At 32.3% G+C, this 67,548-nt stretch overlaps 4 protein-coding genes and 1 pseudogene across 4 annotated transcripts; 3 read left to right on the top strand and 2 right to left on the bottom strand.

Annotated features, from left to right (window-relative positions):
• Positions 1 to 19,510: 19,510 nt before the first annotated feature.
• LOC122587251 (aminodeoxychorismate synthase, chloroplastic) lies at positions 19,511 to 28,512 on the top strand. The gene is made up of 14 exons (XM_043759365.1): positions 19,511 to 19,583; positions 20,557 to 20,947; positions 21,097 to 21,228; positions 22,295 to 22,362; positions 23,047 to 23,111; positions 23,856 to 23,922; positions 24,068 to 24,307; positions 24,383 to 24,509; positions 25,168 to 25,436; positions 25,879 to 25,958; positions 26,093 to 26,195; positions 26,280 to 26,362; positions 26,763 to 27,380; positions 27,832 to 28,512. Exons 2-14 carry the CDS (start codon positions 20,617 to 20,619, stop codon positions 28,334 to 28,336), a joined length of 2,688 nt encoding a protein of 895 aa, XP_043615300.1. The 5' UTR covers positions 19,511 to 19,583; positions 20,557 to 20,616; the 3' UTR covers positions 28,337 to 28,512.
• A 492-nt stretch (positions 28,513 to 29,004) lies between these two features.
• LOC122587941 lies at positions 29,005 to 30,252 on the bottom strand. Its single transcript, XM_043760094.1, has 2 exons — positions 29,784 to 30,252; positions 29,005 to 29,663 (listed from the first exon to the last, which is right to left on the bottom strand). Exons 1-2 carry the CDS (start codon positions 30,250 to 30,252, stop codon positions 29,005 to 29,007), a joined length of 1,128 nt encoding a protein of 375 aa, XP_043616029.1.
• Positions 30,253 to 33,106: 2,854 nt separating this feature from the next.
• On the top strand, positions 33,107 to 35,066 carry LOC122587940 (annotated as a pseudogene).
• Positions 35,067 to 44,304: 9,238 nt separating this feature from the next.
• Positions 44,305 to 50,326, top strand: LOC122587114 (chorismate synthase 1, chloroplastic). The gene is made up of 12 exons (XM_043759194.1): positions 44,305 to 44,522; positions 45,598 to 45,748; positions 45,936 to 46,012; positions 46,126 to 46,184; positions 46,412 to 46,495; positions 46,593 to 46,685; positions 47,552 to 47,764; positions 47,867 to 47,969; positions 48,197 to 48,291; positions 48,385 to 48,450; positions 49,445 to 49,529; positions 49,936 to 50,326. Exons 1-12 carry the CDS (start codon positions 44,375 to 44,377, stop codon positions 50,055 to 50,057), a joined length of 1,296 nt encoding a protein of 431 aa, XP_043615129.1. The 5' UTR covers positions 44,305 to 44,374; the 3' UTR covers positions 50,058 to 50,326.
• A 10,045-nt stretch (positions 50,327 to 60,371) lies between these two features.
• Positions 60,372 to 67,346, bottom strand: LOC122589545 (patatin-like protein 6). The gene is made up of 5 exons (XM_043761841.1): positions 67,157 to 67,346; positions 66,915 to 67,038; positions 65,673 to 66,802; positions 61,929 to 62,209; positions 60,372 to 61,003 (listed from the first exon to the last, which is right to left on the bottom strand). Exons 2-4 carry the CDS (start codon positions 66,925 to 66,927, stop codon positions 61,946 to 61,948), a joined length of 1,407 nt encoding a protein of 468 aa, XP_043617776.1. The 5' UTR covers positions 66,928 to 67,038; positions 67,157 to 67,346; the 3' UTR covers positions 60,372 to 61,003; positions 61,929 to 61,945.
• Between the last annotated feature and the right edge of the window lie 202 nt (positions 67,347 to 67,548).

Raw genomic sequence — 67,548 nt, 5'->3', positions numbered from 1 at the left:
CAATCATATCTTTTATCTAAATATCATAAGATACTAATGATGTAAAACTAAATACTTATCACCATTATTTATTACGTTATATGATTTAAAAAAATGATATAAACTTAATATTCGATAAAAATGTACGACATAAAACAAATGGAAATAGTATAAAAGTGCAAATTAGAAATTTGGTATTTTAACTACGGAATGCATTCATGCAAAATAACTTCTACAAAAAGAGCATAAATAGTATTCCCTCTTTCCGATTTTAATTGTCCACATTTGACTTGTCAAGTCTTATGTCTTCAACTTTGACCGTAAATAGTTTTGTTTATATTTTATAACACTTAATGTAAAATACATGAATGGATTGAGTTTTAGATATACTTTTCATTGATATAAATCACACCAACTAATATATAACACAAACAAAGATATTTACGGTCAAAATTTAAAGAAAAAGACTTGAAAAGTCAAATGTGGACAATTAAAATGGGACGGAGGGAGTATAATAATTAACAGAAAATAACTAATATTTCTTTTTAATACACTAAATTTTGTTTCTCAATTAAAAAGTTTTTGATTATTTTTTAATTTTTTTAAAAAAAATTTATAATATTATGTTACCTTTCTTTAGAAAAAAAAAACAAACTAAAATTATATTATCCTTTTTGATGTTGGTTCTAGAAAATAAAATATAAAAAAGTAATGTTATCCTTTTGGACAGAAATTCAACTTATAATCAATTTGTTGAAAAACATTTTACGTTCCCCTATTTAAAAAATTTATGTAAATATATATAATTGTTAATCATAAAGTGAATGTTTTTGGAACAAAATTGTTAATAGGGCTCCAAAACCAAAAAACCAAAACCATAATTTATGAAAAGTATGAATGAAACCTATGATTTTAACAAACCATAAAAGACAACTTTTCTAATTAACTCTTTTTCTCTAAGATCTTACCGCAATATATTGAATATATTATAGATTATATTATAAAAAAGCAACCTTTTGTTGAAAGTACATGGTGAAAATTATCTCTTAAATAATTAAATTATATTATTAGTCTTCTCTTTATATCACTAAGAGAGTATAGGTTTTTGATTATGTGATACTTTTATCTAACTTACAAATAGGATTTTTACTTATGTGTCAATTGTTAGTTAAATAGTCTTTATTTAAATTTTAAATTAATCCTACGTAGACTCTTAGTTGGCATAACAAAATAAATAAATATGGTATATGTGTATCCATAGTTAGATCTAAACTTAAATAATATATGGTTGTTTACTTATAGAATTATTTAAATGTAGATATATATATATATATATACACGTATAAATTTAGATAAATATATAAATATAGATAATTATGTGAATTTATATAATAGTAATAGTAATAGTAATACTTATATATATATCTCTTTATCTCTCTATATAACTAACAAAGGATAAAAAAATTTTATTAGTTGACAATTATGAAAGAATGTCATGTAAAATTTTTTATTATGTGTCATACTTACATTAATTTTCTAATTTTAAACATTCTTTAAAAAATTATACTCCATCCTAATCATCATTAGTTAATAATAAAAAAATTAAAAGGTAAAAAAACAACAAACATAATAAGAAGTCGGACTCTTATAAAATTCATTATTCATATTTACATACTAATACTAATATAAATTTATCATAGTTAAATTAAAATTCATTATTCATATTTACATATTAATACTAATATAAATTTATCATAGTTAAATTAAAATTCATTATTCATATCTACATACTAATACTAATACTAATATAAATTTATCATAGTTAATTTTTGTCTTTACTATTTTAATTTATTAAATTTTGTTTTTACAATTAAAAGTTTTACTATTTAATAATGTTCATTCTAATCATAATCCTAATTATTAACATTTAATTTTGATTTTTTTATATAAAACAAAGATGTTTATACACTTTATACTATGTTTTATTTAATTTAATGCATATTGATTTTTTTACAATGAGATTGTTTATTACATTATGTTTATTTTTTTGAAAAGTAGTGGTACCGTCATCATGTGACCACATGGACCCACAAATGAAGTCTAGAGATCACAGGTTCAAAACTTGTCAAAGACAAGTGAAGAAACTATATCTTGTGATCCCATGTGTGAGAATGTTGACTTACCGGACACGAGTTCCATGCGGTGTGTGCTCTGAGTACCAAAATGATACATGGAACCTGTAAGGTGCCCTATTGTTGCGTGGATCGTAATAAGAGGTGATTCGTTATGTCAAGAGTGCGGAATCCTCTTGAGATAACTAGATTGCTATTGCCTTTTGTTGATTAATAAGCAATTAACCAACCCAAGGAGATGCACAAGGCTTGTGGTTCGTGTAGAAGAACACACGAAGGAACAAATAACCTTAGCTCGTAAATTCGTGAATATCTATCAAGAATTCGTCAATCATTAACCTAATTTCATAGATTAGGTCTTGTATTTATACTAGTTAAGTATTGGATCGTGTGGGCTTAGGCCTTAATTACGTATTAGGCCCGAAACAATAACCAATCGCTCTGCCTCGTGCTGACGTCAGCACGAGGTTGTTCCTACATGCTGATGACGTCAGCACGAGGGACGACCCTTTGTTCTTTGTTTGACTCGTACATAACATCCAATCATCGTTTAAGTGTTCTACGACACTTATAAACCTTGATTCTATGTTCTTGTACCTGCAAAACAATATATAACACACAAACACAATACAAAACATAAACAGATATAATATTGAAGTTCAAACGTAATCATTAAATATCAACCCAAGTTCTTATTTAAATGATTACAAACAAGTTCCTAAAAACGTAAACAATAATCAAATCTATGTTGCGATTGTCACACCGAATCTGCATCTACAGACTCCCCCTTGACGATTGCAACTAGATCTCTTTAAAGTCTTCAAAACTTGAACTTCAAAATTATCCGTTAAACAAAAGTCTGATGCTATTCGCATAAATTTTCTCTTGTAAACAATGAGCGAGAATGTTGCGATAGCGTCTTTCCTCAACTCTCCAAAAATCCACAGCTGAGCAAGGTGTATCCAAAAGTCTACTCTGATCACCTCTTGACATATTGACAACCTGCATTGGATCATACATGCGTAGCAACATTTGTTTCTTTGAATCATCAACAAACATCTGTTGTTTATTATCAAGAGAAAGGAGGGTTGCCAGTACATGTCAATAAGTCAAAGACACTTCCACTCTCTCAGTGATTCTGACATGATAGATTTGGGAAGACACTGGTTCGTTAATCTTCAGAGCAATGGACTTGCAGATTTCTACTGGAATAGATTCAGAGATGAAAGAATTAAGTATTTCAGTGATAGAGGTCTGAAGCCAGAAGAAAGGTTGATAAAGCCAACACCTTTGAAGAAGATTAAGAATTCAGATGGCACATTTCGGTTTGTCCAGAAAAGAACTAAATATGTTAAGAAGGTTCCCGCTATCAGATGGGATCAAGATATGCTGACATAGATGACATTTTGGCAGATAGATATCAAGTCAGGCGAAGCTTAGGGTTTTGGCTTTCTGCTTCGTGATGACGTCATCACGAGGAGGATTTCCCTCGTCGTGACGTCAGCATGCGAACCTAGAAACACGAAGATCAAAAAATCCTTCTAATTAATAGGATCGTGACATGTGGAAAATCAGGGGGTGAGATTAGGAAAGAGAATTAGTGGATTACATGTGTTAACAAGTGGATATATTATGAGGATTTTTAGGAGGATTGGTTAGGAGAATTTATCATTTTCCATTATAAAAAGGATATTTATGATTTATAAGTACTTATGTTTATTAGTCATGCCTTAACATATTTGACGTATATCATATATCTATAAACTATAATTTTATTGTTTGAATCAGTTGTAATCTGACAGATTTTAATATTATCATAAATTATGAATAAAAATGTAACTATCAATTATATATTTTTTATATATTTTCTCGATTAGTCCGCACAACGTGCGGGTTTAATCTAGTTTATCTTTTAAAAAATCTACATTAAGTCATTAACCCTTCACATCAATTGCTTTTACATCAATTATCAACACCACTCGACGTTGTCTATACCACCAACAGTCGCCCGCACTATCACACTATCGCCGCTATGATTACCGTCGCATTACGTTAGTACCGTGTTAGTACAAACAAATGGAGAGTATATTGATCAATTATTTTCATCATAAATTATATATACGTGTAAAATAGTCGGCGGTCAATTTTATATTTTTAATTGCATGTACTAACTAAAGTTTATATATCGAATTTGTTTATAATGAATTTTCGTGGAAAAAATTAGAAAAATAAAAGTTTAAAAACTAAATAAAACAAAGCTTTCGTGCCAAAAATAAAAGAAATTAAATTTAAGTGAAATAAAGTTAAAAGTTAAAAGTTTCCGTCATAAAAAGTAAAAAAATGAAACTTTCGTGGCAAAAGTTAGAAAAACATATGTTTAAAAACTAAATAAAAGCAAACTTTTGTACTAAAAGTAAAAGAAATTAAAGTTATGTGACAAAAGTTAAAAGGTTAAAGTTATGTGGCAAATATTAAGAAACCTAAAGTTAAAAGGTGTGACAACCGTCATCTGGGCGTACTTCCCGAAACACTTTCCGGTCACTTTAGTTCGTTTGGTTTATGTATGTCATTAGCCTTTAAGACTTTATCATGGAATAAGTGAATTTATTTTTGATTCGGGCTTTATGAGCCCCTAGACTTTAGAAAAATTGTACGTGGACTCGAGAACAAGAGGAATACTAGTAGTCTTGTGGAAGTGCCAAATTAAGTAAAATACTTAAAATTAAATCAATAAAAGGTTTAATGAATAAATATAGACATGTTTACATCCGTTAGAAAGCTATTAAAAAGTTACGTTTAAATATGACGACAAAATGAATTAACGAGTCTCGGGTTTTGTGGATTGGTCGAGTCAAACGAGTTTTAGTGAGGTCAAAAGGGAAGTCAAAATCGGTCAAGGGGTGGAAGGGTGAACAAAACCCTAACCCTAACTCCCTTCCCCCCTCATTTCTCTCAAAAACCTTCACACATTTCCTCTCTTCTCTCTTCCCTCATAGCCGTCCCCCTTTCCCTCTTCTCCCTCTCTCTTTTTGGCAGCCACGAGCCACACGAACCACAAGCCACACGAACCACGCGAACCACACCACGAACCACCATCAACCATCATCAAATCTCCATCCCTTCCTTCTTTTTCTTTTAGATTTGAGTAAGTTATGTTGGATCTTTGTTTATTCATCTTCAAATCTTGAATTTCTTTACACGTATATATATATATACTAGTGCTTAGACCCCGTGCGATGCACGGACAACCCTAAATAATTTTTCTTAAACTTTATTTTAAGATTGTATCAATGAATAAATATAACTGAGTTGGACATAATAAAAATATTCTTATGAGTTGATTAATTTAAAGAAAAAGAATGCTAGATATACCTTGGGATTTATTAATGATACACGAGGGCTTAAAACGCGTACATTGCACGCTGGAGAGAAATTATAAAATGGATTGCCCATAGTAGGTGCATATAAGAAGGATTATGTTGGTTACCTGGATGTGATAGGTATTATGAATTTTCCCCCACTTTGATATATAGACCCACGTGGATGAACTATAACCTTAAATAATTTCTTTAACACCAGTTCAAGTATGCATGTAGCGAAGTAAATGTACTCCTATTACCACTAATGACCATTTTAAAAAAAATTAATGACTTAAAATGCATAGAAAAGTCTTATTTAGCACTAAAATAAACCATATATACCTCATAATTTTCATCACAAATTTGATACACTGTTCTTTGTATAAGATTTGAAATTTGTTGATCATTCATTTTAACTCCAATAGCACCAGTGGCATCTACAATCCTAACTTGCACATCAAACCTACCAAAAAAAAAAAAAAACAGAGATACAATTTTACCACACAACTTAATGATTATAGAGTTTTAATATGAAATATAAATATATACCTAGGATTGATGAGAACTCCTTCCTTGTTACATGAACAACAAATCCACATTTTGTTGTCCCTTAAAGCATCAATAATGTCGACTGCATCCACGTAGAGATCGGTCAACTTAACTTCTTGAGAACAGTTCACACATTCCATTGAATACCATAACTGGTCGGTTGGAATAAAACCGATTGTTGCAACAACAACCACTTTATCAAACTGTCAAAATGAAAATGTTTATACATTAGAATGTTAAAAAACTAGTTATAAATTCGAAAGAAAGTTATGTTAAAAAGTAATCTAATCAAAAAAGAAAAATTCACAAACAATGATTACTTACATGTTCGTCCATCAGGATCATCTCAATACTACCTATGTTATTAACATCTCTGTATAGAGGTTGCTTCCATAGCCGCAAATTCTAACGGTTATCGTACATGGCTTATTATTTGGACGCAAATTTCTAATTGAAACATGGTTTAGTGAAGCCATGCTAAAATTGATCTGTTATGTGTTTACGTTTTAAAATGCCTTAAAACTGAATGGAAGTGGCCTTATATAGACATAGACATGCAAGGAAGTAACCGCCACAAGCAATACACGGACAGTTACATATTCAAATTTTTCAAAATTTGAACTTCTTGAAAGCATAACTAATATGTTTTCGAAAATTTGAACTTCTTATAAAAGTAACTAATTCGTAAACCTTCCAAGGAAGTAACCGCCACAAGTAATAGACGAACGGTTACATATTCAAATTTTCGAAAATTTGAACTTGTATAAAGCATAACTAATCCGTTTTCAAAATTTTGAACTTCTTATAAAATAACTAATCCGTAGACCTTCCAAGGAGCAATATTTAGATGATTTTTGGGCTTTCTTGCATTTTTAAGTATGCCACATAGGCAATAACTAACAAATTTTGAAGTGAGATTTATATAATGTAGGGATTTCCGGCTATGTTTTTATATAAACATTTAGATCCGAAAATGTCACATATATCTATATATAAATCGGTTTTCTTCTTCTTCCTCCTTTCAAAGATCGTTATGTATATATATATATATGTATATATATAGGTCCGAAAATTTTATTTATGTACATATATAATCGGTGGTGACTATACATATAGTTATAGACTCGAATTTTTGACTAGTTGTATATACCGAAATTCTTTGAATCCAGGTTCTTGATCCGAAATCTCCTTAGATCTGAAGTGTATTAGTGTTATTTTTGTTCTTGGAATTGATTTCCTTTCAGTCAAACGGCCGGTCAACTACCGGTCAACGCCAGTCAAACCGGCCGAGAAATGTGTTTGGGTTGGTCAAACTTGGTCAAACTGGGTCAAACTGGTTGAAATGTACATTGTTGAGTCTAGAAGTCGATTTGAATTGCTTTTGGTGTTTAGATCTTGATTTTTCGGTTCGGTCAACCGTCGGTCAAACTTAGTCAACGACAGCTTAATGATAAAGATTAGGGTTTGGCATTGTTTTGGGCATTTAGTCAAAAATTTAAAGTGTTTGAACAAGTCAAATTGTATTTCAATTAATTGATCTATAATTAAGATTAAATCTCACATCTTTATAATAATGAAAGTAATATGGATATCTATATATAAATATATATATAAATGTATTAAAGGACTAAATTAAGTAGATATATATATATATATATATAAGAATTATATTGACATGGACATATGTATATATATATATAAGGATTAAAAATCTAATATGGACATATGATTAAATATACATATATTAAAAAGATTTTGTAAAGACTATATAAATTATACATTTGTATAATAATAAATCAATGACTCATCGGACTTAGCATATTTTATGATGACATTCCATACGAATACTTGACGAGATATAAGCATAAGATGTGACGTTATTATTGGACAATTTATAAGGACAACAAGACTATTATATATATTAAGACATTGACGAGTCATAATGGCATTTCCAAGACACTAGTATAGGACATACACGAGTACAATTAAATCCAAGTTCTTACTGGGTGACTTGTGGACAATGTAGGACTTTCGGACAGTTAGTGTACGTGCTTCAGGTGTATTTGACTACTCGTATTCTTGTTCGTTCATATAGGATAATTGTGCTTGTGTTGCTTTCAGGTGAGTTTCGTAGCCCCTCTTTTTATAAGTTTTTGGGGTGAAAAGTATACTTGTTCTTTTAAACAGTTTTGTCGATTTCTGTTTATGTTCAATATTGAGCATGTGCGTATAGAGTTACTTGTGCCATTTGACATGCTTTGATATTGTTGTTTGTGTGTAATTATGTGTTTGTTTGTTGTGTTTTGGACGTACTTATTGTATGAGCTGAGACTTGAGACTTTGGACTAAGGCAGGTACCGTAAGGCCGGACTTTGAGACATTGAGACATTTGGACTTATTATGGTGTAACTCTGCTCGTTATATATTGAACTATTACTTGTTTAGACTTAAAAGAATCGACACAAGACTTATTACTTTACTAGACTTTTGACATAAAACCTACGGACTCACCAACCTTTGTATTGACACGTTTTAGTATACTTTTCAGGTACTCAGGCTAATCAGGGATAAGGACTGTTATGCTAGGCTGGACTTTGGAGATTAGTACTCTTTAATTATTGCCAGACTTTAAGGCTACATGCCTTGATTTATTTCTTTATTTTGTAATAAGCTATTTTAGCACTGTTATGACTTTGAACTTATGTTTTTGGGAATATATTTATTATATTCTATTTCATTTAGCAGTATCTATGTAATTCCATGTCGTGCTGTACTTTTCATGACACCTCATGTTTCCGCCAACGGTGGGGTGTTACAAAAGGTTAGAGTTAGCTGATAGGGACCATTGTTGTAACAAATTTAACGACAGGGACTATAATTGCGGGGAAAAATTAACAGCCGTTAGCTGATGAGGACCATTGCTGCAACAAATTTAACGACAGGGACTAAAAGTGTTGAAAATGTGTGGCGCACGCAAACCGATTAATGCTTTTTAGTATATATAATAATTTATTTTTATTTATACTTTAAAGGTTTTTGAGAAACCATAACCACGATACATTATGGGGCTACTATTTCTAGTTATGTATATAAGACAAACAAAAACATTGATACATATCACAAAAAACCTTTTTTTTTTCTTCATTCCTGTGAGCATTTTGCTCACATTTATAATTTGAATTCAAGACCTCTCAGTCTCAGACTTCACCATATACCAATCCATCTATTGATGATTGGTAATTACACAACATACTTAAGATCCATAATCTCCTGTTTGCATTTGCACAAAATACCCAAAATTCGGATTTGCGAGGAAAAGCATAATTTTGACTCCCTCGTAGATTTGCAAGCCTCACAAGGTTCTGCGACGCCCGCAAAACTCCTGTTGGTGCATTTTCGGGTGACAACATCATTATAGAAGTTTGTCTTGAGTCTATTGAATATGTACTTGTAATAAACGTTAAGTTTGCGCATGTAATAAGTTAAACTCGAGTTGGTCAAACTTGTGTTGACTTGGTCGAGCTCGACCTACACGAGCTCGAATGAGTCAAACTCGTGTTGGCCTGGTCGAGCTCGAATGAGTCAAACTTGTGTTGACCTGATCGAGCTCGTGTGACACGAGGTCGACTGATCAAACGAGTTGGCCCGGTCCGGTCCATATTTAAGCCTATATATACAAATGTTAGGTTTAGGTTTCAAGAGGGAGTTTAGGTTGCAACTTGTGAATCTCTCAGTTGTTTCGTTTTCGTATTTCAGTTTTCGAACTTGGTATCTTACTTGTAATTGCATTTACTGAAGTAATATACGGTTCTAATTCATATTATTCTTCGAGTTGTTGATTGCTTTTGTATAAGAACTTCCGCATTTATACATTAGTTACTTAATCTCGTTTAATCCGGTGGTATAAGGGACTTTCAGCTCCACTTTACAATTTTGATAGTAATAAGTTAAGAAAAAGACAAGTAAAATGATGTGCTTTTAGACTTCTTTTAGGTGCCGACTATCAAAGGTTATTTAATTTCCTTGCATATATTCACATTGATTACGTGCTCTAATATTATTTGGGTTTTTTTAAATACAGGGATAGTTAAAATGCATAAATAATTGTATATTTATTATAAAATTCAAAGAATTAACTTTTAATTTGAAAGATATAGTTTTCTATACACATTAACTATAACATTTAGGACTGTATTTATCGTTATAGTTTTCCACCCATTGAACTTTGCCAAACTTTGCTAGGACAAAGTATGATGTATAATAACTTAAAGATTATTATTGCATATATGTATGTATATAAGTAGTAATGGATGCCCACACATAGCGATAGTGATAATGGTAGAGACAGAGGTGATAAGGTGATGGCGGCGACAGACGGTTGCTACAACAAGTAGCGTAGTTTATCAATGTAAAAGTTATTTATGTAAAAATAATAGTGTAATAATTTAATTGAAATCCTTAGACAACTTGAATAGGATTGTCTACAGTACTAAGTCACGTTAACAAAACCCATAATCTTATTGGGAGGGTTAAAGTAACTCACGTTAACAAAACCCATAATCTTATTGGGAGGGTTAAAGTAACTGACTTGCTTACAAATAAATAGTTACAAACTTACTTCTTGTGTAAGTAGACTAATTAGACCATTACTATTTTTTTTTTGTTTTATGGATCTCTGATATATTTTATTGTTAGCGTATGAATTTGTAAAATTTTGTAATATATTAATTTGTTAATAGAGGTGTAAACAAGTCAAGCCTGCTCGCGAACTATTCGAACTCGATTCGTAAAAAGCTCGTTTCATGAGCTCGAGTCGAATTCGAGCTGTTGACTCATTTACTAAACGAGCTCGAGCTCATAACTTAGAATCTATAACTCGAATAAGCTCGCGAGCCTAAACGAGCTTTCTTATATATACATATAAATAGATTAATGGAGCTTTTATATACTAATCGAACCAAGCCTAAACGAGCCTTTGTCCCGAGCATCCAAGAATCGAGCTTAGTTTTGATTACTTACCGAGCTCGAGATCGAGCCAAACTCGAACGTGTTTAGTTTTTTATGACAAACGAGTGGATCTCGAGCCAAACTCGAGCTTTCTTAATAAACCACGAGCCGTGCTCGAGTTTAAATACTAAGGTTCGAACGAGCTTGGGCTCCTTCAACGATCTCGAGTTCGAACACTGTCAAGCTCGAACTCGACTTGACTCGTTTAGACCCCTGTTTGTTAATATATCATTTCTCAAACAAAATAATTTATAATTAACAAGTTATTCATCAATTAGAAATGAAACGTGCATCACGCTTGATAAAAACTTTTTGAACAAATAAACATTTAATAGTGTATTAATTATAAGATATCTAAAATAACATTACATTATATATAGTATTATATATATATATATATATATATATATATATATATATATATATATCAAAATTCCAACAAATGCATTTATTATGATTGTCATGCATACTTTGTTTATAAGTATTAAATAAGTTTAATTTGAAATCTATATATATAATGGAATTTTGAAGTATAATATTCTTTTTGCTTTATACATATATATACACATATGGTGGTGTGTGTGGCGGAGAGAGATATATATGAGATGAGAGGACAGGGAGAGGGGGCCGTTTAGGAGAAAGAATCGATATTTTTCCAAACACTTGCAGACAAATGAGATTCAGAATAGAGAAAAAAAAAAGAAAGCAATATTTGCTTTATCTCCCCACAAACAAATTAAAAAGCTACAAGTTTTCAAATAACCCTCCCACCCCTACATTATAAGGTCATAGAGATCAAGCTCTTACTTTTTCTCTCTCAAAGTATATGTACATATATATATATATATATATATATATATAATAAGCATAAATAAGTATGTATGTATTTATATATATATATGTGCATGTGTTGTAGGAGAAATGAGTGTGGATCTTATTTTAGTGGAAACGTCAAACCCCATATGTTCCTTCTTTCTCTCTTCCTGTGTTTTAGCATAGAAAATTACTAATTTTGTAACCAAACCTCTTTTTTATTGCCATTTTTCATGGAATTATGTAACATTCACAAGACATCGTCTCTTTTGATTTTTTCTAAATCTTTTTGATTTTATTTATTAATATACTACTTTTTTCATTTGCTCGTTATAGTATAAATACATACATCATATCCATGTGTAGTTTATTATCCTTATATACAAATATATATTAACATGTATGCTTACTTTGATGTTCTTAATCTCTTGTATCTTAAACCTTTCATGTGTATGTGGATAGAAGAGGTAGAGGTACACCGTACACACTTTTATATCTATATATACGCCTATATATAAACGATGAGCGTGACTACACGAATATATGCCTGGCTCCCTGTATGCCATTTGTAGAGCTCCTCGATATATCGATGACCTCCATAGATGGCGTATGAGGAGCCAAGCATATTCTTCATCATCTTGTACATTCTACTCCCTACATTGTGTTCTCAATATTCCTCTGCCCGATTTAGTCATAGTATTTAAATTAATAATAGTACATATGAAGGATAGATTTTCAGTCATTTAATTTTGTTGTTGCATATATATCATTTTAGTATTTCCATAAAGATTTTTCTTACCAATTGAGCTACACTCCATATACATGTGTATACATATATCAATATATGTGTTTTTATTTTTTGAAAGTCAGGAGAATATATACCATATATCATAGGTTGCGCTACTATTTATGTGTGTGTGTGTGTGGTTTTTTTTTTTTGTTTTTTTTTTTATCTATATGAATGTGTACAACATTATAGGTTGAAGGATGCCAAAAGGAGCAAAAAGATGCATGTGAAGTCAAATCTTTTAATTGAAGGAAAATGTATCTCCAGGCAGAGTTTCTTTATCACCTTGGTCACCAATCACCATTGTACCTTTTTAAGGATTCATTTCTAAGATCTTTGTACATAAAAAGTGATCAATTTTTATTTTCCATTATTTTTGCGTTTGCAGTTCTTTTCAATAATCTATTTCATATATTCGGCATGATAATGAGAATTTTGTCTTGAATTTTGTCGAAATAAATCTACCGAAACTTAATTTATTATCTTTTTTTTATTTGTATTTATATAAGATTGCTATTTCTATCTGAACTTATAAGATTCATAATTATATGTCGCTTCGGGGCATTTTAGTATGTATCTGATGATTTAAATGTTATTTCAAATCCGTTAAGTTTTCATTTAATATATACTATGAAATGAAAAACATATATGTACGTAGTGTTAAGTATTAAAAACATTCTCTTATAGTAGAGAGACTGACAATAAAAATGGCCAACATTTAACTTCTATCTTCAAAAACAAAATGTTAATTAATTGATTCAAGCACTGCTTCTTCCGTTAACTCATCTAGATCTTAATCTTAACTTAATTACAAATACTAGCACGTTACCCGCGCAATGCGGCGGTGGTCGTGACAATGCCGTTGTAGTGGGGGCCGAGTGTTGGTGGTGGAGACGACGTCGAGTGGTGTGGATAATTGATGTAAATGGTTAATGAAAATATATTAAAGAATAATGGATTGGTAGTGTAAATTAATCATTAATGTTATAGGGTAGTGTATGTTGAAATATTTTAAGGGGTGCTAAGTGAAAATATTACATATTTTCAACACTTCTATAAATAAAATGGGCTATTTCTTTTATAATTTAGTATAGATAAACAAATCAAAAAATTCCTTACAAAATAAAGCTTTGGGCCACTGGCCCAACAATGTTTCGTTTCTTTAGAAACACAATCACTTATATTACTAGCCCACCATCCGAGACCCATTAAAGTTTTATATAGGAGCCTGCGAGCCCAATAGCTAGCAACCGGGATTCCGCGAAGGCGGCAACCACCGGGGAAAAAAAAGATTTCCACCAAAAAGGCAAAAATCAGTATTACAAAAATAATATAAACTTCCATTTTCGATAAAAACTAAAACATAATAATATAATTCTATCATAACTAAATTAATTTTCCACCTTACAACTTTATTATTTTTATTCAAAATTGAATTATTTATTTTATTAAAAAAAACTACATATATAGATATATGATAAGGTTTTTCAATGTAATTGCCAGTTCTTTCTTAGAAATATTGGCATGTGAGTCTTGCAATGGGAGTTTGCTTTAAAAATATCCAAGTTCAAGTCTTAACAAAAATCAGGGTTTTTTTTACCATTTTTTTCAAAGTAATTGCCAATTCCTTCTTAGAAATATTAGTATGTGAGTCTTGCAATGGGAGTTTGCTTTAGAAATATTCAAGTTCAAGTCTCAACAAAAATCAAGTTTTTTTACCATTAATTCGTCAACGTGTTTAAGGGCAGACGGGTTGATGGGTTTTTCCGGATAATGGAGTTAAGTGGGCTAGGGGTTCCAAACCTCTGGAATACTGGTCAGATATCCAACATTCTCTTAGTTAGCCGTTAAGAAAAAAATTTCTCATTATGATTATGAGAGTCAATGGAATACGAAATAAATGATAAAAGGTAAAGATCAACATTTTTACAAAAGTGACTTACAACTATAATATCAAGCTACTAACACGGTACCCGCGCAATGCGGCGGTGGTTGTGGCGGCAACGGTGTGGTGGTGGGGGCGACTGTTAGTGGTGGAGGCGACTGTTGGTGATGGAGACGACGTCGAGTGGTTTAGATAATTGATGTAAAAAGTTAATGGAGATAATTTGGATAAACGACCGATATTGTAATTTAATCATTAATGGTATTTTAGATAATTGTTTCATAACTTTTAAAGAGAAAGTTGTTTTATTTAGTAAATAGTATAAAAGTATAAATTAGGTGTTTAGGAGAATTAGAATTAAGAAATAAGGGTACTTTTGATATGAAAAAGTGTTGAATTTACTAAAATATGAGAGGTCAATATATTTTATAAAAGGTTATAGATAAATATCTTTTTGGTCAAATAAACTTCGAATGGCCAAAGATATGATAGATATGACAATCAACTAATATCTGCTATGCCTCGTGTGATCTCCAACTTGTTGCCACCGTTTGAATCGAAAAACGTCTAAATATGACAATCAACTAGATGATTATAGGTTACTTTCGTTTATCATTATGTAGTGATCAAATTTAGTATAGCTAGTTATGCATCTTCGATCCACATATCATTTGATATAACATAATTCAGATCTTTGTATAATTGTATCCCATGCCTACAATCAAGTTTAAAATGTAATTGGTCAATATGGTTAAAAGGTAACCAAACTCTAAACAAACTTTAAAAATCAAAAAATAAATCTAATACTTCCTTTCATATATAAAACAATTGTTAAACAACTTTAATTACATCAAGTGATCAGAACTTCACATAAAGGCTTCCAAATCTATAAGGTTTTGGGTTCAAGCATTGTAAAAAGTTTCTTTCTTTATAGTGTTCTTCAATGGATGAACCAGGCGATTGCAAGTTGCTTGAGCTATACAACTTCGTCAATGGCTCAATGTTCTAATCTAACTTAATCTAGATGTTGTTATAAAAACCCAATTGTTAGGATGGTTAGATGAAGGAATGACTCCATTAAAAACGAATAAAAGGATGTCTGAAATTACATTTTGACGAGATTATTTAATCCTGTAATTTGTATGACATAAAACATTGGAAAAAACATTTGGTTTAAAAGTAATTATTTATATTTGCACCGAAAAGAAAAAAACCAATTGAGAATGTAAAATTCCTTTTGAAATTATAATATTGAAGATCCATCATAATAAACTACACATAAATATATTAATTAATTAATTTATACTCCATCAATCTCTTCCTATTTTTTCAAATTATGTATTTAAAATGTCATTCACTATTACCTAGTATAAATTATCTACCATAAATAAGTCAAATGAAATAAATTTCAACATCTATTACTTAACACTTAAAATAACTAAACTACCCAATTTTACATTAGTTACTTTTAAATCAATAACTTACACTATTCGTTGTTGTCACCACTAGTCGTTCTCACGCCACCGGTTGCTGTCGTTACCAACTGTCACCATTATCATCATTGCCACCATGCCGTGCAGAAATGAATCTAATATCAATTAATATAGTAACAAAAACTACTATTTTTTAAAGTTTTTATAAATATAGAAAACCCCACTTTGTGTTTGTGTCAAATGGCCAACAACCATAAACACTTTAAGAAATTTTCATGTTCGTCCCTTATTTTTGGCTAAAATGATGGTATTTTACATAAATGGACTAGTATCTTTAAAATCCACATGTTACTTAAAATATGGAATAATTTAGTTTAACTTTAAGATTTGTAAAGTTAAATGTTGAAAAACCCATTTAACCAAAAAAGTAATTTTATCCAAAAATAATTTTATGAATGATTAATCAATTTATGTATGACGTTCGTATAATTACCATTTCCTCTTTTCAACATTTTATCTTTAAAAACTTCATTCATTCTTTTCAACATTATATCTTTAAAGAACCCAAAATACCTTTATTTTTTTTAACATATTTTCAAACCATTCCCTCTTTTCAGCATTCAATCTAAAATATTTTTTAAGTCAGATGTCTCTATGAAAATAATTTTTATATCCCTAACTAAAGATATGACCGTTTATATTTTATTTCCTCATATCCCTTGTTAAAACGAAAAAAATGGGCTTCACTTCTTTCTTTTTAAATCATCCCAAAAGTTACATATGTGATTTTAACTAAATTAATTAAAATCTTCTATCAACTTCTTTTTATTTCACTTCACTTCATTTGTTTTTTAAAAACCCAAAAACACAAATAATTATTACATTTTTTATTTCCTTCTCAAATAAAACTCAACAACATAGTGCAATCGGATTTAAAATTGTGGTGGTGGTAGTGGGTGGTCATGAAGATGATAATGGTGGTTTCAAATATTGGTAAGTGTTACCTGATAGAAATCAAGAATCAGAGGTGTTACTGGTCATATAAGAATAAAGATCCGTATCTACTATGGTGGCGAGTAACACAGAGACTTACATGAATGTTGAGGATAATGATGGGATTCTAGATTTTTTTTCATAACTAGTCAACATAAAAAAGTATGATATAGACCATATATTATTGTTTGATATTACTATTATTATAATATTTTTTGTCTAATTTGTTCAATAATTTTCCCTCGGCGTCTTGGAACGTGGAGATCAAAAATGAAGCTTGCTTTGTTTCAACTTTAGGAGAAACTATCTCCATACCGGTACATCAGGCTGTCAACACCGATGTTTTCTAGCGGTTGTGTCGTGTTTTTGATTTAGAGTATATAGATGAGATTGCACAAGAGTGTTATTTAAAGGGGGTCCATGATATTTATTTTCAACATGATCCAAGAATTCAATTATGTCCGCTTGAGTGTGCTCATCATCATCATCGAATAACATATCAACACCGTCACCATTTGAACGAATTCCATCACCATTTGAACGAACTCGCCGCCACAATCAGAATCCACCGTTTAGAAATATTGCCCTTCAGATCACCTTCAGATCCACTGTCTCCTTCAAGAGTGACCTTCCACCAACCTTCGTCGTCGTTTAGATCCACCATCCACAAGCTATTCATCCCATTTTTCTGGCAAAGTTGACCATTTGACCGGTTTATTACATGTTTAGAATGGCCTTCTGCCCCGATTCACATCGGTTTGGGCTAGTCCACTTGCAGCAATTCGGCCGGTAGCTAACAAATCGGGTTTTTTTAAAAATCCGGTCAAACCGCGGTCCGATTGGTTCTACCGATCGGTTTAAAAACACTAATCTTCAAACTTTGATTGACTTTAAGATTTGTAATGTTAAATGTCAAAATAATCATTTAACTAAAAAAGTAATCTTATACAAAAATATTTTTATGAATGGTTAATCAATTTATTTATGATGTTCGTATAACTATCATTCTTTCTTTTCAACAATATAACTTTAAAAAACCCAAAATACCTTTATTTTTATAACATATTCTCAAACCACACACTATAACTACCATTCTCTTCTTTTCAACATTCCATCTAAAATAATTTTTAAGTCAGATGTCTCTATGAAAATAGTTTTTATATACCTAACTAAAGATATGACCGTTTATATGTTATTTCCTCATATCCTTCATTAAAAAGAAAAAAGGGGTTTCACATCTTTCCTTTTAAATCGTCCCAAAAGTTACATATGTGTTTTTAACTAAATTAACTAAAATCTTCTATCCATTTCTTTTAATTTCACTTCACTTCAATTTGTTTTTTAAGAAAAACCCAAGAACACTAATAACTACGAGCATGGTACCCGCGCAATGCGGCGGCGGTGGTGGGGAAGGCGGTCTAGTGGTTTCGGTGATGGGTGGTGGCGGCGGTGTGGTGTAGGTTTATGTTATTATGATAGTAAAAATTTTTAGAAGATAAGGGATTAAAGTGTTAATTATTAAAATAAAGGTTTCGAGTGTAATTAGCGAACAGAAAAGGAAATGTCCAAGGGCAATTTTGATATTTCAAAGACAGAAATTACTAAAATTAAAAAGGGTGTTTTGCTTTATAAAGGAGTAGAGATTACATTTTTTATTTCCTACTATTTCCTTCTCAAATAAAACTCAACAACATAGTACAGTCGAATTTAAAATTGTGGTGGTGGTAGTGGGTGGTCATGGGATGAAATTGGAGCGCTTGTGGTTGTTTGTGGCCGAAAAAATTGTTGACAACCACCACCGTATCCATAAAACTTAGTGAACTTGCCAAGTCCGCCATTTGTAAAATGTGTGGAGATAATATGTTTGATGAGTTCCCTTCAAAATACTCTAATTCATCACGTGGTGAAATGATAGCTGGAGATCTTTGGTTTTATTTATGAAATACTTGTTAGATTTGTTAGTTTAGATTTTATTGATATAAAAGTTGCTAAACAATATAACGCTCATTCGTTTTATTTAAGATTACTCAATCTCTTTGATTTCGAGGATCGACAAAATCGTGCCTGTTTGAAATCAATATTGCATAGAATTTATGGTACATTTATGATTCATAGGCTGCATATGTAACTAAAGTGGATTGAGTATTGATTAAATTTTGTTTAGTATCTTTTTTTTTTGTTGTTGTTTAAGATAAAAAATGATGGTGAAGATAAAAATGGATAATATATTTAATTTATAGTATAAATATATATTTTAGTGTTAAAGAAATAGAAATAGAGGAAAGAGAATATAGTGAGAAAAATGACGTAAATACCCTCACATGGAAGTCACGTGAGAGGTTTAATGAAATTCAGTTGGTGACGTCAAAATAAAGGATGGATCTTGAACCTTATCCTCCTATAAAGCTATAAAGAATCACGGATGTCAATTTGAAACTCTAAGGGCTAAAGTTGATGTATTGGTAAACACATGGACGATTCTTGAAATTAACTCTATAATATGCATTTTCCGCTCTTTTTTTATAATAAAATCTCAAAAAACATGACCACACTTTAACGAATCTATATATATATATATATATAAATCTTCAACCACACACACACAGAAACAGAGTCGGCTGCTTTCACCAAACCTTTCACCTTCAGGTTTCCTTTATCTCTGTTTATTATCATTTCATCATCATGCTGTATTTATTTATTTATTTTATTTATAGTGACTGATATATACAGATCTGTTTATGTATATTATGTGTATATATTCTAAGATCTGTTGAATAGTTTCCGAGATCTCTTTGTTGCGTGTATTTTATGATGATATAACTTTGTTAGTTACTGCAAAGTTTGAAAGCAGCATGGTTGGATCAGTGGTAAACACCATTGCCTCTGGAGACAGAGGTCATGGGTTCGATCCTCATCCCATTCAAAGGTTGGAGAGCCTTTTCTATCATTTAGGTAGAAACTGGAAGCAGCCTCTCTACTTAGGTAGAGGTAAGGTTTGCCTACATCTTAACCTCCCCCATACACCATCGAGGTATTGGGGCTCAAAACCCGCGGAAGGCGCCACTGAGCAGTTACTTACTTTTTAGTTACTGTGAAGTTTGTAACTGGTATCGGATTTTTATATTAGAATTAGAGTGAAATGTTCATTTGAAAATTAAAATTTGTGTGAAAACCAGTTTTTTGGTTGCCACACAAATTATAGTTTTCAAATGATCACTACCCTAGAATTAGAAGAGTGATCATTTATTTTTGTTATTGTTCTGTTAAATTGAATCTTAAAAGTTATTTTTGTTGACTAGTAATTTGATTATTTTAAGTTCTTGATTTAGAGGTGTGCTTATGCACATTTTGTTAATGATTAGTGTTGAACTGTAAGAGAAGCAAACTCGTTAGCACTAAAATGGAATAAAATATAGAAATCTGAAACATTAATTCAACAATAACTAAAATCAGAAAAGAAAAAGACAAGAAGAGATGGGAAATGTTGAGGTTTCGGTTTAACACACTTATCTTTACACATAGTCACCCTCTTTGTTGTAATAGAGACTTATTGACATCTACCTCATCACCACGAGTTTTTGTGGTACATATAGTTGACACACACTTGTTATATTTACAGATTTCTAACTTGCCCGAAGCCAGAGGCTTGTGGAATCACTAGTTATTTATTAGATTGAGAATGAACTTTAGACTATGCTCAAATGCTTCAGAGATCATATCACCTAGTTTAGATGGATCACAAAGCATAAACATAAATAGATCAGTGTCCACATCTTCAACCAGGGGTAGTGACTTGGTCAACAAAGATAGTATCCATGCGCCTAGTCGTGATACTAGAAAGGTGGTGCTTTCAAGTCAATATGTACCAGGTCAGTTGGAAGGAACACGTTTAAAGGGAAAGCCATTGTCAAAGCCAAGACAGAAGTTGGAATTTATCAGGACATTGTTGATTGACAATTACGACAGCTACACCTATAATATATACCAAGAATTGTCTCTTGTGAATGGATGTAAGCTCTCGCTATGTCTCTCAGCTAGTGTGTTTTAAATACCTGATATAACTTCAGGATTCAGGAAACTTTAGTGTTTCTTATTTATATAATCAGAGAAATCCATGAAAAGTGGAAACGATGTCTCATAACTTTACCGTGCTCTGTAGTACCTCCTGTTGTAATACGCAATGATGAATGGACGTGGGAGGAGGCATGCTATTACATTTATGAAGAGAGAGCGTTTGATAACATTGTTATATCACCAGGTCCAGGATCACCAGCATGCTCGTCTGATGTAGGTAAGACATTGTTTTGGCATATCCACTAGTAAAGTTATAATGTGTCGGCTTGAAGTTTCCTTGAGATACCAAAAGTATATTTACTATTTTGTGGATATTCATGTAAGAAGCTTAGTGTATGGACTCATCTCTCAATTTATTTTCTCAAGGTTTATTGTTGCTACATAATAGTCTGAATGGTGTACTGGCATAATGCCTATGAACAAAGAAATGCTGGCCGTATATCTTTCTGCGTCCTTCCACAGTCTAACATGACATGATGTGATATGTCTAGTAACACTGTCGAGTAATCTAATCATTATTGAGCTATGTTGTTAATAACGGTGGTATAACGGTTATCGGTCCTTCCACAAAATAACGGTCCCGTTATTACTGGTGGTATTTACCGTTATTTTGCCGATATTTAGCTTTTTAAAATTTCGGTTATAACGGTGTTATTACAGGTTTATTTTCTTTTCCCTTTTTTTGGGCCCAAAACTAATAAATACCTTTTTATTAATAGTCCATACTAACTATATAAAAGCCCAGCGATCCATCTAATATTTTAACAGAAGGTAAAAAAGAAAAACAAGTCCTAACCCTAATTTTTCAATCAATATGATACTAGAGTTGAAGTGGAAGATCTCGAGAAACAAATGAATAACTTGGTTGATGTGGATTCGGAGGAAGAGTTTAAAAACTAATGATTTGAATTTCATCTATCCCGTTTCAAATAATTTTAAGCTTGACTTTTAAGTTTAAAAGTGTTATTTATTTTGGAATTTTTACATATATATATATATATATATATATAGAGGCATATAGCATAATATTATGATAACCGTTATACCACCGCTATAACAGATATATCATATACCGGTGGTCAACCGTTATAATTGTTATTCGACCATTAACAACATAGTTATTGAGAAACACTCTGTATAAATTCTAAAGTTTTTTTATTTTTTTATTTTTATAGACTATAAGTTATAGGTTCCCTGGAATGATAATAAAGTCTTGTACAATATCTATTCATTGGTTGTTCACTTTCTAAATGATGTTTATTCGTTTTCTTGGGACTTGATAGGGATTTGTCTCAAGTTGCTGCTAGAGTGCGGGGACATTCCAATCTTAGGTGTTTGTCTTGGACATCAGGTATGTTTTAAGCTGGTTGTAATTCTCTTCATGTCATTTTCTTTTGAGTAATTTGTCAGTTTCCTTGCTTATGTCAAATGTTGATTTTGAATACAGTTATAAAATCTACCCATCCACCAAAAACTGAAAGATTTAGATTAAGAATGCAATAACATTGTTTTTGTTATCATAATGAAGACATTAGAATGGACAAATTGTCTTTGTGGGTCAATCCAGTTCTATTCAGAGGTACTTAAAAATATGGCCTAATTCAATCTGAACCCGTTTTGTTCTCTATCACTTAATTCTCTGCATCCTATCTCTACTTGGATGCTTTGAAGGATTCCCAAAGTCTACTTTTAGGGCACACAACCTTTTAAGTGTTTAATTCAAATATTTGGAATAAAAGTGAAATAGTGTTGTTTTTGTAATCATAATTAAGACATTAAAATGGACAATTTGTGTTAGTGGGTCAATTCAGTCCAGTCCGATTAGTACTAAAAATGGCCTGAGTCAGTCTGAAGCTGGATTGTCTCTTATAATTAGGTCATCATGCCACTTCTACTCAACTGCTCATGTTTTACCTTACATATCGTAGTAACTGTTATGTAATATTCTATTTAAAGCTATTCATCCTGGTCTGAAGAGTACATTACTTGTATGGCTTCATAGGTTGTGTTCTGATTCACATCAATGCTTTGACAGGCCTTAGGATACGTGCATGGTGCAGATGTCATCCATGCCTTTGAACCTGTCCATGGACGCCTGAGGTACATAAACTCTTATATCTTCATCATTGATACTGAACCGCAATGTGTCATACCAACAAGAAATAGATTCTGGTTCAGCACTTCAACCATTGTTTTGACACATGAGAATGAACCTCAGCATTGTATTGTCATTTACCTAAGGTTTCTTAAGAACATTTATTCGAGGCAAAGCATCATATATGGCCAAGTATTAAAAAAACCTTCTCAAGGGATCTTTTATGTATCGAACTATAGACTCAATTAAATAAAAAGGAAAAAAATTCACATGATCAATTCGAAATAAGGAAATTAGTCAAATTACCCCTTTTACTTGTTGAAGTTGAAACTTGAGATTCAAATAGATCACATATAGAGAGGTCGGAATTTATTCTTTGCCTGAACATGGGTCGATTTAGTTACATTTTAACTCCATTGTGGTGGGTTAATGGGTTTTAGAGTCGCTCAAATTGTTATGTGTGTGTTTCAACCACTTACATTGCATTATTAAACAGTTTTCTGATTTTACCTATTTTAATAATAATATATAATTTGCAATTTAGTAATAACTTGTAACATAAATTGTTGACGGGCTAGCTCTGTAATCATTTTGACCTGCCCAATTATGACCAGTTACCCAAGTCACCAATTTTGCCATATCTGGCTATTTTACCTATTTTCTCTATAATACTGGATCATAACACTCCAACTGCGTCGACTCCCAGGCTTAAATTTAGCTCATACTAACTCCGCGCTGTTATTCTATAGTGAAATTCAGCATAATGGAAGCAGATTGTTTGATGGTATTCCTTCTGGCAGAAATTCTGGTTTTAAGGTCAGTTTAAAGTACTGGAGTGATTCGACATGCATAATCTCAAATCTCTTTTGTTAGAAGAATGTTGAATTAGTTGATAACATTTAACATGTAAAAAAGGATAAGGTGAAAGCATATTGATCACCCTGGTTTTTGATTGACACAGGTGGTTCGATATCACTCCCTTGTCATAGATCCAAAATCACTTCCGAAGGAACTCATACCTTTAGCATGGACATGCTCTGCTGATAAAGTTTCTTCTGTGGGTAACCGACAGTCTGATATTGAATCTTATAAAAGTCAACATGATCGAGAAACTTCTCCTAGGTCCTTTAGCGAAGGTATGCCAGACAGGAGAGTTCTTATGGGCATCATGCACTCCACTAGACCTCATTATGGCTTGCAGGTAAGCCTTAATCTTTGTTTTTATTAGCATTCTTCTTATTTATGAGCTAAACCGTTTTATCCCCTTAAACTACAGTTTCACCCTGAGAGCATTGCCACCTGTCATGGGAGTCGGATATTCAAAAACTTTAGAGATATTACTGAAGATTTTTGGGGATCGAAAGACTCTTCCAAAATTAGTGAGAGGACGCTACAGTATAATGGTAAACTACTAATATAAATAGGCCATTTACTTGGTGTCTTCATTCGTACTCGGGCATCTTCTAGGGCATGCTAAAGAACTGCGAGCTTAATTACTTAAAAGTACATGCATAATCCTAACGTTGGCAATTTTGAGCCGTTTACTTGTAAATAGATCAATTTGGATTATGCTTTAATGGGTCAACTGGTTTTCTAAATAAGTTAAAAAGGAAACTGGTTAAATGTATTGGACAGGCTACCCTCTTTACCCTCTATTGTAAAAGTTGGATTGTTACTCGGATGAAGCAGTCTTTGAGCATATTGAGCACATTAGTTATTTCAGAATTTTTTTTTAAAACATGGACGAAAAGTGGTTCTGGTCACTCCAACTTGTAATGTATTACTGGTTACATCTTTGACTTGTTACCCAATCTGCCTGACCCGCCATTTTTGCTATGTCTACAAATGGCTTGTAACCATGTCTCTTTTTTGTCTGAGTTAATGGATTATATTACTTTTCTCATAAGACCTCTGAATAATAGAAAACTGTCTTTCTTTGTCTTAAAGTTGGTTCTGTAATTGGTTTTCTGATTTCTGAGCTAGGGGCTTAGATACATGGTACTTGCAGTTAAATTTTGTTTCATGTTGTGTTATTAGCACTGAGCAGTAAACTTTACTTAGCGTGCATGCAGATAGGAAATGGAAGTTGGCAGTTTAAACACAACCTCAAAAGTGCTTATTTGTCCATTCTTGATGCAAACCATATCAATATGTACAAGATGGTGAACTCGTCAAGTTTGAGCAATGGTATCAAGTTTTTAAAACTACGCTGGAGAAAACTTGATAGTTTATCTTGTCAAGTTGGCGGAGCAAAAAATATATTTCTCAAATTGTTTGGGGATAAGAAGGCTGAAAACACCTTTTGGTTGGATAGCTCCTCTACAGAAAAGGTCTATATCTCTTGCTTAACTAAAGTTGTCCACTTGTCCTTATGCTGAACAATCACGAAAAGGCTGTACTCAAATACATTAGTTGGCTTAGCACCAGAATGGCATTTATGCTGGGTGACTATTTTAGTTGCAACTTGAAAGTATCTGGTAAAAGTTACGCGCCAGACCTTCAATTTATAGCTTATTAGTTATTGCATAGTTTGAAGGCGAGAACCATAACAATTTCAGTTTTAATTCTTTTAGTAATAGATTGCACCATACCATATCATATTTATATTATCTGGATTCTATCTGTAATAACAGAGCACAGTTTATTAGAATAACTAGGCAATATATTAGAAATTTAGGATATATCACTCTAAATGGCATCTGTTACTTCATTGTATGGAATCAATGCTTTTCATTGATATTTATATCTACTATATATGTCCCTATAATGCAGAGAAGAGCAAGATTTTCATTTATGGGTGGAAAAGGTGGATCTCTTTGGAAGCAGATAACTTTCAGAGTATCAGACCCAAGGTTTTTTAATAAAGATCATATATAACTTGTTATAAGTTATAATGTGATTGAAAACTACAATATGTTTTAATATTTGGTTACATATCCAGTTTATGTTTATGTATTGCGTGATATTCAAAATTTCTCTGTTGCAGTGATGTTACATGTACAAGTGGAGGTCATATTTCAGTTGAAGATGGTGAAGGTTTATCTAAGTTTACTTTTTTGGAAGATGGTTTCTTCAATTATATGAATAAGGTAGGAAGGAAAAAACTGTACTCTCTTTCAATAAAAAAGCACAAGTGTTGTACTATTTGCTGACATGTCATGCTTTTTAATCAGGAACTTCAATCTATTCATTATGATGAAAAGGATTATGACGGGTTACCTTTTGAGTTTTATGGTGGATACATTGGCTATCTTGGGTAAGTAAAGTTCTCTTGTTGGAACTAGAGGTGTTTGTTTTGACCATTTACTTATGAATTGGTTCATACGGATTATGTTTATTTCCAATGGGTCAGACAACTAACCAAAGTATTAGCTGAAAGGGAATAGGTATAAAGTTGGTGAAAATTGATTTAATGAAATACTTAATATTATTAATGTAATTTTTAGTTACCGCACTCTAGCAGTATATATAAAAAATAGTTTTTGAAGTCGATGTCTTTCGGGTCAAGCCAACTGGACAATGATGATTCATATCAAAACTACACCTTTTAACACATTATCCAGCTGACCAACCCATTTTTTTCAGTTTCCACCTATAGTCGGAATGATCTTACCCTTGGCTAAACTCAAAATTCATCAACTAATTTTCTAATGCAGATATGGCCTAAAAGTTGAATGTGGTGTAACACATAATCGTCACAAGGCAGGATCACCAGATGCATGCTTCTTCTTTGCAGACAATCTTCTTGTAGTAGATCACTCCAATGATGACATTTACATTCTATCAGTACATGATCAAACCACAAAACCAACAACATGGTTGGATGATGTTGAGCAGACTCTCATCACCTTAAAAGCTGCTGCTTTCAAAAGTTCATCTTCTCAAACATTTGTCCAGGCCAAGACCATTTCTGTGAAAAGTGGCTTTCTTTCTGATAAAACCAGGGAGCAGTACGTGGAAGATGTGGAGAAATGTCAAAAGTTTATCAAAGATGGTGAAAGTTACGAGCTGTGCCTCACAACTCAGATGAGAAAGAAAATAGGAGACATAGATCATTTAGGTCTTTACCTTCATCTCAGAGATAAGAATCCTGCTCCATATGCTGCATGGCTTAATTTCTCGAAAGAAAATTTGACTATTTGTTGCTCTTCCCCTGAGAGATTTTTGCGTCTAGATAGAAATGGTATTTTGGAAGCAAAACCTATTAAGGGCACTGTAGCACGTGGCTTAACACCCGAGGAAGATGAGATGCTTAGATCACAACTACAAAACAGGTATTGTATCGTCAGCTATTCATTAGAAATAAGAGTTAAGGTGGCAATATCGGCGGCTTGGATAACAGGTCAAAACGGGTCTCTCATTTACTATAAAAAAAATTGGCACATTTGGCTTGACCCATAAGCACATTTTCTGTCTGTTTCTAATGCTTTTATGAACAGTGTTTTTACACCATAATTATCTAGACCTTGTATTTAATTTACCTTGACATTTCAACCACTTGACTTCATCCCAGCTTTTTATTTATTCACTCTCTTGAGCATTGACACAATTTGGATCAACTCATTCAGCCATTCATAAATAAATTGAAATTCTGACTTCTAGAAAATAAAAGAGTGATATTTAAATGGTAATTTATTCAATGTAAGATCAATAATGGTATTTTTTTTAGAATGGCATTGCGGCAATACCATAAATGGTTACTTACCCACTCTTATCTGTCAACAGCGAAAAGGATCAAGCGGAAAATCTTATGATTGTTGATCTCCTAAGGAACGACCTGGGCCGTGTATGTGAACCTGGGTCTGTCCATGTTCCCCATCTCATGGAAGTTGAATCATATGCAACCGTTCACACCATGGTAAGCACAATCCGAGGAAAAAAGCTGTTGAATCTGAGTGCAATTGATTGCATTAGAGCAGCATTCCCTGGTGGGTCGATGACAGGTGCTCCTAAATTGAGATCAATGGAGCTCCTAGATTCTGTCGAAAGTTGCTCAAGAGGCATCTACTCTGGCTGCATCGGGTTTTTTTCTTACAACCAAACATTCGACCTCAACATTGTTATACGGACCGTCGTAGTCCACGATGGTGAAGCTTCAATAGGTGCAGGTGGAGCCATTGTGTCTCTGTCTAGTCCCGAAGAAGAGTATAAAGAAATGGTTTTAAAAGCAAGAGCACCCGTTAATGCAGTGGTGGAATATGAACATAGATCCAAAGAATCTCTAAGCTGAAAATTTTAGGTAAACCTTATATCATAGAAAATTATACCGGGTGATGTTTGGAAGATGGACACAGGTTATTTGCAGCCAACTGAAACCATCCACTGAAAAACAAATTAGAATTGATACATCAATGGTACAATTGATCGATCGCGATAATTATATCTATAGTAAATTGATTTAATCAAGTAATGGCTTTTTTGTGGTGGTGTAGTTTGTGGCATCTTTATGGCACCTTGATTCCAATCAAAGGGTCATGCTCTTCATGACACGTGATAAAATCAATTTCAGTTATACGTGCTTAAACGATTCATATTTGACCCATATTTTTTTTTAATCTAAAGTAGTGTGATATAGTCGTGACTTGTGAGCAATACTCGATACCAACATGATGTATGTAGGCACTTTTGTCAACGTTGTCTTTCAGAAAAAAAGAAGAAAAAAAAATTTTCCGTGGAGAAAACAAGACTAAGCGAAAGGATTTTTCTATTCGTTACAATGGGTGTCCCTTCGAGATTAGTTAATATTATGATCCACATTGGCCAAGTATGAGAGTGGTATTTATTTATTTATTTATTTTTTTTAACAGCAAAGATGAAGTATTATTATTAATAACACCAGACTAGTAAAAAGCTAGCAAATACATAACAGAATGCTTCGAAAGAGAATAAGAAACAAAATTAAGTAACACTCGGCTTATTACACCAACTATCCCAATCAATCTTCAACTGATTAGCTTTATTCACGATCCATAAGAGTGCCAAGGACCGGACCTCTTCAAAGATCATTTTGGGCGACGCATTAAACTTCCTATAAAATGCATCATTTCTTGCTTTCCAAAGGCTCCAAATAGTTGCAAGAATGATAGCATTAATCATTTTCCTCCAATTTTTATCACCAGCAAATGAGAAGTGTATATTCTGAAGGTCACTCACATGAAAAGCAAATATCTGAACTTTACACCAAGAGCTAATTTGTTCCCAGACCTCCAAAGCAAGTGGACAAGCTGTGAGAATATGGTCAATAGTTTCTTTGTTTGAATTACACCAGGAACATAACAACGAACAAGGTGTAATACCCCTCTTATAGAGTTGAGTGAGAGTAGGCAGCCTATCACGGCTTGCTCTCCAGTTTCTAACATTCACCTTTTTAGGAACCCAATTATTCCAAAGGAAATTATGATGTGGATTAAGAACCGTACTTGTGTCAAACTTTAGCCTCACGTCCGCCACTACAAATTCGTTTGCACTTAGGATTGATTGTAACTCCATGCCTCTTTTGGAAAGCACATCTTTGACTTTTGTGATTGATTTCCATAAACCTCCTGGTTTACCATTAACTGGGAGTTCATTGTCCACAGTCGGATTTCCATGAATTGCAATTATCACATTTCTTCATAGTCTATCTGTTTCGTGCTTTAAACGCCACCACAACTTCAAGAGTAATGCAACATTAGCACCTTTTAGAGATCCCAAACCGAGGCCACCCAAAGATTTAGGAGTCAAAATATCAGCCCAGGCAACCCAACTGATGCAGCTTCCATCACTTTTACCAGCCCAAAAAAAGCGTCTTCTCAACCGCTCCAATTGCTCAATAATTTTCTCAGGTGCTTTGAACAAGGAAAAAAAGTATAATGGAAGCCTGGATAAAACTGATTGAACTAAAGTGAGCCTGCCACCAATGGATAAGCATTTTGATTTCCATTTTGTGAGGCGCTTCTGAAATTTATCAATAACTGGTTGCCAATATCTGCATATATTCATATTTACACCAAGAGGAAAACCCAAATAAGTGAGTAGGAACGTACCCTGATTTATGCCCATACGGTTGACAACGAGATCCACCTCTGGGTGAGTAATACCAATCCCAAACAACAAAGATTTTTGGACGTTTATCTTGAGTCCAGAAATAAGACCATAACATCTCATAATCCTAACAATATTCATGAGGTCGTGAGTCGACCATTTACCCAACATTAAGACGTCGTGATTGAGTATTATACTTTAAGACGTCGAGAGTGGTAGGTGGTATATAAGTTTAGGTGTCCCTTTTTCATTTGAGCTAGCTTTCGTGATTGAGTATTATACTTAGCTTATGACTTGATGTGAGGTTATTATGCGATGGGTTCGTATCAGTTAATGCAGATGAGCTTGTAAGTCAGCGGACATCTTTGTCTAGATTGGGCAAGTTTTATCAAGCCACAACTTGCCAGATCAACATATTGACGAAACTTGTGGCCAACATAGATCATTTGAATGGTGGAACTAAAAATAGATTGAACATTGAAGGAACTAATGCAATTGAAAAAGCTTCATGATAAAATGTTTCATCATTATGGTCAAAATAATAAACATTATATTGGTATCTCTGCCCGACTTACATATTTGTTCATTTGAGTCTTAAATTTTCTTTGAAAACTAGGGGACAAATCTTAGCCATTGGATTATCCCCTCAAAAATAAATCCCAACCCTTGATATCCCTCCCCTTCCCTGTCGTCTCCTTCCCCCCAACACACACACACACACACACACACAATCTGCCTCTCTCTCTCCCCGCTTTTCCGGCGACGGGATCTTGAATCACCGCCATCTCCACCTTTATCTCTGACCGGCGACAGCGACGAACTCCTCCTCCTCCTTCTCCGGCGATACAACCGTCGGAAAAAAGCAACAAACTTCGCCGGAAAACTTCAAACGCCGATATATCCTTCGTTCCTTCGAATTAGAACATCACACTTCTACCAAAACACTCACAATCACACCGCGAACAAACCCTGACCAGAAATTAATCCGATCTATACTCGCCGGAAAACTTGAAAAACTCACCGGAAAAATTAAAAACACTATAGTTGTGTTGCTTCTTCGAATTAATGCATGAAATTAGTACCAAAACACTCAGAAACACATTCCGCACAAACCTTATCCAATAAACATTGTTTTTGAGCTCGCCGGAAAAATCAGTGTCGCCGGAAAATCAGAATCCACCATCTCTTGGATCGCCGCCGGAGTAACCAATCAAGCTTGATTGGCTTGACCAATCAAATATGATTGGACAATGTCGCTGGAGTAATTCGTCGGAGTAACCAATCAAGCTTGATTGGCTTGACCAATCAAATATGATTGGACAATGTCGCCGGAGTAATCCGCCGGAGTAACCAATCAAGCTTGATTGGCTAGACCAATCAAATATGATTGCACAGTCGCCGGAGTAATTCACCGGAGTAACCAATCATGTTTGATGGGATTTTGATGATGGTTAATCCAAGATTTGAGATTAGTCCCTTGGTTTTCATCATTTTTAAAGGATCCATATAAATCCAACTTAAAGGCTGGTTTATGAATATTGGATAAATGTGGTCTGGATGGTAATGTTGTGCTTCAGAGTGACCAACCTTTCTGAACCTTTCTGAACTACGTTTCATTGTTAAAAGTTAAAACATATATTCATTTGAAATTTTGTGGATCAACATATATGGCGGCTATAACCAAACCAACATTTGATCCCTATTGATTTCTTAGACTCCATGGAATAGTTAACTCGACTTTTTTATTAATCCCAAAAATCACTAAGTGTCGATATTACACTTAATTAACAAAAGTCAACGAGGTCAGAACTCACGGGTGTTACATTATTATAAAGACGAAAGTTTGAACACGTCCCATTATATGCATTTGGTCTCGCAATATTAACCTAATATTTAGAAACATGTATCATAATATTTTTTTTAAACATCGATTTAGTAGTTAGAAGTTAGCATTTGAGATACCACAGTGACATCCAACTGGACGATATGCAGTGTTCAAACCACGCACACCTGAGATGAAATCCAGGACTCTCGAAACCCCCTCCCCCCACCCTAAAAAAGAAAAGATAATAAAAATAATGTACTCTTACAAATATAAGAAGTGAGATTCGAACCACTGTATATTTTTCCAAGGTTTAAGACCTTATCATAAATGTATTTGCCGCCAATATCTAATATTACCTTTTCATATTGTTAATAATACAACCTAATATAAAGTCATTGTGTTAAAATATGATTCATACCGTTTTACAAATTTTACCTAAGTTTTGTTATATTAGTAAATGAATAATTAATAAGCTAAATACATAGATAATTAATTTAACATATTTTATTAATTAGAATAAATAAATTTAAATTTTATATATTATAAATAACAATATGTCATAAATTATACTTTATTATAAAAAAGAAAAGAAAAAATGGTCTGAAAATATATCTATTTATAATAAATATAATATGATTTATAATATAATAGTTTTAATTATATTAAGTATATATATCAACTATGTATTAATTAATTAAAAGTTTTATTATTTATGATATTTTAAAAATAGAATTTTTAAATAAATATTTACAAAAACATGTTGCTTGAATAAACATTCATGTGTCAATTGAAAAAAACATTAATACTGTTTTAGCTTATTAGGTAGTTAAAAATATTCATTTGCGTATTATACGGACAATAATTAATCTAGTTAGATGAATAAAAAACGAAACCAAATGACCCGATTGACTTACCGGGCCCGAGTTGAATATATAGGACCGGACCGAAGTAGTTTGGGTCGTGCATACACTAAGCAACCGAATATTAAATTATTAAAAAACAATAAGTTTCCTAATGTGTGGAGTCCTATGGCTATAAATACCGGTACCCATCATATACATACGTAAACTTTAAACCTAAAAATAAATCCTTCCAGTCGAACTCGTAAGTTCGTAAGCAGTAGAAAAGAAAGAACCCTCGCTAGCTACCACAATGTCGTCCGATTCTGAAGATGTAAGTTATACTTTCTGATCATATGTTTTTCTCTATGCTCATATATATATATATATTATTCTAGCTATATTTATTGTTTATTTATTTATGTTTCTTTAAGTTTCTGATATGACGATCTATTCATTATAAATTAATATTTACTATATAAGTTATTAGTAATTCGATCATGCAATATTGTTATATGTAGTTTTGTGGTAATATCGTAATACTACCCAAGTTATGTCACTTGTAGTTTTGTGGCCTAATTTTGTTGAATGTCACCTTTATGATCAACTAGAACAAGGGCTGTCAATGAGTTCGGATTGGCCGGTCAAAAAACTCTCAACTCAGATGAGGTTGACGGGCCGGTCGGGATTCCACAATCCTAACCTGGTTTTTTTTTCATAAAAACCTTCTGTTTATAGAACTATGTATATAATTAGCTAGAGACCTAGCTTTTTTGTTTTATTTCTTATCTTCCCATTAATTATTTCTTAAGTTTTTTTTTTTTTCAACTTTTGACTTTTCAGAACTACAACAATGACGGATCATCTTTTGATGATGATGATGATGGGCCTGATGTCTTTAATGATAATGAGCCTGCTGTGTTTGATGATGATGAAGCATTGGATGTACAAAGCTCAAGCAACAATGCTAGTGATACAACAACAGATGGATCATCTTCTAAAAGGTTATTAATGGAAACACATACTGAAGTTCCAGCCTTGCCACGGTTGACTACTGTTGATGATTTTACGGTTTTGGTCCACCTCAAAGCGCCTGCTTCTACTTCTAATGAGAATTCTCGAGCCCGGTAGATCTTGTAACGGTTCTTGATATTAGTGGTTCGATGTATGGCACAAAGCTAGATTTACTTAAACGGGCCATGGGTTTTGTGATAGAGAATCTAGGACTGGCTGATAGGCTGTCAGTGGTTGTGTTTTCTAACACTGCCCGTCGCCTCTTCCCACTCAAGAAAATGTCGGATACAGGGAAGCAACACGCCCTCCAGGCTGTCAATTCTCTGGAAGCAGAAAATTTAACAAATATTGCTGATGGGTTGAGAATGAGTGGTAAAGTGATGGAAGACCGCCGTGAGAAAAACCCCGTTGCTAGTATAATGCTCTTATCTGATGGTCAACATAATCATGGAATCCATAAAAGTTTGGTTTCAGGAGGTACTCAAGAAAATTACTGGTCTAATTCAATTCCGATCCACGCTTTTGGTTTTGGGGAAGACCATGATGCCAAGTTAATGCACTCAATTTCGGAAACATCCAGGGGGACATTTTCTTTCATTAAAAACGAAAGTGTGATTCAAGATGCGTTTGCTCAATGCATCGGAGGACTTTTAAGTGTCGTGGTCAAAGGTCTAGAGGTGGGTATTGAGAGTGCAAACCCGGACATTGTTTTAAGATCGTTGAAGGCTGGTAGTTACAAGAATCAATTGATGCCAGATAGGAAATCGGGGTGTATTGATTTTGGGGATTTGTATGCTGATGAAGAACGGGATTTTCTCGTCTCTGTCAACATACCAAAGGAGACAGTTCTGAATGAGACGTCATTGTTGAAGGTTAACTGTTATTATACCAATCTGTTGACAAAAGAAACCGTTAAGTTAGTGAGTGAAAATGTTACAATTAAAAGACCAGAAAATGTTGGAGAAGAGAATGTTGTTTCAATTAGTAGTCATACTTATGAGCGTTCAGGAAGAGCTAATATAAATGCTGTTCTAAGCTCGCACCAGTGGCAAAGAGCCACGGTTTTTGGAGAAGATTTTGAATGTGGAGGAACCTTTGCATGTGGAGTAGATTTTGAAAGTGATGATGGTATGGATTTTGCATGTGGAGATGAAGAAGATTTTGAATGTGTTGGTGCTCGTGGGGCTAGTCGTGCTTGTGGAGGAACCTATCAAACGCCAGCAATGAAAAAGATGATAAAAAAGTCCCGGACTGATTAACATATTTCCAAGAAAGGAATGGGATATTTACTACTATATTAGCTCAGGATATAATTTGACCATTTTTTAGTAATGATCTTTTCTTTTCCAGAAGAACAGATCTTTTCTATTTTTTACTTTTCATATTAAGACTATATGTAATAATCCATCTTTTGATGGAGCACACTTTTCTTTAGGCGTTCAGACAAAGTTTTGGGATTTTTTCTGGCATAATTTGGTGAAAGTGTGATTAGGGTTCTTGATTTTGATTTTTGGTTTCAAGGTTTTAAAGTGCATTAGTCTAGATAGATGGTGGTTGCTTAGTTTCTTTATTTTATGTTTGCTAGTTTCTCCTTCTTTTTAGCAGTTCTCTGTTTCCTTATTTGAATGCCGTGTACTTTAGTTTACAAAGTATGAATGAAAATGTTATTCTAAGTCTCTCTAAATTTCTCTCTGGTTATATTCTCGGCCAACAATCTAATTTTATTAGGGGTATATCATATGTATGTCTTAGATTGATATTTTCTTCGATAATTGGGAACATTATGTCTTGTACTCTTGTATTACGATATTATTGAAGTTCATTCATAAAGCAAATTGCAAAGTAGCCCATGCAATCAAGAGAGTGATGGTGTTAGGTGATAACAAAGGTTTAGATTTAGCTCGTACGTTGTTACTCATTATTAGTGAAAATCAGCATAATGCAATTAAGCAGATGGTATTATTATTCCTTCTGGCAGATATTCTGGTTTTTTAGGTCAGTTTTAAGTACTGGAGTGATGCATAATCTCCAACTTTTTATTTCTCTTTTTAACAATAGTCAACCACTTGACTTCAAACCTGTTTGAGAATTGACACAACCCGGATCAAATTTCCACCTCAAAGATACTTGTGATATGCGCAGCAGTAATGTTCCAAGGATCAAATTTCCTGTCCACACCTTTGGTTTTGGGGAGGACCATGACGCTACGCTGATGCACTCAATTTCGGAAAGCTCCAGGGGGATGTTTTCGTTCATTGAAAACGAAAATGTGATTCAAGATACGTTTGCTCAATGCATCGGTGGAATTTTAAGTGTCGTGGTCAAAGGTCTACAAGTGCCAATTGAGAGTGCCTGTCAAACTCGAAGAATGACTGAGATGGTAAAACGGACCCAGAAGAATTCTGGTGTCGAGAAGTAAGATATTTCCATGGAAGACATGAGATATTTACTATTAGCTTAGGTTTTATTTTACCATTGTTTAGTAATGATCTTTTCTATATTTACTTTTCATTTTTATGGGACCACAGTTTTTTTTAGGTAAGACATAAAGTTATGGGATTTTTTCTGGCATAATTATGTGAAAGTGTGCGTGGTTAGAGTTCTTGATTTTGATTTTTGGGATCAAATTGTTATTTCTTGGTGGTTTCAAGTTTATTTTGCATTAGTCTAGATCGTGGTTGCTTTGTTTCTTTATTTTATGTTTGTTAGCAATTTCTCCTTGTTTCCTTATTTGAATGCCGTGTACTTTAGTTTACAAAGTATGAATGAAAATGTTCTTCTAATTCTCTCTAAATTGCTCTCTGGCTAGAATAAAGTCATAAACTAATTGTGGGAACCACCTCAAATGTACATAAAACACAACTGGTTTTTGGGGTACATCATATGTATGTCTTTGGTTGCTATTATATATACTAGGATAATTCGGAACATTATTTCTTGTATCGTGAAGTCTTATGATATTATTGAATTTCATCAGATGCTTCATAAAGCGAATTGCAAAGCAGCCCATTTGAATGATGCAATTAAGGGAGTAAGAATGGGCATGATGTTGTTATACTTTAGTGAAATTCAAAATAGTGAAACACGGTACTAAAATTAGGCGAGTTTTAGATGCTATCAGTAAGTCGTCATTTAAAAATATTTATAACTGACCGCAGCCATCATGCCTGTATAAAACTCTGGGGGGCATCTATATCGTGGACAAAATTTATCGCATATGTTTCTTGTTTCACGCTAAGCAAAATGATATTATTGAAGTGAAGCAATTGCAAATCAGCCCATTTGAATATGAAATTATGTGACAGAAAAAACTCTTCTAGGTTCAACTTCATTGAAAGGGTATGTCAAACAGGAGAGTTCTCATGGGCATCATGCTCGCACTCCACTAGACCTCATAATTATGGCTTGCAGATGAGCCTTGATCTTTGTTTACATCTCATTCCTCTTATTTGTGAGTTATAGTGCTAACTCCGTTTTACCCCCTTGAACTACATTTTCACCCTGAGAGCATTAGTTGCCACTTGTCATGGGAGCTAGTCAGAATATTCAAAAACGACTAGAAGAAACTTCACTAGTTGGTGTATCTAAACTTCACCAGCTGGTATTTAAATCATAATACTATATGTCACTGTCATTTTATTTATTTTATTGTTACACATGGTATATTACATTTTTATTTTACATTATTAGAAATAATATCTTAATTTAGATGAAAAATATTTTAAATATTTCTTAAAAGGTTTTTCTATAATGAATTATATTTTTACATTTTATAAGCATCATGACACACTTCAATAAAAGATAATACTACAATTACTCTTTAAATCTTAATATATTTACATTAAATTTATTTTTAAAGAAAGTTACATTTTTGGTCTCTCAAGTTGGCAGGATTTTCAGTTATTGCCCTTAAGTAAATTAATTACAGAAAAAACCTTGAAGTTGGTCAATTTTTCACTTTTCATTCTGTGACTAACAACCGTCTATTAGCTTCGTTAAGTGAGAGGCATATTCGTCAATTCACAATGATCCTTTCATCTTATTCTTCCAAACTCAAACACGAACCCAAATTTTGAAAATTACGACTGTCGGAAAACGAAATGTTAACTGAAAAACGCACACCGAGGACACACACACACAAACACACTTGACACACACACATCTGATATCGGAAACAAGGGTTTTTGGATTCGGAATTGCTTGGATCGGGATCAGTTTTGGCTAGATTTGGTTGGATTCGAAGTGCAATTGCTTTGTTTTGTCTTTCTTTTCGATTCAAACAAGTTTTTCCGACGAGTCAAGTTTTTCTGACGAAGTCTAGATCAAATTTATTTTGGCTAGGGTTCGTTCGCGATTGATTTCTGAGTACATTGCAACATGTTTGATGTTCTGATTTGGAGGTAATAAGAGATAAATCTAGATTTTAATTTATCGATCGTGATTTTCAAATTTCCGTCCGTCGTGATTTCAGATGACATTTCGTTTTCAGCAAAACCTGACGAATCTAGTTTGTGTTTGAATGTGAGAAGAAGAGATCATGGTAAAATAACGAATTTGTCATTCACTTAACGGACCTAATAGACGGTTATTAGTCACAGAGTTAAAAGTGAAAAATTTGACCAACTTCAAGGTTTTTTCTGTAATTAATTCACTTAAAGCAATAATAGAAAATTCTGCTAACTTAAGAGACTAAAAATGTAATTTTATCTTATTTTTAATTAATTAATTTTATATTTATATCATAGAACATATTATTGGATATATATTAGCTATTATTCTATTAGCTATTATTCTATTGGATATATATTAGCTATTTATTATATTGAAATTATTAGTTAAAAAGTGTAAATTTGTAATGGAAAATAAAAAAGTGTAAATTAAAGTCAAAATTGAAAAAAAAAAGTCAACTTTAAGAAATCAAGAGTTGTGATTGGTCGATAAGTTATTAGAGCAATGGTACTTTAATATAATAAAAGATTATGCTTATCATATGACTTAATATATCTATACGCTGAGTGGCTCCTTGATTCGAAAGTACAGGGAATTCCTTTAGAAGGAAAAGGACTCAAACCTCTAGACACCTAAACCTGATTTGCGGTCTTACCCCCAGGATGTGCTTTTACTAAGGTAGTAATTGATCAAGGTACCACAGTTAATATTACCACAGTTAATGTCAGTATCGATGGAAAAAGGTGATTAAGGTATTACAGAATATATGTTTAAGTATTACTTTTTTTTTTTGCAAGCTTGATTATAGGTTTCACATTTTGGTGTATGTGCAGGCTTGTCACTTGTGTAAGTATGACTCTTTGTTGCTTACCCTCCATTTTCAAGATAATTAGAACATCTGAAGTCGCACAAACTCTTATATTTTTAAGGGGCAAACTGTTTTTTGTTTTTTAACTAAAAGAAAGGCGATACCTCCTTGTTCTAATAATCACCAACAAAAAAATACTTACACGCCTTTGGTAGCAGGTAGGCCAAGGCCAATCCTAACTAACTGATGATACTTAACCATTCGTAACCGTTCATCCTTTTACTTACACTTTTTTCTGCCACATCAGCATCACCTTCTTATTTCTTTCACCTTCTACTTTTCCCCTTAACCATTCACTTATCATTTGGTCCCCACTTTTATTTAATTAAAAACACAATACCCTACAATCTTTCACTCTATATCCAATCAAAATAAAATAAAACAAGAAAAAATATATATAAATAAAAAGGACCCAACATTTTGTCTTTTTACCTAGGTGATCACAATCACCTTCTTTTCTTCACGTACACTCATCACTTACACCCTTTAACAATTCACCCTTTTCACCTACCTCTATCACATACCTTTACAAATGATCTTAGACAATTATATGTATAGTTTTATAAAATTTTGATTTATAATTGACTTGGCCCCATCCATGAAACTAAAATATTTTAACATTGACCCATTCCACCAAAAGGCAACCTGCCACTAATGAAAAAATTACACTTTTCATCCCTAAAGTTGTTACGTTTTTCACTTTTCGTCCCTAAAGTGAAAAAATTACAATTTTGACCTTAAAGTTGGCAGATTTTTTCAATCATCGTCCCTCGCCAAACGTCATTAAATTTCAGCCGTTAAGTCAGACACGTGCAAAACACGTGAGGGACTGAAACTGCAAAAAATGACAAGTTCAGGGACAAAAACTGAAATTTACTTTTCTGTTGTCATCATCTTCATCTTATCCGGCTGACTTTCGTCGGAAAATTCGCCGGAAAACTTAAAATGCCGATATCTCACTCGTTTTTTCGAATTAGACCACAAAACCACCGCCAAACTTCTCAAAGTTAATTTCCGCAAGAATCCTAACCAAATAGATGAGCTTGAAATTCCACAGACCTCTTTGTTTAAATCGGCGCGACTTGCAAGATCAACATATTGACGAAACTTATGACCAACTTATATCATTTGCAATGCCGGAACTAAAAATTGATTATACATCATATCGAAGGAACCTAATGCGAACGAAAAAGCTTCACGAATGAATGTTTCATCATTAAGGTCAAATTATCAAACCAAATTGTAGGCATAGTAATGGATAAACTGGTATACCTGCCCAACGTACATCTAAATTGATTCCCTTGTTCGTGTATAGGCAAAGGCTGGTTTATTAATATTGAAGCCAAACAAATGAACATGTGGTTTGGATACTAATGACGTGCCAAGACCAACTTTTTCTGAACTTGTTGCATTGTTAAAAGATGGAAATAGACATTCTTTTGAAGTTTTGTGGACCGACATATATGGAGGCTATAAGCCTATAACAACCATTTGACTCAACCAGTTTTTTGTTTTTTTTAAAGTTTATATTTAGAGTCCTAGCTACAAAGTACAAACTAGTATTAGACTTTATGAAAATTGGAAAATCATAAAATCAGATGAAAGAAATTCAAAGAAGATAAGAAAATATATAATAAGGGTAAATAGTTGATGAGAATATGGCATGGCATGGAGTTTTTTTTGCCAAATTAGTGTAGTGGGTAATTTTATTTATCAAATTAGTATAGTTTTAAAAATATTTACCAAATTAGTATATTTTTTTTTAAAAAAATACTCTTTTCATTTCTTGCTAAATAAACAAAACATATAAATAAACTTAAACTATTCCTTAATAAAAGGCCATTTCGTTCTCGTCTAAGGGGTGTTTGTTATTGTGATTACAAAACAAATTTTGCGTTTTCAAAATAGATTATGCGTTTTCAAAACTGCGTTTTGAAAAAGCAGGTAGGTACATGCTTCTTCAAAACTGCGTTTTCGTAGCAGATAATCACTTTTCCACACAAATACTTTTTTAGATTATTTGTGTTTTACGAACGTAATAATCAGATAATCACTTCAAAACGCATTCCCAAACACCCTCTAAAACTAAAATTGAATGAAATGGCTGATAACTGTGAATTAGTTTTTTGTTTCTTTTTTCAATCTAATTAACACCATATCATTCATTAATTCTTTTATATATATAAATATTTAATTTCTCACCAATTTTGCATTTTTTTCATGTGTCTACTTTTATGTGTATAATTTTATTTAGTCCATTGGTCTTTTTTCTCCCTCTCAATTTAGATGCAAGGTGTATCTAGCTATTTTGCACAGAATTTGTATTTTTTGAAGTAATATTTGCTTGTTGAATATTTTTCACATTTATCCACTTTGTATTTATAATTAAGTGCATCCATAATCCATTTGTGTTTTACTGTATAAAAAAAAGCCATCGAATTAGTGCATCCAGCTTTTGAAAATGTATAATTTGTTTGTGCATCCTTCTTTATATATAACTAAGAGATTATATATTTTTTCCTATGTGATACCCTATTTTAGATAACAATTAGGATTTTTGCTTAGTTGTCAAAATATTATAATTTTTACTTATTTTTGGTTATTTTAAAATTTAACTTAGTATTTAATTAAAATTGAGAAAATCATTTAACCATGATCAATAATTTTGAAACCTTATAATATTACTATTTACAATCGTAATCTAATAGCTTTTTATATTATCATAAAATATGAATGATAATGTAACCATTAATTATTAAAAAAAAAATTATTTTTAAAATTATACTAATTTGGTAAAACGTGTTTAGCATTTGTCTAAAAAACGAATTTTGCTTTTCTACACTTGTACATTTAAACTAAAATTGAAACCTTTTACACATTAGACATTCAAAACCCTTAAGGGGACGTTTGGTTCACAGAATGTTTTTGATGAAATTAAAATTTATAAAAAGAAATGGAATTTAAAGGAATTGGAATTGAAATCTATCAATTTTTATAATCCTGTTTGGTACGTAAATTTATCAACGGAATTGGAATGTTCATTTAGATAAAAAGACATTGATACCCCCAACAACTAAAATCAAATATTAATATAATCTATCAGTTATTATTAACAAATTTAATTTATATCAATATATATATATATTAATAATCTAGTAATTGATAATAATATAATATCACAAAAACAAATATTTATAGCACTAAAAATATGGATACAATAAAATAATAATGATCAAAAATATGAATAAAAAAGAAAGTACACGAAATATTGTTGCTCTTTATTGAGATGTGGGAGTTTTTCCAGTCACATTTACCAATTTATCAAACCATAAGAATAGAAAAATAATAATTAAACGAAACCATGTGTCTAAAGATACACACTCGAATAATCTGAATATTTGATCCTTGGATCTGACGGTGTGATGATAAGAAAATGATGAGAAATTTGTTTAAATAACCTTTAAGTCAGATGCGAAAAAAACTTATACGAAAATGATTTTGTAGATAAAGGAAAAGATAGATTAGTGTTTATATAGCTTGTGTCTTGTGGAGAAGATGATATGGAGAAGAAATGAAGAGAAGAAAAGATGCATATGAAAAAGATAATAAGAATTAAGAAGAAGAGTTTTTGTAAAGGAGGTTTTTTTGGTCAAAAGTTAAATTCCATAAGATTCCTACGAGATGTGGATGGAATTGCAAATTCAACAATTCATGGAATTTGAAGGAAAATTTTAGATTCCAATTCCCTTTCCTTCCCCAACCAAATATGTTAAAATATGGAATTCAAATTCCAATTCCTTAGAATTCCTTAGAATTTCACCAACCAAACAGCCCCTAAGGCTCTCACTATAAATCATTTAGTTACATTAAATTTGTACTTCTATTATATAGCAAATAACTTTGTCTAGCATTTTAAGTTTCAACATTTATTTTCCCAAAATGTCTCACTTATTTATTCTATATTTATCCAAAATAACTATAATACCTTTTCTATTTCTTTAAATCTCAACCACTCATTTTTTTTACTCTCTTATATGAATCATTTTATTATTCTAATTCATTTAAAATCTTTTATCTCAAAAACCGTACATCGATAAATTATAAATTTTATATGGGTGTTTTTAAAATTTCATGTTTTTTCACTAGAGAGTTCATTCGACATACTTTCAATGAATTTTTAAATCCGAGGGCGGAACCCGGACGGCTAAGGGCCTTCAGGTAGATCACCGTCACCATCGCCATTACATCACCACCCCGCCATCACCTGCATCACTGCCGTAACACGTGGATATCTTTCTCTCATTTTATTATCAAACAAACTAAGTGATAACAATGAGTATATTCAGTTTTACAAATAACAAACTAAAGTTAAAAGGATAATTGTTGATTAACAAACTAACGATAAACTCCTAATTAAAAGTTATACTTGTAAGGCCATAGCCAACGGGTCCTTCGTGGTGAGTCCTTGGCTTCGTCGACGGAGGAAACCATTGGCAGCAAGTAGTTCAAGCAGCTCGTCGATGGGGCTGTGTCGTTGGAAGGACATGGGTCGACGGGGGGAGTGTGAGAGGTGGGGATCGATTGGAATCAAACAAAAAAAAAAGAATTTTTTTTTTTTAAAATACTAGCCGTTTGCTAGTTTAACTTTTTTTTTTATTATTATTTTTTTTCCTATTTTACATCTTTATATAAACAACTCCATTCACTTCATTATTTTTCATTTTTTACAACAATTTCAACATTGAAGTTTTTTTTAAATAATAATAAGTTGTCTTTCATTTATTTATTTATGTATCATGTTGGTTTTCTTATTTTCTAGATTTAATCTGTTTTATGTTTTTTTTAATTAATTTAATATTTTTTATTTAATGTAATATAATGTTTTTAATAAATAAAATTAAATTTGTGTTTTATATTTTGATATATTAAAATAAAATAAAGGTTGAAGAAGAGTTAAGGAAGAGGTGAGATTGGTAGTGAGTGAGGAAGAAGTATTTTAAAAAAGTAAAAAACTGATGTGGCAGTGAGAAAAAAAACGAACTAGTCCATCAGTTGGCTGAGGCCTAATTGGTTTGCTCGTGGTGTAGATAGCTTTGGGTAGGTAGGTGGCTGTTTCCCCTTCTCACCAACCCCCACCCGGGACAGAGAGATATATATATATACACATGTATATATAGATATAATTTCACACACACACACTCATTAAAGATTTGCCCCTGTCACCAACTATTTAATCCCATCAAAATCAAAATGGCGTCTTCTCTCTCTACCAAACCTTTTCTCGGCGGACCTTTATCTTCCGACGAACCTTCACGTCTCGGTTCCCTCCTCCATTCCGATCTCCGTCCTGCATCTGTCCAATTCTCCCCCACGCGCCGTTCACGTGCCAAAACTCTCGGTAATTCTCCGATACTCTTACATTTCCCTCATCATACATATATATATATATATATGTAGAGAGAGAGAGAGATATTTCATTTTCATATATGTATGTGTGTATATGACTTTTGAATTAGTGTTGCGAATTGTGTTTTGAGTTGTTGACTTTGTTTGACCACATTTGATATTTTGTTGATCTGTTAAGATGCTTGTAGGCTAACTCAGTAGTATCTGCCTGATGGATTTGTTAGTTTTCTCTATTGGGGAATATTTTAATATTAATTTAATGTGTGATTATAGAAAGACTGTAGCTTTAATAGGCGGAATAATGTAAGAAAGTATTATTGTTTCAGTGCCTTGACTAACAGGATCCGACTCGAAAGACGATATAATCGTAGCCAACTAAACTTCTGTTTATGACTTCTAACATTATAAGATATTACTAGATAAGCCCCAAGTTTGCATCTTGAGTTTCCTGTGGGGTTGAGATTCAGGCTCAGTAGCTTATATGGAATGTAATCTTTAGCCGTTAGGACCAGTTGGTCATCGGAATGCTATCTGACATTATAGATTTTAGAATTTCTCTCCTTCTATACATGCTACATAAGTTGCAGCAACCGTAAAATGCTGATAATGTTCCAAACATCATTGGTTTTGTAAATGAGTTGGGTATAGGCTATAATATCATATACCAATATTCTGTCAAAGAATCAATGAAAGCCGAAGGTAACATAGAAATAAAATATGGTCATGATTATCAGGTTGATACGAGACTATAATAAGCAGCATGATTCTATGTTGTGCATATTAATAGTTTTCACTTTTTACATATGTGACCACCATGATGCTCGTAAGCAGGAAATTCCAACATCTTACTAGTCAAACCTGTCTTTCATTTTTACCAAATTTGTTTGTAGCCCTAGTTTATATTTGGAAAGATCTAGAGAATGCCATTCATTTATAGTTGTTACCTCTGTTCAGTCACTGTATTTTTTTGTGAATTAAAATCCGATATGTTATTGGTTTTCAGTTTCCTTCAAGTTGCTGAACTTTCAAATGTAGTTTTTAAACTTTATCTCCCTGCATTTGAACAGAGATAAAGGCGGCTGGAAGCTCATACGGAGAATTCTTTCGTGTTACAACCTTTGGTGAATCTCATGGTGGAGGAGTCGGTTGCGTGATTGATGGATGCCCTCCACGTCTTCCACTTTCCGAGGCTGATATTCAAGGAGATCTTGACAGAAGGTATGATCATATTCATCAATTAATGATTTAATGGTTCTTAATCTAAAGCTGATTTATATAATGAATATCAATTCAACATCATGGTAGGGCATCTCTTTCTTGTGTATGATGACGCAAGTGGATATGTATGTTTGGTCCTTTTAGTGTCTGCTCTTTAATTGTCCGTTAAACTCTTTTTTATATATAGGAGGCCAGGTCAAAGCCGAATCACTACACCTAGGAAAGAAACTGACACAGCTACTATATATTCTGGTGTTGCTGAAGGTTAGTATGTTGTTAACACTTCTTCACATGATCCTCAGGTTTTTGTTGTGACGACTCTATTTTAAAGAGTTGCTGATAGAGCAAAACACTGATGTCTTGGCCCTTTAATGCAGGTTTTACTACTGGAACTCCTATCAAAATCGAAGTACCCAATACAGACCAAAGGGGAAAAGTGAGTACTTATGTAGTATTGGATATCACTTGTGTGGAAGCTACGATGCAAAAAAGATTAACGACTGAACATGATGACAATACAATATCCTATCAGTAGTAGTTTAATTTATATAGAATTTGATAATTAGTCAAATAGCTATGGAATATGTTGGTGTTTTATCTTTCTTTTGTATAGTTCATTGGTGTCTGTAAGGTTTGTGGTATACTAACTATTGTAACTTTCAGGATTACAGTGAAATGTCAATGGCTTATAGACCTTCTCATGCTGATGCAACTTATGACTTCAAGTATGGTACAAGATCAGTTGAGGTGCACATTTTCTTTCTACTACATATGTGAATTTGTTAACTAAGGTTCTTTTCTTGGATACTTGAATATCCTATTAAATCATGTGGTTGGATTGTAGGGTGGTGGACGATCATCAGCTAGAGAGACAATTGGGAGAGTCGCCGCTGGTGCTGTTGCCAAGAAAATCCTCAAGTTATATTCAGGAACTGAGGTGTGTAGAGTTACATGTGTATGCTTTATAATTATCTTACTAGTAAGGGGCTTTATTATCTTTAAGCAAACTGTTAGGGAAAACAGTGATATGTAGATGATTTAGGATACCTAACAATTGTGAAATTCAACATAGGTTTAGCTAAATCGCATCATTCTTGATTGTTGATTCACACGATTCACACTCACACTAACTCAGACTGAGTCGCAACACGGCCGGTAATTAATCCATGCTTCAAAAGCTGCTTAGAGTCTCCATCCGAGTCGTTACCCTTCTTGTGGGTTTTGAGTCGACTCATGACTAGTACAAGCCTAATCAATGATGATATAGTCTTTTATTTTGATTTCTCAATATCATCGATAGAAAAAGTAAGTTGTCCTATTTCAAAGTTTTCAGCAATATACAAGAGTTCCTTTATTGGTCATTTTATCACTTAGTTTCTTTTATTGGTCATTTTATCACTTAGTTTCTTGAGAATTTAGATTTTTCCAGCAATTAAACAACTGATTATCTGTTCTCCCCACTTTAAGCAACAAAGGCACACCTGTACACCATTTCTTGCAACACGTAATATGAGAACTGGTTAATTAGATTCTGATTATTCAAATATCCCATAATCAGTTTCAAACTGTCCTCCAAATACCACCAACAAAAATTTCTACTGCACACTTTAGTGGAAAGATTCTTGGGACAGCTCTTATCTCTGAATAGTTCTGTATGTTTTTTTGTGTAATGGCAGCCTATTCAGAGCCAAATTTAGAAGAGATATTTACTACTTATAACTCTTTGTTGGTATATGCACAATGGATTACCCATTGATCTTATTTCTACTGATTGTTTTGGTGGTTGATATCTATGCCTACCAGATTCTTGCCTACGTCTCTCAAGTTCACAAGGTTGTACTTCCAGAGGGCTTAGTGGATCATGAAACGTTTACCCTTGATCAAGTAGAAAGCAACATCGTTAGGTGCCCAAATCCCGAGTATGCAGAAAAGATGATTGCTGCCATTGACGAGGTCCGGGTGAGAGGTGATTCTGTTGGTGGTGTTGTTACATGTATTGTCAGAAATGTCCCACGTGTAAGTGCTCACTTTTTTTTTTACTGTATGTGTATTTTGTGAACCTGCTCATACATGCATATCTGAGATCGTGTGATTAATATTTTGATATCTATATGGCAGGGACTTGGCTCACCAGTTTTTGACAAACTTGAAGCTGAGTTGGCTAAGGCGGCTTTGTCATTACCTGCAACAAAGGGCTTTGAGTTTGGCAGTGGATTTGCAGGTATTGCAGCATCCATATATTCTTTTAAGTGTTGGAGATTGCAAGATGGGTGGGTTGGGCAGAATTAGTAACAGGTCAAAGGGGTCATGTTGAACCACAAACAAATGGGTTGAAAGTGCCTCCTTTATCTAGTATGCAAAAGTTCAAGCAAGACAAACTGGTAGCTATGTGCTATCTGTCTATGCTGATTCTACATCTGTGATTGAATATGATAAAAAAAAATATAGGTACCTTTTTGACTGGTAGTGAGCATAATGATGAGTTTTTCACGGATGAACTTGGGCGGGTCAGAACAAGAACAAACCGATCAGGTGGAATACAGGTATGATTTCCAAGCTCTGGTTGGTTGTATGAGGGTGAAGTCACTTTGCAATTAGAACATGTATGAAGTCACCTCTGTTTAACTAATTTGCAGGGTGGGATATCTAACGGAGAGACCATAAACATGAGAATAGCTTTCAAACCTACATCTACAATCAGTGTAAGACTATCTTTTTGTGCATTTTAATGTAATACAGTAATACAGGTTTTTGAACAATTGCAGATTATATTAGTACAAGTACCAAGTTTGACACATTTAGTTTTGAAGAGGTTGATTCAGATTATGTTCTATCTCTGACTGGTTATATGATATAGAATACGAAGTGCCATTTAGCTATTCAACTTGTTTCTTTGACGGCCTCCTACTATTGAAACTATTCTATAGGCCACGAAAAATGTCCCACTTCCTTTTATACCAAAAACATGTTGAATGGCCAAATTTTCTATTTTTACACTGCCCTATTTACTTTACAAAACAGAACAAATAACAAAGTATATTCGTTTCTGAATGGATATCATTTTCTTGCAGCATGTATTTTGCTTGATTTAGTATATAAACGAAACTAGATACATATATGGGTCGTCTTTGATGTAGCTTTTATAGTTGGATGGTCATGTATGAAAAGGTTAAATATTAGGGTAGCCTGCTTATACAAAATCCTATTATCTTGTTAAAAAAAACTTGAATAATGTTGTATCATACTTGAATATTTGATACAATATTTACGTAGAAAAAATTGGGCACATATGTCAATTTATCGACCCGTACCAAAAAGGCTATCTGTATTTATCCATAGCGATCCACCCATGATGCCACCTCTATAAAAAAATTTCTCAGTCTTCTGTGATGCATATGATTGGACTATGCACGGCGTCAGGCATCTTGTCAATTGGAAACAAATTTTGAAGAAACATAGTGTCAGTGGATGGTCTTTAATCTGTTGTCCCTGCGACAATAAGATTTCACTTGTGAATGTCAAAAGAAAGAAACAAGCTAAAATGGCATTGAAGTAAAAAAAAATTCTTGATGGATATAAGCAAAAAGTATCTGTATCAGCCTAAATTAATGGGGGGAAAGCATCGTTTTACATTTATTTCTCTTGGATTGTCAACGGTCAATTGCTTTCTTAATTCAATGTTGCAATGTCATGCAGAGGAAGCAAAATACAGTGACCAGAGATAAAAAGGAAACAGAACTTATCGCTCGTGGCCGACATGATCCCTGTGTTGTTCCAAGAGGTTCGTACCCTAACCCAAAAAACAGTTTTACATAGTGAATGTCTGAATTGTTAGCAACATGAACTTATTGGATTATAAATGGATTGCTATCTCTACCCATATGCATTGATTTGTATTTAGTTATTTACTGATCTAGAGATAACAGTATCAAAGGAAGCAAGTTAAACTAGGATAATTTTTGTATCATTTTTGAACAGCTAATGATTTTTAATAAAAAGCTCCAACTATAGGCGGAAAAATATTTAAGGCTAACAGCCTAACACTGATGCATACCCTGCACAAGTGACACTACTTAAATGCCCATGATGATTATTATTCTTGAAATTCTGGATCCCACATATTCTGTGATATACTTCCAAGTACATGTTACCACTTTAAGTTTACTTTTGGATCGGTGATGGTGCAGCGGTTGTCATGGTGGAAGCGTCAGTGGCCTTAGTCCTGATGAATCAGTTACTTGCACAACACGCTCAGTGTCAGTTATTCCCCATCAATCCTGATTTCCAAGAGCCATTGCACCAAAGTTAAACGGAGTAGCATTTCGTTTACACACTCACAAAACTTGACCCAGAATTGCAGATACCCTTTAAAAAGAGGCAAGTTCATATACTCTTTTGCAACCTTTTATTGATTTGTGACAATAGATGGCTATCTTTGTTAGTTACAACACATGTAATTGATGGTCACTGGTAAGTAGACCTGGATGGGTATTATTTTTGGCTTCTATTATATTTTGGTTTGTTTCCCCCAGAATAGTCTGGAATTTTGCAATAAATAAGAGTGATTTATTATTGTTCCATGTTTCTTCAATGTTATTTGCAAAAGAACGGTGTTAAATTTCATATTAGTATTACTATTTCCTCGTTCAATATGATAACTTTATGTGGATAATGACATTGTTAAAACTATGTACAATACACAGATCTTTTCAAAACTAATCCAATATTTTTTTAAGCCGAAGCTCTCGTTGAAGCAACACTAATGAAATTATGTCCTTTTTTTCCTTTCCACTCCACTCAACATTTGTATATGCCAACTCAAAGAAGTTTACCATATAAAAACCTTTAAGCAGGCTACAAACTTTCATTAAACACATTTTAGAATTCTTGGAGCCGAGTGTGTTATAAAGGTAATGGGACCTAGGGAATATCGGAAAAAGTAACTAGATATTCTATGTTTCATATGCTGTAGATTCCTATTCTGTGTAAATAGTCACTTGGCTTGTGTGAAACATTAGACATTACCATTAACAAGTCGTGTGTGTTGGTGGAAATGGAAGTTGAATGTGTAATTTTCTTCTATGCCGGTTGAATGATGAAATTGGGTTGTGATGAACACAAAATTTGTGTTTACGCTGGTTCAAAAATTTGCACCCTATCTTTCCATCTTTTTCCCAGATGCAATTCTATTCATGATCACTGCTGAATGCAGATCATCACCATTCGCCAAATCGTTGGCGTTCTATTTCAATCTTTCATATATTTTGTGTCTGGTAGAACTTATATGCGATGTTTGATATGTCACACCTGATTTTTATAAAGTGTGGTACTATTTGTAGAATTAACCAGCTTATTGACATCATTTCTACATAAACATTGAATAATAAGCGTAATTAATATCATAACAAAATGGAATATAACTAAATGAAATAGCTATCACATATTCACATCATCATCACATATCTATCTTCGACTATGACACTTATAATTTACAATATAATTATAACTGGGTCATTAGAAATTGTAAGTAAACTAGTAAAAATTGGGCCCTACAAGCTATCATATTAAAACAGTTGTATTATTTCGGTATAATTATGTTGAATTTCTAACCGCCTAATATAATGTAATTGATGGCTTTGTATCAAATATATATTTACTTAAGGGCAAAGCAACATTAGGTTACATCCGCGAATTGCGTGGTTTCACCTATTGTGATTACGTTTTGCTGTTGAGGATGTGTCGCAATATATGTTAACTAAAAACTTTAGCATATGAAATACATATATGTCTAAAGTCAAAACCACAAGCGCTTATAAAAGTTTATATTAACGAATACATATAGTTTATATATGCAATAAACAAAAAAATAGAAATGAAAGATAAAAATTTAAATGAAAGTTTTTAATATATTAGTTAAAAACAACAAATAAGAAAGTGTAAGAAAGAAGTAAATAGTGGTACATAATGGTACGGAATATGACAACAAAAAAATTGTAATATATTGGTTGGAAACTAAAAATGAAAAAAGTGTGTAACAAACTAAAAAGTAACTCGTGTTTAAAAACTCAAACGGGATACAATATAACAAAATTTGATTAGTGATTCAGGATGTGTAGTGGAAGAATAATAACTCTTCGCATAGGCTGTTAGTATTTATCAGTCACTATTCATCCTTAAAGTTGTATTAATATATTTAATAATATGCCCTTTGTCAGTTGTCACGCACAAAAATCTGGTCTATCAGAAAAGAAAATAGTGCACATTTTAACTCTTTTAAACCAATCGACTTTATAATCATAATAAAATAGTAATTGATTAAATTTTGATCTTGGTAATTGACTGAAAAATATATCTATATTGCCACTTAATTTATTTACTTTTTAGTTTTAAGCTAACATTTCACTGTCATAACTTTTATTAAGCTAATGCATCTATCACTTCTCAAAAATCTTATGAAATCCACATCCGATAAGATGAGATTTACGCAGGCGCTCTATGATCGTCGTTTTTAAGTTAATGATCATTCAAGAAATAAACTAGATATGGATATGGATCAAACCTAAAAACAAAACTTACGAATATGATCAATGAACACAAAAAGGACAAACTTAAATCATGTATATCCATAAATTATTCTCATTATGTTAGGGTTCTCTTAAGCAACAAAGAAGATAATATTGTTTAGCCTCTCCCATTCCACATATTTTGTAGGCTTAATTTTGTCCAAATAAACTTGTGGATAAATGGTTGAAACACATAACTACAAAAAAATATGTTTGTTAAATCCCTAATCATGGATTTCAAAGTAGATTCCAATTCCATTATAAAAGTGGGTGTCAATTATTCAGACAAAGAAAGATTGTTATAAGGGTAAATGATTTATGATGTTAACACCATCTTTGTTGGATGATGTTGCTCTCACAAACTCATTTAAATCAATTTTTACACATGTCAAAAAGCCCCCATGATTTTTATGGTTTGTGAGAGCAACATCATCTAACCAAGATGATGTTAACATCATCTAAGTTATCCCCTTGTTATAATAGCAATATATATTATATTCATTATGATATGATATATATTTAGACAAAGAAAGATTATTATGTTAGCAATTTATACTTATATTTATATGATATTTCATTATGATATGAGATGAGATGATGTGTTTGTATGAGAGCCATGGAGTAGGGAAGTCTAATCAGAAAGAATATATATCAAAGCTTCATTGTATAAAGGGCCCTTGTATAAACTACTCTTCAACTTGTTTGCACTCAAGGTACATGTATCTTTGAATTATTACCATCTACTATTTCATCTATCTTTTGACAATCTATTGATTTCCTTTGTTTTGTTTGTAACTACATAATTAACTTTATTTTAGCTTCATTGAGGACGTGTTTCCAAAATTCTCATTTCCCTTATCAAAAGATCAAACATTTTTTCTCTAACAATAAATGAATAAAGTCCGGCTATCCAAAATAACTCTATTATAATATTGGGATATATCTTCGCCGTACTTGCTAGCTCTATATGCCACTGATTAGCAACGAAGCTTCTACGCTTCTTTTTTCTTTCTTTTTTTTTTTAACAGTTCGCATTCGAAACACTACAGTAACATCTAATTGGGCAGTATGTGGTGCTCGAACTATGCATGCCTGAGATGAAACTCAAAACTCTCGAAAACACCCATAATAGTCCACTCCTAAAAATGTAGAGAGTGAGATTCGAGCCTTAGTGGATTTCCCAAACATGAACATCTTAAAAGAAAATTAACAATCACATGTTTATTATTGTTATTTTTGATCACACAAGTGCCATAATCTTATTTCACATTTATCTTATAGCTTTATAGAATGGAATTTTAGAAATGTTCGATTACCACCACTACAAACTCTTTTACATAACAATGACATCAAAAAGTACTTGTGTGACCTTTATATTAAATCTTTGTACTTTTCTCTCTTCTATTGTTTTACCCCTATTAATGGAAATTTAAAGTACTTCCTTTTATAGAGTTTACCTTTTTGTCAAATCAAAAATTACCACACTTTCACGTGATTTAGATCTAACTTCTACGAAAAAAATATACAATGGTTGCAGTTTAGTCAAGTGTCGAGTTATTTTTGTTAGCGTACATATGTATATAGGGTCTTCATTATGAAATTAAAGCTTCTTTATTTTATTAATCTTCTTTCTTCTTTCACAAAAGTTCAACATAATCTATCATGTTTGTTTTAACTTAAAAGGATCGCAATTCATTAGGTTCATATTGCATAAATTATAAACTGATGTGTTACATATGCATCCACTATTTTAACATTTTTTTCGCCTAATTTAAAATTCAAAAAAAAAAAAAATGCTATCAATCTCTTACTTTGTTAATTTGTCATATCATTTATATACATGTTGCTATATATATGATTTTACTTTTAATTATGTATAGGCTTGTATAGTACTGTAAATTTATTAATACTAATAGAGATAAATTTGACTTGTTATCATAAAGAATATCATGTGGGTGGGTAAATTATTGATGATGCAACAAGCATATTCTATTGAATGCCTTCCACTCTATATGTCAAGTTCAAGTCTCTTCTTCTTCATGACTTTTTGGATTCATATCCTTTGGATACCTAAACTTTAATGATGTGGCCCCTAATCAATAGTCAATAGGTGTTGCTACAAAAGGACAATATAAGTAAACAAATCAGTGAATAAAATAGAATTACTAATTATATATATATATGGCTCATGAAGATAAAAGAAAAAATATTATGGATTTGCTTTCATCTTCACCCTTCAAATTAAATCAACATTTAATCTCAACCATTGAAAATAAAAGACACAATTTAGGAAGAAAGGGGTTATATTAAAAGTTTAAAATATGTATTTAATAAGAATGAGAATAAAACATGTATTAACTATTGATGAGAATTAAAAAACAAGAATGAGGCTAATATTTCAATTACACGTTGTTGATTTATAAAGTTGAAGTTCAGATTATATTTGAATATGCTAAATATAATTTCATGCCATAATATGTGAAAGCATCATTCTATATATGAAATGTTCATTGTGTAAATACATAATTTTGAACAAATAGAAGTTTTTATTGGAGCTTATAATGTATTATATGTTTAAAACATGTATGTAGGAACAAATCGAAGTTTTTAGGAAGGAAGGTGTTATATTAATAGTTTAAAACATGTATTTAATAAGAATGAGAATAAAACATGTATTAACCACTTATTAGAATTAAAAAATAAGAATGAGGCTAATATTTCAATTACACGTTGTTGATTTATAAAGTTGAAGTTCAGATTATATTTGAATATGCTATATATAATTTCATGCCATAATATGTGAAAGCATCGCTCTATATATGAAATGTTCATTGTGTAAGTACATAATTTTAAACAAATAGAAGTTTTTATTGGGGCTTATAATGTATTATATGTTTTTTTAACAAATTAACAAATAGTTTTTATATTACAACTAGGAAAGCAAAAATATATGTGATAAGGACATTAGGAAATGAAATTTCTGTTCATTAACATGACAATTAAAATAGTTTCACCATTTTGATTGGATTATTCTTTTTTATTATAAAAACTAGCTAATTAACTCGGGTTTAACCCGGACATATCAATCAAAGTTCTATAAAAACACATTTTCGCCACCGTAGTTGCGATAGTTTAACAGTACTCGTATCCTCAAAAGTCAAAATAGTGCATCTTATAAGTTATAGTTAGTTTATTAACTTGCATAATATGTGGATAATTAAAAATCTGTTATGACAAAATTATTTAGATGATGAAATTTAAAAGACAATGTATAATTTATTAGTGTTTTTTCATTAAAAAAATTTAAAAATATATATTTTTTTTAAAAATAACATTATAAAATAACAAAAATAAAAATGTAATAAATTGTAAGAAGAAAAGTGATTATGATATCATAAATAAATTTTAAGAAAATGATAAAACTTAATTTTAAGAAATAATTTGGATGTGACAAATAAGCAATATTTATGGAATGATGATGTCACAACAATTCTCTTTTATTTAATATAAAGATGGGTAAATATTACAACCATTGAAACGAATTAGACAAATTTGATAAAATCCCTTCTTGGTGAAACAAATTTATTTTAAAAGATAATTATTAAGAAAAATGCACGCTAAATTTTAAAAAATATATATTTAGTTAAAAACTATGAGTAATAATCAAATAAATGTTTCCTAAATTTAGTATACCTTTTTTTTCATATAAATATCAACTGTAAAAACTTCATGCTAATTATAATAAAAACCTTTTTGATATTTACATATATAAATATTGTTATCATAGCTAGAAACAATTATCTAATGGATATTTTTAAAAACACTATTAAAAAAGTGTTGCGTTATTTAATAAAGTGTTGTATTATCTAAGAAAAGTGTTATATTATCTAAAAAAAAGTGGGGGTGCAACTTACAACCCAAACTTGTCAACTTGAATTCAACCACCAACCTTGAAAAAATCGGGTGGACGGGTTAAGTTGGTTGGTGGGTTGATTTCATGTCATTGGTGGCTTGGTAGGTTTGCGGGTTCATTTCAAACTGTTTATGAGTTGTCAGGTGTGGTGGATCAACATTGAAAACAATTAAAAAAAATTAAAATGGATATCAAATCTCTTTTTATATACGATATTACCCAAAAAAAGGGTTGCCAATGAGTTCGGGTTTGCGGATTGACGGGTTGAAAATCTATGACCCTAACCCAACCTACTAAAAATTTCTGGTTAGCAATTTCCCCTATCAACCTGAACCCGAACCACTAGCCTTAAAAAATTTGGCTTGGTGGGTGAAAAGAGTTAGTGGGTTGACGGGTTGATTTCAGGTCAAACAAGTCATATGGGTTATGGGTTGGCAGATAGATTTTAGATCAAATGGGTCATGGATTTGCGAGTTGGCGGGTTAATGGGTTGGTAGGTCAACCTACTAAAGTTATTATTAATATTTTAATTATTTTTAGGTTAGTGGGTCGACCTGTTAACCCAAAGGGTCAACCTGAACTTAACCTGAAAATTTTGATTTGATATACCGAATCATATACTGAAATTTTGATTTGATATACTGAATCATATTTGGTTAGTGGGTCGACTAATTAGTGGGTAAGCGGGTTCACGGGTCAAGATTTTATAACCCTGTTTTAATTTTTTTCGGGTTGGGTCGAGATTGATAGCCTACCAAAAAGTATATTTCTCGCAATGTGTAAATGTGCGATACATCGTACATGTATAAATTTATTTCATAACCCGATCAACGACCAGATATTGATCTAGTTTTATGGGTTGTACGTATTTTTTGGAAAGGGTAATAATGGACATATAAGACATTTTGGTTATTTCTAAAAATATATTATGACATGTATGATAAAAATATTTTATGTGAAAATCACTTCCCAATAGGATAAAAGTATAATTTTAAAAACATGTGTCTTACTCATAAATATTGAATCGTCTAACGTACGTTGTTTTAACCGGGTTTTTGTTAAAAAGTCATCTCGACAATAGGTCCTCATATTAAACTCATCAATGAGAATTGAAGGAAATTATCTCCTAGGAACCGTCATAGGTGCATTGAAAATTAAATACATGTGATGATTCAAAAAAGTTTATGTTGAGATTTAAACTTGAGACTTTTTGTGATCGAGGAAAAATAATCATGGTCACTACAATTATTTGGCGATGGTTTAGTAAAGAATAGATAAGTCTAATTCTTTAGTTTAAAAGTAGATTAGAAATATGATAATCGAAAAAAAAAATGCAACATGCTTGTCAAGCATTCAATTGTCTAGGCTTATAAAATTAAGTTTATCACTTCTCATCTTGTAACATGATTGTTGAAAGGCTTGCCCAACATGTTATACATCCAAATGTCTTCCAAAAGTATAGGATGTAGGTCATCACAAAACTATCATTTTTATTCAAAAAAATCATGATGTTTTTAAAAGATGGAGGCCTTTTTTTTATTGTTGATAGAGTCTCTTATTGTTGACAGAGTCTGAAGGTTGTCATTCTACACTGTCGTAATAGAGATAATGTTATCTACATCTTGACTTCCTTTGTACATTGTCAAGGTATTGAGATTTAAAACTCATAGAAAACTAGGTAAAACTCATGCGTTGCACCGGTTTTATTTTATTTCTACGTAATTTTTCGTAAATGACATGCAATAAAAATAATATTGTAACAAAAAGTATGATACTTGTGTGGCCTCGTCGGTTGTTAGAATGTCTAATGCTAAGTTGGTTGGGTTGGTTGCCGAGAAGAAGTTAGCAGAAGCTGTTGAAGTGTGTGGTAAATTGGGGTTTAAAGAGATTAAGCCTGATGAGTTTATGTATTATGCTATTATCAATGGTTTTTGTAACCACGGTGACTTGAAAGAATATAAGAAGTGGTATGCTAAGTTGGTGCGAAGTGAGAATACTATCAATAAAGCAACGTTTGTAGCTTTGATTCGATTGGCATCAAAATTGGGTGATTTTGATTGGGTATACGTTTCATGTAGTTTTGACGTAAAACAATGTTGTTTTCAATTTGAATGTTAATTGATCATGTTGTCGAAATAGATATTTTCTAACTACACTATTGTCACTATTTATCTAAAAGAAAACATTTTTCAACCTTATTTAATTGATGCAAAATTGCTTCTTACACTCAACTTTGGCCTACAACCCAAGCCTTTGAATAACTTAAACAAAACACATATAATAAATGAACAATGTTACATGGCAGGACTGTATTTGGCTATTCACATATTCTAAAATCATAGTCCATGCTGCCAAAGTGTAAACAGATGACAAACAAAAATGGTTTATGAATTATAAATCAATATAAATGTAATATTTGATGAACTGCTGCTGCATTTAGTTTTACCATCAGTTTATATATGTTTATTTTGTTTTTGATAATTTAGTGGCTACTTGACACATAGGTACTAATTGTGGGTGTGTTACTGTGTTAGGGGGAGGGAGTGGAGGAAGGCTGGATTGCAGGTTGCTCAATCCTTTGGGGGAACACCGCCGTCATCATTGCGGGCTCATGGAGGGCTGAGCTTGGGAGGGTTAAAAGCCAGCAGAGGGCTGGATCAAAAAGTTTCCGTTGGGAGCGTGGAAAAGCGTGAGAAGGTGGGGTTGTGCCCTTCAGTTTCTGCACCAGATTTCTGAACAGGATGTCAGCAAAGTCTACTCTCAATCTGTTCCACAAGCAGTAGACCATTTCTGTTTGTGAGGAGTTTATCTGGTCCAGTCTACCAGAACTCCCACCCATATTTTCCACCAAGTGAATAAAGAAGTACCTCCAAGATGGTGTGAGGCACTTCATTGTCATGGCACCTTTTGTTTTCAGGACAACTTAGATTTGACCGTTTGAAGCATAAAAAAAAGAAAATTTTTTTCCCCTACTTTGAAAAAAAAAATACCTCCTAGTTTTATTTATAAATACCTCCTAAATTATCAAAAACATTTCATACAATCATTTCATATACACAAACATTTCATACAATCATTCATGGATTCAAGGAGGGGAAAAATGTTAGCGGATCACGAACACTGGAACGAGGCACCTTTTGCTAGTTATCGTTTATTTTATTAAGCACGTGTCAAACGTTTTCTATTTTTATTTGTTTAACTATGTAACGAAACTTGTTTAGTTTTAATATGTATGGTTTATGTTTTATTTAAAAAATGTTTGATTAAATTAAATGAAAAAGAAAAAAAATATAATTGAGAGGGTTGAGAAAGTGATGAATGTCATGGAAATTGGTTGGGGGGTTGGTTGGGAGGGTTAAAAAAGAAAATGGCTAATTGCTTGGAAAGTGCTCTAATTTAACTTTAACACTTTTGTTTTTGTAGGGTTCTAACAAAAAAAAGTTCTATTGTGATGATTAAAACCGGTAAATCCATCTATTATGAGGTCATGTTCAGGTTTTCAGTCACTTTTTAATTTTCAATTCATTTTATATTATTTTCTTGAAAAAAATTATGATATATGTACCAAATAAGCTGACATAGTGCATAACTAATTATCATTATTTAAGTGTTTAACAACACATTGATCCGTCAAAATCAAAAAATCATGTTTTTTGTTGGATGCATCATTTTGATGAATATGAATCCAAGATGGATGCACAAAACAAAAAACGTGATTTTTTCGATTTTGACATATCAATGTGTTGTTAAACACTTAAATAATGATAATTAATTAAGCACTATATAAGTTTTATGGACTTTTAATGCATCAAAATGATGTTTTTAAGTGTTCTCAACGTTCTTATTTTAAAAGTGTTATCATCAGAGTGTTACCCTATATATATATATATATATATATATATATATATATATATATATATATATATATATATATATATATATTGTTGTGGACGATTAAAAATGGTTAAAAATTGTTTACTCCGCTTTCAAGTAAATTTATCACTTCTTAATGTCGTAGTCTAGATTAGTAGTACGGAGCCTAGTTTATGCCACCGAGTCTGTTTTGGTATAAGGGTGAGAACAAAGATTCTAAGAATGATCACGAGCACAATAGTCAATAGAAATAATCAAGAAGGTGAGCCAGAAGTTCAAAACACATGAAACTAGCCATTATAATAAACATGACAAAAAAGTAGTAACAAACAACATAACCTCTAAATCTAGTAAAATCTTGGGGTCCCTTTAAACATTATGTCCCACACCAAGGCATGTTGCTTTCAATCATACCCACTACCAGTCTATACCACAACTTACACAAAAACTCATACGGCTTTCTTGTAAAAATATCAACTAATATTGTAGATAAAATCTGAATTGAACAAGTAGGCCTTTCTATGTAGAAATCTAGAAAATAGTTAAATAGTAAAAAAGAGCACTCTTAGCCCCAAAAATATTTAGCCATTCTAGACTCGCACACACTCACTAGTTCTTGTTCTTTTTTTCATTTTTTTTCTTACAAATTTACTAAATATTTCACACTTGTTTAGGAAAAGGACAAAGCAACATAGAGTGGACACCACAATGGTTAAATGTGGCAGGCAAAAAAAATCACACCAAGATTACCCCTATCCATCCCATATGCCCTTTTCTTGATTTTTACAGTTGAGTTGAATGTCCTTTTCTGTCAATTTGCTTCACTCTCTTTCAGAATAAAGCTGGTTAATGTGGGAGTATGCACTATGCTACTTTACTTCTTTTTTCCTTTTTGACCACCATTCCCTGCATTCACAGTATATAACATTACTAGCCAATGTAGTTTGGACCCCTAGGGGCATTTGTGTAATCTTTCAAAGTGCTTATGTACCAAGATCTTAATGAACGTTTTGTGCAATGTTGGGACTAATTCATAACAACTAAGTTTGGATCATCAAACTCACACAATATAACTAGGAAGTCCCTTTATTTAAATGACAAAAAAGTCCCTAGGAGAGTAACAAATGACCATATGTTTAAAAGTTCAAGCCCTACAAATCCCCACACAAAAAAAAAAAAAAGTAAACAAAATCTTATGAAATGAGAGAAATGTCACTGTTCAAATAGTAGGATCATTCTGTCGGTGGGGGGTAGGGGGGCTCCTGGTTTGTGCATTTGCATTTGCACTGGTGGTTATAAACATTTGATTCTTGGGACATGCTTGTACATAAAAAGACATAAATGCATCAATACGTGTCTTTAAAAATGGAAATAGTACGACCCCCATCTATTAATGGTCTACTTTTAAATAGTGTTTATCATATATATATTTGTGACCACCAATGGTTTTGGAGACAAAACTAATGATCTTTATTGGGTAACAGTATCAAAGTTTCCTATTCCTTGAATAGTCAACATACTAAGTCCACATTGATTTGCATTGAAATAGAAAAGCTACATAAATATTGTAGTCAACTAGAAAGATAATTAGACTAGTGTGACATGTGAATATGTGATAACTATTAACCGCAAAATTTTTAGAACGCCTACATTATTGTCAAATAATCTTGAATACGTTGTATCAAGAAATGATCACTGGACTCACATCTTAAGAGGTAAAACTCTTTACCAAGTGGGCTGACCCACATTGGTATATTTGTTTCGCAAAAAGCTAAGTATAAATTGTTGATAAATGTGGTATTTGTGTGTTAATGAAAAGAATTAATCATACCATTGTTATAAGTGGTTTTAAGTAAGGGCAGCTTGCTTAAAGGCAACAGTGGGAGCTATTCTACAACTCCTCCTCTGATGCTCCAAAACGAGTTCACTTGCAAACCAGTCAAGTTTTTCAAAGTTTGTCTGCTCGTCGATCTTCTTACCCCCAAAGAGCACTGACTCTACATTCTTTTGTTTCAACATTTCATCAGCTATTCCCGTCAACAACTTTATGTTTCCCGGACTAGAATCTGAATCAACATTCACGCCACAACGGCCCATATTGGATCCATTTGCCTGATAAACGAAGAAAGAAAAATTTTAGAGGCGATTTTTTCAACTCATTTACGGGCTGATTTAGGCAAGGTCGACTTAAATGAGTTAAGTACTCAAGTTAACCATTAGCTATAAGGGGACATGTCAACTAGCCAAACCGGCCAAATAGGTTTAAAGAAGAATATTTTCAATGTATATACAACCTTTTAGATTGCTTTCATATATGTATAGATTTTTAATCACTTGTGATTATAGGCTGTATAATTTCAAATTTATGTAAAAAAATGATGTAAAAACAAAATAAAAAATTGGCTAAATTCCATAGGACTCCATCTTCAAACTTTATCAAACAAACTTTAAAAAATTTATAACCATCACTCACCAACATGACACCTCTAGGAAAAAAAAAAAAACAATAAATACAAAAAGTTTTGCCATTGTTCCATATCTAGCAACCCCCTTAAACTCAACATTAAAAATTAAAAAAAATAAAATAGAATATACATGCTTCCAAATAAATGAAAGATGATTCACAATTCACAAGAAAGTTAGGAATGCAGGAATGTCAAAATCCCTATAGCTATCAAACCAATTTTGGAGATTGGTTGTCTGTTTTTCCTAAATGATTATAGACAAAACAAAATCTGTTTTCCCTTTATACATTAAGCTATGGGACAAATAGACAATCTGCAAAGTTCACAAAAGCATGATGACACAATGCAAGAATTGTTAACCTTTTATAAAGGAGTTTATGAACCTATGATACATTTTAACAGATTAACATTAATGTCCACTTTATATAACAAGTTGTATATATATACATTGGGGATGGTAATATATACATTTCATAGTTGTGATAACTTTATCAAAATTTGTGATAGTTATATCAGCTTTCATGTTACTTATGCAAATTTTGGACCATTGGGGGAAAAAATGATATTTCTCCTTTAAATATAAGGCTCTAATTTATCATTTCTTTTCTCAGTGAAATAATGTTCAAAATGTTGCAAAATTTACTAACAATGACAATCCTTTGGACATGACAGCACAAAATCATGTACATGCATTATAACACAAAGCATCTTTACCAAAAAAAGGATTATATCATTATCACTATATATATAAACTATATATAAAGAGAAAGAAAAGGAAATGAAAATAGGACCCTTTATCACATAACTGATGTATTATTTAAGAAGATGTCAACACTTGGCTATAAAAAGAACTTGCTACAAGTGGGAAAAAATAAATGGTATCAATAGAAACTTTTAGGGCGCGTTTGGTTCACAAATTCTGATGGAATCTGATGGAATTGGAATTAAATTTCATTCAGTGGTACGTTTGGTTGTCAAAAGATGATTCCATTGGAATGTAAAGATTCCATCAAATGATGGAATCTACATTCCTTGGGGTTATTAGATGGAATTTGATTCATTCATTCTCTTGAATTTTAAGAAAACAAAAAACATTCCATCAAATTTCATTCCTTCGGATCTAATTCCATTGACAAATTTCATTTCTTACAAAAACATTCTATGAATCAAACCCTTAAAAGGGTATTAGATTTCATTTGAGGTTTTGACCCCTGACTATTTGGTTCTTTAAGGTTTTAAAGACATACATATAGAAATATAGTTATTGTTCTCTATCTATAACTATTATTATGAAATAAATATTGTACCATGTCTACCCTTTAATTTGTATATTATGGAGTCTCTAAAATCTAAACTACATTAACATGGACAACTATATAATAGATGTACTAATTCTTTTGGAGAAGTATAGCTCAAATGCTCATTGAGTCTCAAAACAAGTAATATTGTCAAATTGTTTAAGAAATATAAAGAAACAAGGGAAATAAGGATGTACAAATGTCACATTCTATTTTCCTTAGCAAATTCTAAATTTTTTTTGAATAAGGATTATAAAAAGGAAATTTCAACAAGAGCAAGACAGATCAAACGGGCAAAGAGTTATGAAAACTAGAATCCTTTAGGCAACAGTTTATTGCGAAAAAAGGTCATAAATTAGTATAAACTCCGAAATGCAAATTAGATTCAGCATCCATCTCCTAAAATTCGACCCTACACTTGTGAGAAACGAGTACAAAAAACAATTGTCTTATGCAAATAACATTGGCATTGCCTATCTGTCCAAGAAAGCTACACACACACAAAATGTTCCTAAAACAAACCTGTTGTTGGCTATGTAATAGCTGGAGGACATGGAATGATACAAAAAGACTATTTCCTAAAAGAATGGTCACACACCCATTCTCCATATTTATGTGCATATGCCTAAAAACAAAGACCATGGCATGTTGACTACAAAACAAGCCATAATCATTCCTTATAGGACCATATCATCAATACCTCCCTTCTCAAGTTATTTATTGGCTTTTTGTGAGATTTTAGTGAAAATATCAAACTTAAGTCTATGTATTGTAGTCACAAACAAAATATATGAGAGCCCACTTTAGTCTTATATTGAGTTTCAAATGACCAACGTTACATATTATTGTTAACCATTATTAGTCTTAGCATGCATATGGTCAGTTCACCATATAATTTCTTAAGAAAAGGCATTAATACCTAAATCCACATAAATCGAATACATACAACATGTAAGGAATTTACTGCCAAAAAATGTCAATTTAAAATTCATTTCTAATAGTAAGGCCGGTGTGATAGATATAAAGTAAAAATAATTATTGTACTTTAGTATTATTATTATCATTATCATATAAAAATTTAAAGGTGAGTGGTTAGCTTTAAAACGACATCCTTTTTGTTTGAAACAAACTTTTAGTCTTATAAAATCATTAAAAGGCTATATTTTATTATCAAAATATATATGAACTCTAAATATAGATACTGAAAGTTTGAAACCCTCATATACGCTTTGCAACTTTTTGACCAAAATGCAATGGATAATACTCGTAGTTAATTTGCTTTGCAACTTTTTGACCAAAATGCAATGGATAATATGTTTCTTGTATGCATTTACTTTTTGCTAACTAAGTCCTTATGTAGTTTTTATAGCCTTGAAATTATAATACTAATCATGTGATATAAAATATGGGTAGTAACAAATTATACTGCACGGCGTATCATTTGTATAAAACATGTATTGTTGTAAATGTCTTAAAAAAAATTGTTTGCAAATATATCATGTCACATAAAATATGTTGTGGATAATTTTGTCATTTTGTTGGAAAGAAAAAATAAAAAATAAACAACTTTTGACCAAAATATTTGGTTACGAAAAAGTCACAATTTTGGTTTGTTCATTAAATCAGCTAGAAAAACATATCCATTTCAGATACTACGGAGCATAAAGTTTGTTCAAGTAAAATTAATATAACAAAAAACCCAGATTAAAACAGCCTGGCTAGAATTAATTGGCATATAGATATAGATAATCAAGCATGCATTTTATATAAGGTAAATAATCAAAGAAAATTAACTTGAGGGATGAAATTTACCTGAATTCGGACATAATTACTGCTACGGCTTTGGCCAAATGCTAAGGAGACAGCGTGGTCCACCATATCAGCCGAGCTATCACCCGAAATCCTAGCCATGGGTCGAGCCCAGTCCTTAGCCTTCCACCCTTTGACCTGATTATAATTATAATTACACTCTAACAACTGACCCGTACCTAATGAAAGTACCAAAAGGTCTTCCACACCTCTCACAAATGGAAACTCTTGTTTGTTATGCAACACATGTGTGATCGCGGCCGCGGTCGGGTTACTCATTGCTAAACCACCGTCGACCGCCACGCATCGAGTTTTCCCATCGACCGACTTCATTGGTACCGGGTCATACTCCCCTGGCAAAGCCGTAGTCGCCCGACAAACTTCCCAAAGACGAAAATCAAAACTATCACTCTCCAGTGCATCAGCTCTCGAAAATAAAAACGGAGCTGAGCTGGAGAGGTCATAACACGGTATCAAAACCGGTTTCAACGTGTTTTTTAATGTTAAACTTTTACCTCCAACAGTAAAAGTATCTTTAACCACCGCCTCAAATCCACCGGTCCGACCTCCAGCTCCAGCCCCAGACCGATTTTTAATTCTTTTAAAAATATCAAACCCGGATGATTTCTTTTGATACAATTTCTTCCCATTTTCCGCAACAAACTTCCACGTATCCTCCGCCTCAAAAATCGGCCGGTTATCATTTTTACTCCCAAACAACATCGCAGTAAAAACACCACCAACACCCGTACCAGCCGCAACGTCAAAATAATCCGCAATTCGGGCATTCGGGTCACCCGACTTAACCTGCAAAGCATTTTCTAAATACCCCAAAGCTTTCCCAGCCAAAATACTTCTCATTCCACCCCCATCAATACACAAAACACATATTTTCCCCCTCTGATTCTTAACAGCCTGTACAACACCCACGTCATCATTTTCTGTTACCGAAACAGCCGGTGATGCTAAAACATGTTTAGGTTGTTGTTTCCAAACTTTTGGATCATCATACCCAAACAAAAAATTACTTTCTAGTATCGAAAATATCTCGTAACTTAGCTTATCGGTATCGATACTAGGCTCATGTAACATAGCCAATGATGAATGATTATTTGTAGCCATAATGTTTCCTTCTAAAACACCAAAAAAAAAAAAAAAATTTAGCTATTTTTATATAGTAAACATACCTATATATATAATTATATATATAAATATTTATTTATTCTGTAAGAATAACAACAATACCTAATCCCGTCATACAGTAAATATTTATTGTCAGAATTAATCCAATATATCTTCACACGCAAGCTGCTTTTGTAGTAAATGAAACCAAAGCTAGCTATATGTATATGCTCATATATACATATATCTGCAATAAATATCCGTACGAAAATTAGCTTTAATCACGTAAACAATGCGTGCAAAATTTACTCTAAACAAACAAACAGAACAACATTAAATTATAAAAATTGATGTTTTTTTTTTACCTTGTTACTCCCGCCAAATATGAAATATAGTTTTTATGTTTTGTTGGAATAATAAGTGAATTTAACATAAAAGATAAAAACGGGGTCTGTGTGTGTGTGTGTGAAGTTTAAATTAGTCAAAAAGAGGGTGTGAGTGTATTTTATTTATAAAGAAGATGAAAATGAGAGAATGGAAGACATGATAAAGGGACTGGAGAGCATGTCTGTTTTTCTTTTCTTTTTTTTTCTGTGTTTCACCTGTATTTATATATACGAGCATGATACTCACGCAATGCAGTGACAGTAGTGTGGAAGACGGTCTGTTAGAGATTTTGGGTGCTTACATAATGAAAAAAAACAAAAAAATCCAAGGATAAATCTGGTAATTTAAAGACAGAATTACCTAATATAAA

Source organism: Erigeron canadensis, chromosome 2, assembly GCF_010389155.1.
Source record: "Erigeron canadensis isolate Cc75 chromosome 2, C_canadensis_v1, whole genome shotgun sequence".
Classification (NCBI taxonomy): domain Eukaryota; kingdom Viridiplantae; phylum Streptophyta; class Magnoliopsida; order Asterales; family Asteraceae; genus Erigeron; species Erigeron canadensis.
This window is presented reverse-complemented; position numbering and strand designations above follow the sequence as displayed.

Coding starts and splice junctions, on each gene's coding strand:
- LOC122589545 (XM_043761841.1), bottom strand. Junction 62,210..65,672: donor GTAATTATGTCCGAATTCAG/GTAAATTTCATC, acceptor TTCGTTTATCAG/GCAAATGGATCCAATATGGG.
- LOC122587941 (XM_043760094.1), bottom strand. CDS start 30,252: ATGAGATGTTATGGTCTTATTTCTGGACTCAAGATAAACGTCCAAAAA. Junction 29,664..29,783: donor CGGTTTGGGATCTCTAAAAG/GTGCTAATGTTG, acceptor ATGAACTCCCAG/TTAATGGTAAACCAGGAGGT.
- LOC122587114 (XM_043759194.1), top strand. CDS start 44,375: ATGGCGTCTTCTCTCTCTACCAAACCTTTTCTCGGCGGACCTTTATCT. Junction 45,749..45,935: donor CAAGGAGATCTTGACAGAAG/GTATGATCATAT, acceptor TTTTATATATAG/GAGGCCAGGTCAAAGCCGAA. Junction 46,686..47,551: donor AGTTATATTCAGGAACTGAG/GTGTGTAGAGTT, acceptor TATGCCTACCAG/ATTCTTGCCTACGTCTCTCA.
- LOC122587251 (XM_043759365.1), top strand. CDS start 20,617: ATGAACTTTAGACTATGCTCAAATGCTTCAGAGATCATATCACCTAGT. Junction 21,229..22,294: donor AGCATGCTCGTCTGATGTAG/GTAAGACATTGT, acceptor GGGACTTGATAG/GGATTTGTCTCAAGTTGCTG. Junction 26,196..26,279: donor TCTTCAATTATATGAATAAG/GTAGGAAGGAAA, acceptor CTTTTTAATCAG/GAACTTCAATCTATTCATTA.